Source organism: Rhea pennata, chromosome 7 (assembly GCF_028389875.1).
Source record: "Rhea pennata isolate bPtePen1 chromosome 7, bPtePen1.pri, whole genome shotgun sequence".
NCBI lineage: Eukaryota > Metazoa > Chordata > Aves > Rheiformes > Rheidae > Rhea > Rhea pennata.
This window is the reverse complement of record NC_084669.1, coordinates 6,999,380-7,071,468: the sequence shown is the minus strand read 5'-3', so window position 1 is coordinate 7,071,468 and position 72,089 is coordinate 6,999,380. Positions and strand designations below refer to the sequence as shown.

General features: G+C 39.4%; 1 protein-coding gene across 1 annotated transcript; it reads right to left on the bottom strand.

Moving 5' to 3' along the window:
- Positions 1-23,532: 23,532 nt before the first annotated feature.
- Positions 23,533-57,222, bottom strand: PRLHR (prolactin releasing hormone receptor). Its single transcript, XM_062580659.1, has 3 exons — positions 57,195-57,222; positions 24,845-24,935; positions 23,533-24,689 (listed from the first exon to the last, which is right to left on the bottom strand). The coding sequence occupies exon 3, from the start codon at positions 24,565-24,567 to the stop codon at positions 23,533-23,535; it is 1,035 nt and encodes a 344-aa protein (XP_062436643.1). The 5' UTR covers positions 24,568-24,689; positions 24,845-24,935; positions 57,195-57,222.
- Positions 57,223-72,089: the final 14,867 nt, after the last annotated feature.

Below are 72,089 nucleotides of genomic sequence, written 5' to 3'. Positions count from 1 at the left end.
AGAGACCTCCCCTCCCGCGGCTGCGCTCAGCTGCACAGACAGCAGATCTGCAGGGCAGGAACTGGGCATGAAGCTTCACAGTCTTTGGCAGGAGTCATTTTTTATTCTTAAGGGCCTGCTTACAAGCATTTATTTGTAGTGAAAAATCTAGTGAGAGAACTTCAATGAATGCTAATGTTGCCTAGGTGTCTTGCTAATACTTTACGTTCTTTGCTCACCCACACTTACTCAGGTAGTCCCACTGAAGCTAAGGAAGATGCTTGGATTCAGGACCTCTTGCCTAAGAAATACTCATCCTCATAAATTAATTTTGTACATCTGAGGCCATAATAGTGAATCGCATTGAAACCCTCTATTCTACCCTTCCTATTGCTAGAAGGTGAGAAAAGATGTCACTCCGCATGCGGTTTGCGGTGCTAAAGTACATGCATTACTGTCAATGAATCTGCATCACATAACAGGTACTTGTAAACTCCATCCATTCACACTATATAGACAATATTGAATTTGATTTAAACTTTTTCCCTCTTTCTCCATCTTTTTCAGGCTATTTGAGCCACAAAACTGGCCAACAGACACAGCTGGGAAACACACTACAGCACAAAGAAAAAATTAAAAGGCTTGGGAGGAGTTTTTCCTGTTCTGTAGAACTGTAATTGGACCCTTTTTTTTTAAGCTCAGCTGGAATATGAACTCCTTAATGTTAGTTTAACTTATGGGAAAGGGAGGGCATTAGCATATTTATAAAAATTTACCTTGTTCTGAAACTGTAGACATGCTTCGCCCTTTAATTTCATGATTAGTGTCATTTCATCATAGGGTAGAAGCCACTTTTTGTATCCAGCGGCACAAAATGAATACAAATCAAACACATGCTTTCTGGAATTATTCACACAATGTTTTCAAAAATCGACATAGTTCAATAGTTGAGCAATAAATTTTCTTACTAATGAGACACTAAAAAATGTTTTTGATGTTACGCCCAGGGAGAACTAGTTATTGCAGATTTATAGGCAATCTGTGCAAAGACTGTCCTTTCCTTCCAATGAGTTTCTAATTTTGATCTGATGATATCCAGCTGCAGATATTTGGCCATGATATTATAAAACTTGTGATATCACATCCATACAGTATTTGCTTCACCCTCAGTGACTGGCCCTTTCCTACATGAGCTGGACTGTAACATCCCTTGGTTTTCCTACGCAAACACCCAGAGCACATAGTGTTTAGGAAACCCTCTAAAAGGCATATGTAGTTATGGTATGTGCATTTCACAACTCTCTGACGTAGATTGGGCAAATTTAAGTTTTGCTGAAAACAGCTTTTCCTTTCAGTTCCTCCTGCACTCACTTCATTATGGGAATTGTTAATTGGAGTGCGTCAAAGTGTGGGCAGTAATACATTAAAAGCTTCTAAAACTACATTTTGTCTTTCCTGTTTTTCTAAGCATCTCTTCAAGCATTAGACTAAGAGCTGAACCTGTCACACTTATGATCGCCAAGGGCCAACTACCAAGTTAGGGACCAAAGTCACTGCAATCTGCTTCTCCACAGAGGAAGGTTCAAAGGTGGCCAAAAGTGGCCAAACGTGGCCAAGATGTACCTTGAACCTCCATCATGGCTCAGATAGAAAACTCAGCTTATGTCTATAGTTTTCATAGCAATGTATGTACATGAGCTGCAGAAAACCAGCAGGCTGCATGCAGGTAACTTCTGTCACTATTTTATCAACAAGCAGCCTGAGGCAAAGGGTTTCTCAATTCAGCCACAAAGTATTTTCTCCTCTCAGCAAAAACAAAGCAGTACGTTCAGTAAAGGTAATGGCCTGATGCCTAAGTTAGTTCCTGGGACTGCAGTGAGAACCCACTGAAGATGAACACAGATCTTCCCTGGGGACATTTTTAATCTGAAATAAACTAAGCAGTGCCAGTATTGATACTGCTGGCAGGCCTCCTTCCACAGGAAATGAGGGAATGTGGTATCTCTCAAAGGGTAATAACAAGGCTCCTTGCCTGGATACAAGAACGATGAGTGCTTCAGAAGTGCTGATGATTAAGGCCCGTGTTTAGGACGCTTGGAAAAAGCGGTCTCCAAACCGAAACAGTGATAAGCCAGTTTGCTCCACCGCTTGCCTGCCTTCCACCCACACGGCTGCCTTGCAGGCTGCCTGCAGACAGCCGCTGAGAGCGCGTCTGGAGCAGGCTCCTCCGCCACGTGTGCCTGAGCACGCAGGGGCCTGCATGTGCCGGAGCGTGTGCTCTGGCTCTGCCTAGCGCCGTGCCTGACGGGCTCGCAATACGCACGGGAAGGAGTCTGGGCCTTTGGACTGTCCTCAGCGAACAGCACAGGCATGTCTGCATCCACTTGGCTGCAGGGCTGCTGCATGAGAACAACACGCAATTATCTCAGCAGATGAGGAACACTTCTTTTCAAGTGTGTCTGCAGCTTCAGCACACTGAGCAACTAAAAAGCTTAGTTACAGTCCCGAAGGAGGACAAAGGGATGGTGGCGTATTAAACTACAGGACTGTAAATAAAATCTGCAGAGCTATTTGTTTAAATAAAAATTTCTAGTTTCTGAAAAATCTTGACAACTCTGTGGTTCCCCTAAGTAATATTAAATTAGCTGACCACTGATGATCTCACAACTCAGGTATTCTTCCCAAGGGCTGCAGGAAGCACATTCATAGCACAGACTGCAGATACCTTGGGCAGGGACTCCCCTGTGAATCAGAGAGAGCTAGCCTCTCTTCTTCCTCATGTGCCATATGCATGTGCATAGTTCCATATGGAACTGCTCTGAACAATATAGAATTACTAAAGAATATTAAAAGTCCACAAAAATCACATTCAGAATGGCATCTTATTCCAAAGTTTCAATAAGCATATGATCCATCAATGAGTTGCCGTTCACTTTTTCTTCATAACCCATGCTTTTGGTCCACTCTTCTTCACAGACACCTTAGAGTCACATTTCTATCTCCAAACTCACGGCTCATGCAAATGGTTTCAATGGTGCTTCACAAACATAAGCAGAAAACACAGCCAGATGTCTTATTTGGATTTCAGGAAAGCAAAAAAGTGTCAGAATTAAATTTGGATTGCTATGATGTTGCCAAAAATAGTTTCTGCACTCACTCTGTGTCTGTGAAGATGGATCTCAAGGCCAAACACAGAAATTAGCTTCCATATCAACATTTTACTGTCACTTTCATCGCTACGCCAATAGATTAGTTAAAATAACACTGTTTACTGACATGGAGTATTATTGCAAACAGATGTCATTGTTAGAATGAAGACCAATTCTACTATTTCATCCAGGAACATATTCATGGAAATTTTTACTTTCGTCATCAAAACAACAAACATTTTTCAATCTTTGAATCTCCCATCCTGCAAAAATTATTTTTGAGAGGTTTCTTTTGTTTGTCTCCCCAATCCTGAAGAAGAAATCAGCATTTTGCTTGACAAGACAGAATTCTGATGGAAATTTCCAGTTAAATATTTTCCTCCAAGGAAACATAAATGTTCTTTGGGAAAATATCTAGGAACAATTCTAGTTTCCTGTATAACTTTCATAATTGTATCTAACTGCATACAGTTTCCGTCAACTCTTCTTCTGGAGCTGCGTAATCCTGTAATATATGCATTTTTCTCCACAAGTCTAGTCATTGAGCCTTCTCTATTAGTCAAATAAAACAAGACATACTATTCAAATGATTGTTTTTTGCTGTCTTTATTATACACAACGCATGTATGGAAAATGGATACACATTTTACTTCACTTACTAGAAAGGAATATGAAACGGTATAATAGAATGAGATTGGCCTCCAGAATACGACAGTTCAGAAGAAGAAACCTGAAATCCTAGTCCCATTGGAATGAAACACAGCGCTCCTATTGACTTCACTGATGCTAGGATTTCACCGTAAGAATTTGATAACATAGCAATTTCAAGTAAATTTAAGTAGAAATGCATGCTCACTGGGATAGTTTAAGGCTTTAGTCTTACACAAACAAAAGCCCATCCACTTAAGTAAAAGAATTTTGAGTCTGTAAGTTTTATTTAATCTACTTGCAACACATTAAATATTAAAGCTACATTGTTGTAGATTTTATGTACTTCTGAGAAATAACTGTAAAAATGACCCAGTGCACACAAACTGCAGTAGTAGCAAATTTGTATGCTTTTTCATTCTGTTCCAGAGAGGATAGCAAGAAATAAGGCCACATTTTAGTGACTATTTTCATGTAATAGGTTGACTCATTTCTGTTCTCCAGGTCTATTCATTTCATGTACTGCACCTAATAGGTTTTACATGAACCTTGCAAAAATCCCAATCTCAGGAGCTGTAATGCAAAAATGAGAATTCCCAGAGTTTCACCGAAGTCGTGGACTGTGCTCCTACTTAGATGAATGGTCCTTTAGATCTCAATGTTGGAGGATCAGTCACTAAAATCAAAATCCTTAGGGAGAAAGTCCTACTATGATCTATTTCAAAAGTCCAGCAGCTCACTCTTTAACACAATCTCAAGTCCTTCAACAGTGTGGAAGAATTGATACTGGCAGCAAAAGACACCTTGGTAATACAAAAGAAATGTTTAGCTCAAGAGAAGAGCTTGTAGTAACACCCCCAGCATGCACACTAAGTCAGCCTGGCTCCTGCAAAAGTACTGAGTTGAGCTCTGCACACTCACAAACTGCCTGGAGTATGTACAAAGTGAGTAAAGCAGGGATGGAGTGCCAGCCTGGGTGCAGCGAGGTCTGCAGCCCTCAGAGCCACTGGAGCAGACAGACATGATGCTCATGAAAATGGACCTGATTTCTCAGTCAGTCAAAATGTGACTGGCCCATCAGTTTTGCATTATTGGCACTAACTCTCTCACCACCTTTTCTAATACAGTCGTGACACTACAACTGTAGTGTATTCTAGCTAGGATAGGCTGTTGTAGAACAAGTACTTGTCTTAGCATCCTTACTCATATCTGTGTGCTGAGTTGCCTTAGTGGGTATAAAATCTTTATCCTGTATCTACTATAAATGGCTGTAGGGATCACTGCTATTGTCTCATTACAAAAGGGCAGAGAAAAGAGCAAGAGTTAGTTATCAATGGCAGAGAGGCCTAGAGAAACTCTACCTGGAATTTCTGTCTTTTCCCGTATTTGCCTTTACTGTAATTATGTTACAGAATAAATTCTATGTCAGTACTCCATTTCCAAATATAAATGTTACTTTTCTTAGCTAGGTTCAAAATAAACTGTCAGTTTGAAATAGCTCCTACCATGCTAATAATGAAATACTATTCCCCACCCCCACCCCCCAGAATAAAATGCTAGCACTAATCATACCATTTTAAATGGTTTATAAATCAGTAAACTGAGAGGCCATGAATGAACAAAATGCTGATGGAAATCACAAGCGCATCAAGTATCTGCAGATAATCTGCGTCACATGTTTTTTTAAAAAAGACAGTTTTGTTAAACATATGGATACACACAATGCCTTGCTAGATTTTATTCTCACAGTGTGGTTTGATTACCTCACTGAGGTATTTGAAAGCACAATTTTTCTAGCATAAAGGTAGAAAATTAGAGCTGCAGATCACTTTGTGATGTGACATTCATAATCCAAGATGGTACAACTTCATAATAAACTGTCTCCAGTACCTAGGAATTTTACTGTATTTATTCTTTTCTATTCACCAGCTTGCAGCTTTTGATTATGAGCAGTTCTGGTGTGGGTTTCTGGACCACAGCTATGTCACATGGCAATAGAGTGGCCACCAGCTGATCTGACTGTCTGGCTGGGAGGACAAAGTAGGTTCTGCTGGGTCACAGATCTGACTAAATTGCCGGCTAATCCAGTGCCAGCCCACAAAGAAATGTGGGACACTTGGGAGCATACCTCATCTCCCGCCTCCGAACTGCCCTCCAGAGTTTCTCTTTGCCTTTTATCCCTGAAGCATGTGCTTTGTTGCTCTTGGCTAAATGCAAATTTTGGTAAGCATTTCCAGCCGGTGGCTACGTCTGGTATCTTCTATAACATAATTGTTTAATGTTGGCAGCTATCGTGCCCATGTTAGCTGTATGCACAACACACCTCCCTGAGTCATGTTCTTCCCCATCCCATAGAAGTTAGGAAAGATTTGTAAGTATAGTGTTGGGGAAAAGCTTTCCTCAAATGTGTAATACTGCCTTTAATGAAAAGTTTACACAACTGCTGTTACAGAATTGCTACCCTGTTTGAGGATGTCTGCAAAGCTCTAGTATATGAAATACTTCCAAGCATTTCAGCTTCTAAAGCTCCATAGTGTACTGGCACCTTGAAGGTGTCCACACGCCTTGGCTGGGACCTCAGCACCCTGGCAGCATGATGCACTGTTCACAGATGTAAAACACTTCTGAGGAAAGTAACAGTCCTTTGCAGATCTACTTACCAAAGTCACAGCTGCTCTCCCTGCATTTGTCACCCAAACGAAGTTCTCTATCAATTATTGATATGATCCTACTTGTAACCTACAAACCTTTGGCCACTTACTGTTACCAAGACCCCAAAGAATAACTGTGAGGCACTGGTACTCCTAATAGCTCATCTAAATGACAAAACCTGTCCCTAACATCACCAGAAAGAAGTCTGTAAAAAATCTTTGTCATTCTGGAAGGGGATCACTGGAATTTTTAATAAAAACTAGAATTCTTCACAGGAATGATATTAATTGCAAAAAAACCCCAACAGATAGCCTTTCAGTTTTAGGTAAACTGAAGCCTATAGATGTCAGTAATTTCCTGCGTGACAGTAAGAATGATTCTTACTATAGTTAGCCACCCAATTATTTCTGATACACTTTATTGAATCTTTGTTTAAAGATAAATTTTGTAAACTCATTGCATCTACATCTGTAACTTTTTACTGTGAATTCTGATACAACACAATGAATGAAATACAATAGAAATGAAGGAAGTTACTGGGAATTTTTAGACGTATGGGGCAATGACAGAGCTTTTAATTATAGATATAGGAATACAAGAAAATGAGATTTTCTTGCCAGAGAACTGTAAATTCAGATAATGGATATTAAGATTAAGTAATTTTTTTCTGCAATACATGGTGCTAATAGAAACTAATTTTATATATTAGCCCAAGTGTCTTTAAAGACTTTTAATGTTGTTACTCAATAATGAACCCATGTTTTAATAAATTTGCTTTTCTGAATAGGTAAATGGATTAATTGATAGAGGATCATGAAAAGCTTTGCAAATGTGTGTTGATGAACTTGTTAATAAAACATCACACAAAATGTTTTATTCACGTGAGATAGATGGGTTCACTCCTTGTTAGTATTCAACACAGTAGCAAAAATGTTCTTTTGAAGTGGTGTTGAGACATGATCTCCAAGTGATGTAGGGTAGGAACTTCCTTAATAAAACCTTTTAGAGGAGTATAATACATTAGTGGTGTAAAATTGCCGCACTTATTTGTGTTGAGCAGTACCTTTTTAATTGAATTGTCTAACATGCTCTAGGTGCTCTGCTTGAGCAGGGAGGTTGGACTCGATGATCTCCAGAGGTCCCTTCCAACCTTACTGATTCTATGATTCTAACTATCAGTATTACTGATTTCTTAAGCTGTCTCCCCAGGTAAGGGTAGCTCTATACAAGTGAGGTAGCTCTTACTGAATACTTTGAAAACAAAACTGAAAGGTCTCTGTATGAAAAATAAAAGAATATGAAGCTCTTTTTTTCTTCCTTTGCAAGATGAAAATGGTATTTCTTCATCTAGTACTTCCTCAAATCAGAATTTAATAGCCTAGTTTTCAAAACCATGATTGATCTACAACTCTAAGTCAACTAATGCTGTCTAGCAACTTTCACTTATTGGGCCCAGTGAGCCAGAGATTCAAAAGTGCTCAGCAATGTTATGGAATTGAGATGCCAATCTTCAAAAACTATTGATATATCTAATACCGACTAGAATCAAGTAGAAATTTTAAAGTGATGTCTCAGAGTTGGATATTTTAAGAATTCCAAGAAGTTAAGCCACAGCTTTTTTAGAAATTCTGCCTCCAGTTCTACCAAATTCACAAATTTCCAGCTCTATTCCTTGTTGTACGGGGCTATTTCTGCCACTGAAAATAAGTTAACAGTATTCTGCACTGTGAGTGTTTGGAGCGGGGGGTAAGTGCACAGAAAGCAGTTTCCAGCCTTACAGAAAAAGTTTCATCATTTTCTTGGAGAGCCACTGGGGAAAAAAAAAAAAAAAAAAAAAAAAGTGAAATAGTCTTTATGCATTTTTGATCAGATACATAAACCTCTCCTTTTTCCCAGTCTTCCACCAAGTTGTCTGGATGTAGCAGCATAATTACCTTGATAATTCTGATTTTGTTAGGTCCTATCCTCTAGAGAGAGGCAGAGCAGAAAAGATATCTCTGACCTTCATCCATCTACATTTGGCAAATTCTTAGTCCTGTTTTAAAGCATGTATTTATGTGGTGGTGGTGTGGCATAGATTTGTAGTAGCTTTACAGGCAGAGGCCACACATGTATCCCTGTGTTCATAATATTTATTGGCACCAGCACCGGGTTGTACAGCAAACTGCAGGTCTAGATTTTATGTACCTTGACCCCAGCTCCCTGCTTGTTCAGGAAATGTTGCCTCTGGGACCGTCCAACATTACATGCAACCACCAGAAAGTAAGAGGTCCACGGGGAAAAAGGTGTGACGTTGGTTGCAACAAGTAATGCTACTGCTCGTAGGTCAGTGAAGGCTGCTGAAACAGCAGCAAGCAGTTTATGGGGAACAAGCCAGCGTGGCAGGCTGAGACTGTCGGAGTGATAATCCCATACCTATGAGATTTAGGACAATATCTGGGTGGATATTATACTAGCATATCCCTAGAGCTTCTGTCAGTTACAAGTCAAGCACTCAAATTCTGGGAAATGTCAGGATTAAAGATTCTGAGAGAACTGTTTGGTTTATCCCGTACAGTGTAAGGCACTACTCAGGACAGTGTGAGTGAGAGACTCGTAACTTCCTGTGAAAATATGAGGGAATACTAATTCAAATGTGCCCATTATTGCCTCAATAAATGATTTAACACCTGTTGAATCACTGTCCACTTCTGACAGTCACAACATTCCCCTTTACAAAATCTGGAGTTCTTCTTCAAGCGAGGGGGGGGGGGCGGGGGGGAAGTGAAGTAATCTCGCTCAAAATAATTTCTTGCTAGAATGGAGCATTCACTCTCCCTCCTGGCCAGGGTTAGCATACTCTCTCCTTTACTCTTTTGCTGTGACAGAAAAAGGTTAACAAACCCCGGCTTTGGTTGAGCTACTCCATTCTGTAGCTTCCACTGACACCTCGTGGAGACAAGATTTATACTTCAGACAATTCTTGGCTGATCGTTTTAAACTAATTGTCCAGAATGTGAGGGAAAGGGATTTGGGCACAAAATATGCTAGCCCACCATTTAATTATAGAAGCACACAGTATACTGGTAATAGTAAAATATGGGCCAAATCAAGAAATCTTGTCTGTTTTAATTTCTGAGTTTAATGCAATAAACCTAACTCTATCTAAAACAGAGACCCTATTCACAGTCATATACACACAGGGTTTTCCCAACCAAAGAAAAAGGTAGCACTTTTTAAACTGGTAGGTAGACTTCAGAGCTCAATTCTAGTCCCACAGGAAGGAGATTTGGAGAAGAGATGGAATAAGCCAGGCCCTCTCTGCTCTGCCTGGAAGCTCTTCAAGAAGAATCACAAGTGGTACTGATTGCCATAATTTATACTGTTACAATATCCCCACAGAGATGTGAAGATGCCAGCTAAGTCAAAAGACCCAGGTCTTAGTCCTTTTTTCATGCTGATTGGCAATTGATGCTGGAGGCATAGCAAACTTGTTTTCACTGCTGAGTTCATTTACTCCAGCACTGCTGAAGGAATTTTGTCTGAAACAGGCTTACAGAGACAGACTAATTGCCCAGATGAACTCCCAACAGATACACACACAGCGCTCTGAAAAAGAACAAGAATACAATTAAATTTGTGTATAAATGAAGGGGGGGAGGTCATCTGAGTACAGCACAGTAGTATACAATGTTCATGCACAACCGTTGTTTACTTCCCCAGACAGAAGGCATGACCAAAACCCCATCCTTTTCCTGCCAAGGCATCAAGCCCTTGATGAGTAACTGAAACAGGCAAAGACTACTTCATCATTCTGATGAGACAAGTTCTTGCCAAGATGCTGTTATGTATGTCCTTGACTGTTTAGGAAACTCACCAAAACAGAAACACTAACTTGAAAGCATCTGGCTTGCCAGCACCCAAGAGCAAAGATTCGACCTGTTTTCTTGCCTGTTTAAACAATCAAAATGGCAAGAACTTCATCTAGACTAGCAAATACAATTGCCAGGACCTATTCTGCGATCTTGAAAGCTAGTGACATAGTACAGTTGTGTACCTGAGACAAAGCTCCCTCTCTTTGTTTTGCTCTAATATAGCAGATACAAGGGCTGCTTTCACAAGGCACACCAAGGTTGTGGGCCCATCTCATAGTTTCAAATGACATTAAAGATGAGGGGGAATGAACAAGAATTACCACCTTGGGGGATGCTGACTAGAAGCAGTCTAACTATGGTCCAAAAATAGTCCTACTGATTTCAGAGTTACTACAGGGATGAGTTTGAAATATTAGAGCAAAACATTTCTGCTCAGAAGCCCTCTCTCTGTGCTGACAGGTCCCAAGGCAGGTCTAAAGCCATAAGCTGGTTAGATATATATCTAACCACGTGTACAGGTTTTGCTTTTGGCAAAGTCAGTTGATGCATATGAACACATAGGGAAACTGTCTATTTTGTGATCAGATTAGCATTTTCGGGCATTTCAAGCATGCTATTACTCTCTTTGACTGAATCATTCTGTCATCACAACAAATGTCTAAGTATTTCAGGCATTTAATGAATTGACTGTTGTTACTGATGACAAACTCTGAAGCTATGGACATTTGGTTGCATTATTGCTGTGAAGTGACTCTTCCATGTGCAGAAGGTCTTGCTATATGGACCACCAGGAAAATGGAAAACTACAAACAATCCCTTTGCAATGTAATAAACAAAGAATACTCTAGAGACGGGTGAATATCAACAGTTTCTAAAGGTCAGGGCATGTCCTGCCCTAACCAGCAGATGTCCATCTAGATAGCTGTACATATCCTGCTGTCCACTGCCCCACTCAGACTGCAGACTGCAAAGTAGGCAACAGTTTTCTGAAGAGCATCCCAACTCATTTGTATCAGTGTAACATGCCCTAATCTACTTAGACATTAAACAAAGGCAGTTGCTGATGGATTTAAGCCTTCCTTTCAATTTCAAATCAGCATCATCGTTTGTAAGTTTGACTATAACAACTCAGACAGACATGAGCTCTGTGTAACTAAAAATGCATTTTCCATAATTAGGGCAGGGTGTCTATCTCAAAATTAGCTTTTGACTAAAGCCTCAGAGTGCTAAAAACACCATATCTCTATGCACTTTTCCCTCCCTGCAAGTATTTTCTAAAATGACTAAAAGTAAAATGCTAAAATGGCTAACCTTTATTATGGGGGAAAAAAGGTCAGGTTTTGTATACAAAATTGACAATTACACTTTGAGATCTGGACAGCAGGAGATATTAAGGTGTATTTATTGCTGGCAGAAATTAAAGCATAGTTGAGTCTTCTGTTTTATTAGATTTTGAGGTTCCTTTAATCTTTTCATTACCACCTTGCTAGTATCAGGCTAAACTGACTCAGTAATTGAGTTTACATGAAGGCCCACTAGGCATGACCAGAAGGTGGCAGTGGAGGAGCACCTATTGCTTGACAAACGCTGTGTGCCTGTCTGCAAGACGGCAAGGTGCCGTTTGGCCACCTCAGTGACAGAAGCAAGGTATGTTTTACATGGCAGGATAGGAGACAACTGTAGTTTTGGTGTTTTCAGAGATATCTTCTATCTATGATACCCGAACTGCAAAAAGGTACTATGATTAATAAACCCACTAGGTCATTTTAGAACTAGGAGAAAAGCTCCAAAGTGTTACTGCAAAATACTGGATTTCAAGTGAGCTTTAGTGATATAATTACTAGGCTCAAATATTTGAATATAAGGCCCAGTTCAACTACCTGAAAACGTAAAGGATCTTCACTACAAGCAAACATCTCAAAATTGGAGCAGCATTACATTTTTAAGTCCATACTTGTTAATGAGCCTTTGTCCCACCTTTTCATAGCCCTTATTCTTGAGCAAACCCATAAAAATTTGCCAGAGGGAATGAAGACTTTTTGATCAGTCATTTTAATATTAATTTAAACTATGTTATCATGAGTAATACTACAGACATGCAAGCTGCTGCATGTGGAAGGACCTGCCTGCATCTGCTTATAATCTCTTAAAATGGAACTGACGCATTGCTCATTCATCTGTTTTGTATTTTGGGATCTAGAGAAAGAAAAATATAACAGTGTCTTGCTTGAAAAAGTAAATTATCTCTCTAGGAACCATTTACTGCCATGCTGTATTAATGTCAACATGGAAGTCTGCGCTTCCTCCTCACAGACCTGTCCGGGCTGCCCCACCACTGATGCAGGAGTGGCCCATGTTTGGCTCAGGGCTGGTCAGGCTGTGCAGCTTCTGTACTTTCCTTTCTCTGTATGTGTGAAAGGGATTTGTTTGGAATCAGAAGGCAAAGCAAGCTTTGTAAAACCTAGCTGCAAAGGGAAAAATCCAGAAGAACTTTATACCACATTTCTTTTCTAAAATTAAACGTAACTCAATTCCCCGGACATCCCAGGGCTCTCCAAGCTTCTTGAGGTCAGTGAGTATTCTGACCCACAAGAGACCTGCACCATGAGGGCTCCCAGGATGGACAAGCCTTCTAGCAAGGGACCTAAAGCCTTGCTGCAACTAGAAGAGCCATAGGTCTGCCCCAGGAGAAGGCTAAGGGTTAACAGAGGTGTGGGTGATTTGGATCCAATCACAAATACAGGCAGTGGGGAATTTAAGACACAAAACAAAGGGAAAGAAAGGCTGAACTAGGCCCACAGGAAGGTTTGCCAGTATTTCTCAGGGAAATGGGAGGAAGTACTTTAAACCCATACGGCAGTAAACTATGAATGAGATAAAGAAATAGGAGTGAAGTTGATGGGTTAAATGTAATCTGAAGAAAAAAGATGGAATGTGCTGTCTAACTGGGGCAACACACTTCGAAGTGCCCCACTTCAGTGCCCTCAACAAAGAGAGCCGGGGAAGGTGTATGACCTCACTACTTGGCAGCCAGGGTCAAAGAAACTCTGCCCTCTCGTGGCATCTTGCACATGAGTAGCAAACGTGAGGAATGGAATTTCTTCCTCTTTCCCCCTGTGTCTTCCATTGCTACATCCTATTTCTTTTCACCTTCTCTTTTAGAAGAACCTGATTTCATCAGGACAGCTTCTTTCACAACACTGCTGTGAGACTAAGGCCAGAAAGGCAACTACATGCAGCACTTTAGACAGCTGGTGTTTGTACATATTTGCCAGATCATGGGGTGACTGATCAAACCACACACTGTGCTAGTATTTCTCACACATCAAGGTGATAAGTAAAAGCCAGCACCAGAGACAGAAATGCAACTATCCAGGCTGTTTTTTCATAACTCCTCTTGTGTTTGTCATATTTTCTACTATAGAAGGCAGGATCAGACCATGCAAAAAAAGAAACAATAAAACTCATCCTTATTTCATATTTTTGAAGGATTTTTGTTGTTATTGTTCCTTTTCTCTACAGTGTTCATCAAACGGAGGTTTCGTTCTAAAAATTCCCTCTAACAGAAAGAAAAAAAGGAATAATTATTGCGAAAAACTTCTAAATATCTGATTGAAATGTTTTTGCTTTTTAAGCTTTTTATGAAAGATGCAGTAAGAAAGTAAAAGACTTTTAATTGGCAAGTGAATAGGGGGTAGGAGAGCAGAACTTTGAATCAGGCTTAATCTCTTTTTGTGGAGCAAGTGATGTTAACACCTTCTCAGCAGGATTAAAAGAACAATTTGATGAGTCAGCCAGAGATGTGGAAGAAGATTTAGAAGTTTGAGAAAAGTCACAAGCTTTTCATTCAACTTAAATACAGAAAAGAAGCCTACAGAAAATAGAGACTAGATCAGATACTGAGACAAGTATCAAAGATTATTATAAGTTTGCAGAGAAAAAATAAAAAAGGCAAAGAATAGGAACTAACAAGAAATATCAAGAGTAGCAAGAAACAATTCTAAATATACATTAATAGAGAGAGAGAGAGAGAAGCTTAGTAAAGTATTGATCCAGTAGTAACTGAAAAAGGGACGTCATCAGCAGAAAATGTCAAGGAAGCCAAAGGTTCAGTGTCTTATTTTGCATTTGTTAGAGAAAAGATCAAGTGCAAGCAAAGGTTAATGCAAATAGTACCAGCAACAGTGTAGAATATATGCACAGAAATACAGGAGACATCAGCATATTTATAGAACTTAGATGTTTTCATACTGCCTGAGTGTGATGTATTTTATCCAAGGAAACTGAAGAAAATGGCAGAAGTCAGAATCATCTGTAGTTATCTAAGAGAAGTCATCAAGAGTAAATAAGAACCAGAAGACTGCAAAAGGGCAAATGTATTCTGTTTCTAAGAATAAGAGAAAAAGACTAATCAGGGATTTGTTTATCAATCAGCTTGCCTTCACATGTCAGAAAAACCCTAGAATGAGTAAAATCTTTGTGAGCACATGAAAAAAAAAAAAAAAAAAAAACAGGGAAATAAGTAAGAGTCAAAATGGATTTGTCAATTGCAAATCCTGTCAGAGAAACTGATTTCTTTATACGAATGTGTCGCAGGTCTAGGTGGAGACAAAGCAATAAATGTCATCTAAGAATTGCAGAATGGACTTTAATACCTTCTCTACTGACCCTCTCATTAATAGTATATATTATATACTAATACTAACCCTAAATAAATGAAACTCTGATATGGCACAGACCACACTGGTTGAATAAATGTTCTCAGCTAAGCAAAATGTATCTGTTATCATAGAATCATAAGGTTAGAAGGGATCTCTGGAGATCATCCAGTCTAACCCTCAGCATAGCTCCGTATGGGGATTGAACCCACAACCTTGGCATTAGCAGCACCACATTCTAACCAACTGAACTAAACCTGTTATCAGTGGTTCATGGTCAAAATAAAAGAATGTAAGTAATGGGCTCCCTAGCCAACTGTCATGGAGCTAGCTCTATTCAAAATACTTTTATTAATGCCCTGGAGGGTGCAATAGAGAGTTTTACTGTTAAAGTAGCATAACACTAGACAACACTAAGCTGGGAAGAGGTGCAAGTATATAAAGGACACGACTAGAAAACTCAAATGAACTAGACAATTTGGAGAAATTAAATGAAAAAAACCGGATGAAGTGTGGTAGGACCAAGTGGAAGGATGTTTATTTGCAGGAGTGAATAACTGTACAAATAGGACATGGAAAACACACAGAAACTCTGGGATTCAAGGTTGTAGGAAATTATGAACAGAAAGTAAACCAATGCTATAGGCTTATGAGTGATATTCGTTCAGCATAGTACTCAAACACGCATTTGAGTCAGTGTACACTGATCCATTTTATAACATCATGTACTTTTACAGAGCAATTAAGCAAAATTGTTCTATGAGAACAAACCTTGCTAGAAGGGACTGCAATACAGGAAGAACTTATCTCTCCTAACAATACTAATTCATTTCCCAAAAGCTGAAATTGCTAAGTGACTACCTGTGATTAAAAGGTGTGATACATACAAAAAACCCTTTTCCTACATCTGGCCAACTACTGAACCTTCCCTCTGAGCTTCACATGAAGTTAATGCAATATCAATTGATTTTGCACTTTTGTAAACTCTTCAGCATAGGCATAAGAAATTGAAACTTTCTACCATAGCTTACGAGACAACCTTCACTAGCCAGTCTTTCCCATTTTTTAGTATTTGCTTTCCCCTATTCTGAATCTTCTGTCATACTTTGATGTTCTCATGAACTCATGTTCTAGCAAGAAAATATGAAATGATTTATTCAAAAAATCCCCAAAATATGGATTCAGTGGGGTCAGAAGAGACCATCACAATAATTGAGGGCTTTAGTCTAGCCTCTGATGTAAGACAAACCACAAAATCTCCATGTCTATTCTCATCTGAAAAAGAATATCTAATTTAGGTAGATATGTATCTTCAGTTTGAGAATTACCAGTGATAAAGAATCCACAGCTGCTACTAGGAAATTATTGGAATAGCTAACAACCCTCCCTGCTGAAGACATCTTCTGTCTTGCAAGTATGGATATATCTACAGGCAATTACCAGCCACTTGCCCTAGCTCTGTCTGCTAAACTGAAAGACCAAATATGAAAACAGTATCCATCCTGCAGGAAAAGGGAGGTAGATCTGATTACTCTATAAAGCTAAATACTATGAGCTCTTGAATATTTTTATGTATGTTCCAGTCTTCAGGAACTGCTATATATTAGCAACCAGGTAGCTGAAAAGGTCCCTTTAACTGCATCATCAATAGAAGTAACACTTCCACCACAGCTCTTCTCCCAAGCCTGCAGCAACCCATATTTTGACCTTTATAAGCAACAGGTCTTGTGTTCGCTACATGTATAAACCCTGTGACTGTGTACACTCCTTTTCGCAGCAGCCCTGACTGACACTTGTCACTTTTCTCTCTTCTTAGAGATCTTCTCTAGTGCCATGTTAAAAGACCTTGAATGGCCAGAAACCTACAATCCCCAACTGCTCTGGCAGCTGGTGCTAGCCTACCACTTCTGGCATAACTAGTTTCACCTAGTGTCAGCTGTGTGATGTTGCTGGGAGGAGAGAGAGCACATATGGTCGTGAAAGGCCTCCATAGGGTAAGTCTCATTTCCAACAATGGAGGCTCAAGTCTAGCTGGCTGGAAATGAAAGCAGGTGAAGTAACTCACACAGTTCTTGTGCAAAAAGATAACAGCTGAGGAGCTGAGAATGCTGCTAGGTTAGGCCAACGGGCTTGAGTAGCTAGCAAAACATGATACTTGATGTATAACTGAGTCAGCTAGATATACACAGTTCCCTGAAAAATGGGGAGAATAGCTGTACAGAGAAGGGTATATGCCAAAGCCTCCTTAGGGCATGTAGTGCATAGAAACTCTACACGGATGATCTTCAAATGTTTCACAGTGTAGCAGAACATAGACTGTAGGTGAACAGAGCCCAGTAGTCTCTGGCTCTTTTCTGATGGCAACTCTGTCCTACCATTGCTCATCACCACCAGGTCATTATTCTGATACTTGCTGTACTGAATGAAAAGGAAGCACAAGAAACAGGTCATTAAACCAAGCTCTTACTAATAGCAAACACAAATCCTAGAGCAAAAGCCAGTTTCAGATAGGAATGAGTCTGGTTTTGTATTAATTGATCCTCCTCCCTTCCTCCAGCCAGCCCAAGACCAGCAGGCACCTGGAAGATCAGCAATTAGTATCTCCTGTAAAAAGAGACAGCAATTCTAGCTAGAAGATTTAAGTTTCTAGAAACAGATATAACAACTTAGGGATAGAATTCACTATTTCAGTAGAACTAGGAGATCTAAGATTAAGTGCAACATCAATTACTTCATGCCCCTCTACCTTTTTTTTGATAAATTTTCATTCGTTATTCTGTCCAATATTCTTAAAGAGATTAGAAAAGGCTTTTTTTTTTTTTTTTTCTATTTTAGTAGCCTTCTCCATTAGTATCAGATTGCTGTTCTAATCCTCCTCTTGAGCATGTGGATTCTATCTGACTTCATGCTACAGTATCTACAAATAATGCAATAATGTAAAACTTGTTATTTAGTAAACTACCTATAAAACAGCCCAATCCAACCCAGCCTCTAGCAATATTGCCAGCATTTTAAGAGGGCAAGGGGGAGGCAGAGTCTCTGCGCTTTACTTAAGGCTCTGCTTATCAGGCTGGGGCAGTTGCCTGAGGTTTGTGTGATGTTGGGGGAGAAGGGCATCATGCTCTACAAGAGTGTGAGTTCTCCCTAAAGAAAGAAGGTGTATGATTTGCTGAGCAGGGAGAAACAGATCATATTCCTCATTTAGAAAGAATTAATGAGGAAAACAACAGACTAACTGGTTCCAGAGAAAGGAAGAATGATTTATGAAGATACTTCAGTGAATAAAGAATCTAGCTATTTTATTAAAAATGAAATGCTGAATACGGACAAATTAAAAATAAGCTGATGCTAGTTTCTTGCAAAGAGCTTGAACAGGATAAACTACCTTCTTAAGAATTAGGAGTTTGGGTTCAGCTTTGGGTTAGGATGACAATTATACATACTACTGTGCTGCTGTCAAGAGGAACTCTTCCATGTATTGGAACCTGAACAATCTGTGTGCAGGGGAATCCTGTGTTGCTTTATCCTGAAGGCTTCTGTAGGAGATCAGTTCTAGAACAGGAAATCAGTAGAGTGGAAGCTCAGTTGTTTTGTGTTGTATTTCCCTTCTACTAGCACAGAGCAGGAGAAGTGAATAGCAGGGACTGCTTGTAAAACTCCTTCTCTGGCATCAAGACTACTGCTGACAGCAACAGAGTAAGGCTTAAGCTTTTCAGGCACCTCAGAGCAACCCTAAATGTGCCTGCAGCTAGTGGTGCTTTGTGTAATCATTGAGACATAACTTGTATTTGTTCTTCTTCTGCTCAGATGATTTGTTCAGAAGTACTTCTGGGAAAAAAAAAAAAAAAAAAAAAAAAAAAAAAAAAAAAAAAAAGATGTTCAAAACCTGCCATACCACAGTGCTTATGTGCTCTGAATTATAGAGAAGCTACAGTTTCCTATTAGCCTTCTCTGCTTTTCAAATACAATGTAGTTTTTCATGACAGCTTATCTCACATAGCTGCTTGTTCTGAACAGAATAAAACTGTTATTCTCTGGTGGATTCTCAAACGATTAATTAGTACTTACTGGGAAGTATACATATAGGGTTGAGAGTCAATGGATAATAGGTATCTGTTGGATTCTGCTCCATTAATAAAAGAAATTGGCATACTTTCGCATAGCCAGACACTAACATACTTTGTTGCAAGTAATGCCTTCCTCTTTGCAGTACCTCACTTGCAAAGATAGAATATTTTCCAAAAGAACTTTGCTCTCTCTGGAAACTTTGGTGCTCCAGGGTTGCAGAGACCAAATGCAGAAGACAAAAATTCCAGGTCACAAGAATTGTAGTTTTACAGGAAACACCTCCAGATATTCAAAGATTAAACAGACTACTTTAAGCTTGCAAAAGATCTCTGTCATATCTTTTGGTTTTGTAGATGTTTAGTCGCTGTAAATATGGCATTAGCAAGAGTTTCTACTTACATGACTTGCTGCTGTTTCCTATCCTCTGGTTATACTCTGAATGTTAAATTAAAAACTTGTGATGGATGCCGCCAATCTCATTTTGGGACTACTACCTACAGTTGAAAAGCATAGAGGCTCAGCTAAGTCTCTCAGCTCCACCTGAGAAGAAACAACACACACACAACAGTGTATGCTCACAAGTCCTTCTGTTGAAGAGCTTAGGTTTTATGCAATATGAGGTGAAATCAAGCTGTAGATCCATTTTCAAATACTTATATTTTGGGGTAATCTGTGGGGATTTATATATTTTTAAATAGGTAAATTGCAATGCTTAATATAGATCTAGATCACACTTATCCATGTGCTCCATTCTCACTCTTTGTATGTGAATAGCTTCAGATCTAGAAAACTGTACTGCCACTCTCCAGCTAATCTCTGTTCTCTACTGTTATGAATTTTAAGACTATTCTTGTCCCAGTTCACCTTTCCCCCAACCTACTTTCTCTCTCTGTTTTGAAACACCTCAGGTTAGAACTGGAAGTAAAAGTGTTCTCTTAATCATCTGTATTCCCAGCTAGCAACGTAAATGAGGCTGTGTTTGTTGAACATGATTTTGCAGATTCAGCTGGTCCAGCTAATCCACTTTCGCACTAAAAATCTTGTGCATTTAACCTTCTCTTAAAATCTTTGCCTCTCTGATCACTCAGCAATTCCATAATGATCTAGAAAGTCACCAAATATTTAACTTGCATATATACTTGCATGTATGGTCAGTGGTAGGCAAACATTAAAATATCTTCTATGCCTCTAAAAAGAAATTAAATTAGGAATTAAAACAAATTTAAAACTTATTTTCTATGTTGATCTGTTTATTTAAGTGGGTTTTTACCACATTACAAATTTTGCAAGTACAGAAAAGGTATTTAACCTAGGGCTGCAATTTACTTTACTACTTAAGTTTAAATCTTATTTGTGGGTTTAGCCCAGCTCTGCTTTCCAAAAATTTTAACCTCATAAGACTATATGAGTAAATATGTTGGAGTATCGCAGCATCCCAGGCAGGCTATCTGTACAATGCACTGGAGAAGAGGATGCAAAAAAGCGGGCATTCCAGCTTGCAAAATAAGTTGGTCTCTCACTTAAACTAGCTGACAGCTATTACTGAGGCTATGAAGTAAAAGTATAATTTAAACCCTGCATTTCTGGGATTGAGTGCCTCAAACTGGGCTGCAGAGAAATGTCTCCAAATGACAATTAATAGCCTAAAATTCAGACACCTTACCTTAAAATATATGAGAGGAGAAGGTAAGTCCTCTTCTTGGTGAGCCACTGAAAGACAACTTTTCGATAAGCATCTGTGTTCAGTAATTCAATGGCCTTAGGATGTGGAGGGTCTTTCAATCCCCATTTGAGGTTTGACCTCTGTCTTTCATATTCTTGTCTCATCTCTAATCACCAGTGTTTACAGGTGGTTAACGCCATTTTAAACTGTTTCATGGGAAAACGTATCATCTCTTCATTTAGCAATAAAGGAACAACTTTATGAACTATGAAAATATGATAATGTTATTGGACACTGCATGCTACCTTTCAAGGTGAAAAGGGTTTAAAACAATGCTTTCTTTGGTGGATTCAATAATAATAATAATAAAAAAATCATCCCTTGCTAATTACAGCAAAGCATTGATCTTCAAAAACTTCCTTGTCCTTTCCTGGTGATGTGGCTATAACTTAGTTTGAGTGCTGAGGGCTTATGTTTCATCCATCCCAAGTCTTTGGCAATTTCTGAGAGGATACACTATCAAAACCATCTAGAATTTGCTGTGACTGACAGCTGTGGGATGAGTGGTATAAAAATCTTTTACAAATAAACATTATTTCATAGAACAGATATAAATGTATGTTTTAATGGAAAAATGATTCACAATGATAATATTTTAATATTAACAAAGTCAGTAATATTAAAAATTAATTTGACATTCTAAGGCAGTAGACACAGTATATGGCAGACCTCTTTAAGTTATGCACATTAGCAGCATAGAATTTAAAACATCCATTAATTAAAGGAAAAATATTCCAAAGCTGAATGCTGAAGGTTTTTGTTTGTGTTTTGAAATACTTCATATGTAGCGACACAAAAATTTAATTATCAAATGGTAATAGGTAGCTCATGAATAACTCTTGTACATGGCATTTGGATTATTTTCATCTCAGTTCCTCCACAGAAGCATGCACTTCCCACAAATGCCATTGCTGAGAGGTAGGTTGGTTGAACAGTTGCCTCAGAACTTCAACCCTGGTTTTCAGCCCCATATTTTGGCTCCTACGTTTTTCAGTGTTTTTTACTAAAAGACCCTTTCCTAAGTGGGTGAAAAAACAAATGTTAGAGTTCCTAAAATTTAACAAAAGCAAAACATCTTTTGATAAGTCATCAAAGTATTTTCAGAGCTTTTTCACTTACGCTGGTCTACTATCTCATATATTTTCAGCTCAGACAGAAGGAGGAAGAAACTAGAAACCATTATGTTGATTATAACTTTTAACTCCTCAATAACCTCAATATTGAAAGGTGAATGTCCAAAGAAATTGTTTCTTCCCAACAGACTCCTACAAAAGAGAACACTTGCCACTCCCTTCTATTGGACAGGCATTTCTTTACCGGTCACACACTGGTCACACAACACTCGTACGGGTTGACGTCAACAGCCCCTTCCACCTGCTGTCTCTGAACAGACACATCCAGAAGTACTCCAGGAGGCTGAACAGTAACAAAATTTCTAGACGTTCTTGGAGATCAAAACTGAGGGATGTATTGCCACACATGAAAATTGGTTACTTGAAGAAAGAGCAGAAAGTACCTTGACACTAAGGCTACACAAACTCCTCTCCACCGGCTCGGAGCACAGCCGCCTTGCAGTGGAGCCAGCAAACTGGATTTACACGAGACAGTGACAAGAACAAGATTTAATGTTAATGGCCATCTGTAAAATGATGGCATGTCTTGATGTTCCCCTTTTTGGATGACAGGAAACACACTGTTTCCTGTCTGTGCTTCCTTGCCGGCAGCATCCGCAAATCCACCAGGTGAGTTTATAAACAGGCAGTCAATCACTCTGCCTCACAATTACACTTCACGTAAATAACTTCACTCTAGCTTTATCTCCTCTCTCCCAACATCGCAGCTCGTTTTGCTACACGCTATGTCGCAGGGTTGTGAGACACAGCAGGTTTGGGATCACATGACAATGCGGGGCTCTTCAAGTATTAAGTAAATATTCCTGCCTGACACTGCTGGCCACAGAGGGCAAATGAGCAGCACTGCTGCAAATGCTACTGTTCTAACCACTCGGCCAGTGCAAGGAGAAAATGGTTATGAGAAAGGAGATCATACACTGTGGGCACAGCACCCTCCACCAATTGCCTCAGAGCGCTCATCCTTTCACGATCCCTGGCAACCGTGCAGGTTATCTTGTAGAGAGGTGCTTGGAGGGACTGCAACCGACCTGACGCCATTGCCCTGCATGACATTCATGTCATCAGAAATTGAGACCTCAGCACACTGTTATTTCTGCTAGTACAGTTCAGCTAGCAGACCAAGCTTGAATCAGCTCCTGCCAAAGCAGGAAGTGCATTTAAGAGAGCCTTAGGCTATTTTTACAGCATAGTCCTAATAGAAGAGGGCCACTGGAACACTTTTAGTCCTCTATCTTGGATGTTGTCGTAAGGACTGGACTCTGGGTCGATGCAGAGATTTCATTTCTAACCAATTGAAAACATTTTTCTCAAGGAGGCATCTAGGTGTTACATTCATCCTTGCTCCTCCCTGTCCCCATGTCTATGCTGCCAGCAACATCCAAAACAGATGGAAAGGATCCCTGTAGTATATGTAAGGGGATCTTATTGTCCTAAGATCTCCTTGGCCTCTAACTTTTGTCAAAGAGACAAACACATTTCTGGGACATGACTTCTGCCATTTCTTCCCAAGTAGGGGTGGAGCTGCTGGGGAAGCTATGCACAGGACTCTATTTGATACGCCTGAAACCTGAGAACAGATGTCTGGAACAAGCCCTGATCATTATTAAATGTGGAAATGACTTACAGTGTTATCACATGAAGGAAGCACACTCCCACTAGTTCTCATGTTCATAGCATTACACTGGCAATAATGCAGTTTGTAGTGGGTCTGATTTTCTTCTTTTTCCAGGCAAACATTTTCTTCAGCTCCCCCCTGAAGCTGTCATGGAGCCAGGCATATAGGAAGGCATTTGTACAAGCAGACATCATTGCAAACCAGTGACATAGCAGCTGAATGAAGTTGAAGTATTGCTTGTCAATCAGGCTGATATCTATGTCCTTTATCATGTTGAAGATATGCAAAGGCAGCCAACAGACTCCAAAAGCTGCCACCACTAAGACTAGCAAACGAAAAGTCTTTCTCCTCCTTGCTCGGTCCCACTCAGCTTGGCCTTGTGTGATGTTGCCCGGGACCACTCGATTTTTCAGCTTGACTGAGATTCTCAGGTATGACAGAGAGATGACAGCCAAAGGCAGTACATATGTGATAATGAGAGTGCTGTAGGCATAAGCTAAGTGATCTCGTTTCATGTGGAACCAAAACTCCTCGCAGATGGAGAAGTCCAGTTCTGGGAATTCTGCATGGTAAGTGTGGACCAAGGCAGGAGCAGCCAAGGTACAACTCAACAGCCAAATAACAGCAAGGATATAAGCACAAACAGGGATTGTGAGCCTTCTTCGAAAAGGGTACACCATGGCATAATACCGATCCACAGCTATGACAGTCAAGGTAAAGACAGAGACAAATACAGTGACAGGTTGCATCAGGAAAACAAAGTAACACATGAAACGCCCATACACCCATCCTCTGGGCTCAAAGGCATACGCAAGGGTAAGGGGTACACAGGTTGCACACATGAGCATGTCTGAGAAAGCCAAATTGCCTACCAGAAAGTTGGTGACATTGTGCATTTTTTTTGTCTTGCAGATAACATAGATGAGAAGATAATTCCCAATGATGCCAATAAAAACCACCAGGGAGTAGCAGGGGATGATGAGTGGTTTGAAGGACTGAACAAACTGCAGCCCTGAGAATAAATTGCTAGCATTGCTATGAATAGCAGAGAAGAAGCTTTGGGAGGTTAAATTGTCCGAATTCATCATTTCCCTCCTTTTGTAGTCTGTCCTCAGCTGAGTATAGTAGCTATCACTGCACTATTCTTGCACTCGATCAATGTGGGTAACAAATGGATTACTGGATGTCCACATGGATAATAAAGAAGCATCTGTAAAAGCAAAAGGTGAAGTTGTAATCCTCAAGAGGCAGCTTTCAGCAATTCCTAAGAAAAATAAAATCTAACCAACTCCTTTCGTATTTACTGTTAAATCTAGGCTTTGACAGCATGCCATTTAATAAACATTTAATGCAGTGAGTACTTACTTACTGCTGTGGTTCTTTAATCGCATATGATTTTTCCCTTTGGATGACAAGAAGTGCCCTGGATGTCTGTCTTCTGCAAATCCAGGAGTCTCTGTGTGTATGTGGGAGAGAGAGGGAGACAGAGAGAATGTATGAGTGAGAGAGAGGCTGATGCACATTTACAAGCTAAGTGGAGATCAGTGTTTTTAAACAGTCTTTGCTACTAGGTCATGACAGCTTTGTGTATAAGCTTTTATCCCTATTGGTTGTCCTGGGTATTACGTTGCTCTTTGCGTATTTCTTACTGAAAGCAATTAGTTCTCAAATATCCTTTCAAGAATTACCTTCTCCTTGCAGTGCATCTGTAATTGCCCCACTCCACTACAAATTAAATTATGTTCATTAACATGACCCTGCACTGTATCTAATCCAAGATTCACTTTACCACAGTCCTTTTCAGTGTGTGAAAAGGCTAACTGAATTTGCAGTTATATTGTGACTATCAAATAGAATTTTAATAAAATGTTGAAGCAAAATAGATGTTTATGCCACTAGAGGGACTCAGCTACTTATCTGGTGAATTTTTATGGTTAGAAATACACATTGAGCATGTAGCAAAAAGAAGCTTTTACTTAAATTTATTTTCTAATGGTAGTACAATGTTTGCTCACTTGCTACCAGTCTTTTCAGTGGGATTTATATGCCTTTAACTATAAAAACATATAATAATTTAAGTATCAGAAAACAAAGACAAGCACCCAAATAGCTTAGCTGTAAGAGTTCATCTGCAGTAAACTACAGCAAACTATTTCTAATGCTACAGCTGTAAGTATTTGGGGTGTTTCTTCATTCCTACGGTAGGTTTGTAGTCAGTAACATTTTATATATCACATAACAAACACTATCCATTCTGTAAAGCAGTGTAAAGGGATCAGGATAGCTGCTTAGTGAGTACCTAGTGAAGAAAGCTTCACCCTCAAGCTCTTAAGTATTGCCCTAACTCTCCCTTAATCTTCATTTCAACCACTTCTGGAACCAAGACTTTTGCTCATGAAAAATCAGTCCAATTCTACTGCATCCATTTATAGCAGCTAAGATCACTTTAAAGACCCACCACTATCACCACCACCAGCAGCCTAACAACTTATAACTCCTTCAGGGCAGAGAAGACTGGTCTTTTTCTCAAGGCACACAGGGGATTTAGACACTTCAATGGACCATTTATGTCCTAATCTCCCAGACTACTCCAAAGAAATATTAACTCATTATTTTCTATGAGGCAGCAGAGAGACCCACTTCCTTCTTTTGCCTTGGTGGCAAGAGTGACTGACACAAACCAAAGATTTAAGTAGATTTCAGACAGTTCATAATCCTTTCACTAATCTGAAAGCAGAGGCTAATCTTGTGGAGCCCTTGTTCAGACCTGTGCCATTCTCCCACAACCATACATGATGCATGCATATTTCAAACCTAATCAGTGCTGACTCTGTGCCATACGTTTATAGTTAGGATATGCTATAGACTGGAGTGTGGCTGTAGTTCAAACCTGAGGGAAGAGCGAGCATGTATCTGCAGTGCTCAAAAGTACCATCCCTCAGTTCTTGGATGTAATATCCCATATCCCATATGAAAAATGGGATCTTATATCCCACTTCAGTGTCCAGCCTTACCTATTTGAGCCAAATGGAGTGTGGGAGAGTATAGTACCTATTTACCTCTACATACCCAAACCTAGAATATTAGAGGGATCTAAGGCTGGACGTTGTACAGAGATGATAAAACAGGGGTTGTACAGAGATGATAAAACAGGGGATTCCGACTCTTTTCACCTCCCAGTGTGCTCACACTTTTTGGTCATAAGCAGTGTTCTGCATAATTATTTCCTAACACTCATAAAAAAAATTGTTTCACTTAGTCTGGGAGAAAACTAAGCTCTGGTCTAAATCCTACTGAAGGATTTCTCAACTGATTTTAGTAGGATTTGGATTTGGAAACTAGCATGAGCCAAAAGGCACAACAAAATGAACTGAGAACATTTTAAAATGGCCTTCATATTGCCCACATCCTACTGGAATTTTATCACTTATTCTAAGAAAGAAGCCTCACAGCAGTATCAGTGCACACCTAATAACTGAAAATCACATTTTTAACACAGTGATTTTTCTCTATTTCTTTCCCAATAGCGGCAGAATAAAACTCAGTGTAATTTTATGAGGAAAAGTTTTATACTTTGTTGCCTGAGAATAAAAAATAAACAAAATATCATCTAAGTAGCATTTAAGGTCACCTTAATGCTCAGATCACAAAACCCACAGTAACCTTAGAGGTTCTTTCATTTCAAGCTGGACCACACAATCTTTTCTGCATTTTCTCTTATCTCTAAATGTGCCTTCTTCACCTCTGAAACCAATAACTGGTACTCTTCTGTTTAAAGGCTCCCATCCTCGTTCTGTTAGTGATGTTCTGTTTGTTTTGGCTTCAGGCAGAAAGTTTTTTCAGCTCAGCTCTGTTCTAGAGCCAAGACCTGGAAAGATAATATTTACTGAGGTATTGAACAGAAAAAGGTATTTCAGCATTTTACTCCAAAGAAATCCTCTTTTCTCCTTTTAAAACTGCAAATATTAGTCTTGCCTAGAATTTCCTGGATTAGACGACAAAGTCTTTCAGGGACCAAGTATACATCTATTTCACACACAGCATTTTCTCATTAAGAAAAGGTCACAAAAACTGCATTACTGTTGTAATAGAATTGTTTTGACATTCCAAGTATATAAGGATGTCATGCACAGGAATGCTGATTGGTGGCTAATGTGAAACCCAGGTCTTCCTTAAATCAAAGGAAAATGTGATACCTATATGTGGACCAACATGTCACAGTGACATTTCACAGCTGAGCTTTGATGGTCACTTAGGCTAACCTGTCCAGCTCTGTACTCTTGAAGTGGAAATATTCAGTTAGCTGTTTTGCGACTTTCAGAAAGTGGTAAACTACTTAAAACACTAGTACTGTTTTTTACATGTATGTCTGATCATGCCTGTAGTTCTTAACTTAAACAGCACGATCCACGAAGCAGACTGGATCCCAGTGGCTATTCTTGCAAAGTTCAACAGTACTTCTTAAGTTAGTGAACCTTTTCTTCTATTGCTTAGGCTTTACAGACTTCAAAATGTTTCTCCTCTTATCAAAGTTTTGAAGTTTCAGGTGTTAGTTTTCTATGTTCTTGTTCAGTTGATGTATATCTTTTCCTATAAAAGATAATGGTTTTGGATCACAGAATAATTCTTAGGAGGTTTTGTATTCAGCCAAAGAACTCAACAACTTGAATGAAGAGCTTTGAATTTAAGTCAAAATGTGAAATGTGCCTGAAGTTGCATGTTACATAAAGACAAAGGGTTCTACTCTTCACTAGACAACTAACAATTGCTGAGCAAAGCAAGCCTGTTCTTAGATGGCAAAAATCTTGCACTAAAATAAAGATGAATGTGTAAGAATGGAGGAAAAAGCAAGGGGGAATGAAGGCATTGGATCACAATTACCACATCAAGGCAAAAGCCAAGTGTAAAAGTGGAAAAACTTAAATTGTCAGCAGACAGCTAATCCCCATTGCGGAGTTCTGAAAGAACTGGAGATGAAACTGCTGGGTGAGAAGTAAAGGCTTCTCCTATCTTTATGGCATGAAAATACAACCCTGTGATTGGAGAAAAACAAATGGAACATCTGTCATTAAGAATGGGAGAGAGAAGAGAAAGGTGATGGGAAATGCAGGTCCTTTAGTCTGATTGCATATTACAGAAGGCTTAAGACTGGATTCAAGGAAAAGGGAGAGGAGGAGGAGAGGGAGAGAGACAGAGAGAGAGAGGAGAGAGACTACAGCACAACTTCATTTATCGAAAGAAACTTTTGTCAAACTAGCCTTCCATGTTTTTGTATTATTAAACTAATTTTCAAGACCTAGGAAATGTAGTAGCTCTGTCAGTTTGGGCCTCAGTAACACATATGATGTAGCAGCATTTGATAAACTGTTAGTTATGCAGGAATAAATTAGAACTGTCCTAAGAACTGTAAGGTAGGCAAAGAAAGAAACATACAGTATGAAGGAATTGGGCCAGAAGGAAGTAACCATTCATGCTCTTCAAAAATCCTGCTTGGGATTAACCAGTCCTGGTAGCTCTTCTCATTTTTTACTATGCACAAAAAGCAGGACTAGACCAATTGAGTTTGCTAGCACCACTGTTTGGAAACAGAGACAATATGGAGGATGACTGCACTATTACACAGAAAAATTTGGATAACCCCAGGCAGAGGGGAAGAGGAGAAGAAGTTCAATAGCATTACATAGTAAAGACTGTATAATGGTGTATAATGGAACAGGCAGTGCATTTGAAAGTGCAAGGAAAAAAACATACAGTTTTGACTGTGACTGAAAACTTTGTCTGAGATTGATCTAAGGCTGAATTTGCCACTAGTTTTTTACTGTAAGGACAAAGTTAAATATCTGGAAATTTTTCCTGCTTTGAGTTTCTATTTACCAGAGCTGAATTACACTGTAGGGGAGGACAGCAAACTCCAGGGTGGGTAAAGAGGTATTTAAGCTAAGGGACAATACTAATGAAAGCACAAACTCACCATGGGAAAACTTAAGATGGAAAGTAGAACACTTCTAAGCAGGAGGGCAACAAACTGAATTGCTCTGGATTGCTGACTTTTGGAGCAATCAATGCAGTATGGAGGATAAAACACCTCCTTTTAAGCAAAAGCTTGATCCATTTATCATGTGTGTGATGTATGATTACTTACATCATGCTTGGACCTCAGGATGTACCCTTCCACCTTACACAGATACAGTTTTAGACTTTGGACTTCATGCTCTTCTGCTTGAAAGTAATACCACTATTTTCTTTTTCAGCAATATTCTCATTGATAATATTCAAAAGATATCATTAAAAATTTTATATTTGCACACCTCTGCACACATGGGTACCACTGAGAAAGGTGTAAGTAGATCTTCTGATGGGAAGATTTGCAATTAGTTTCTGTTCAGATCAAATGAGCAGAGCCTGAATGTTTGCCAGATGACTTTTCACAGTTGCTGTTCTTTGTACCTGCTCAGAGGAGCTGATTTACAAAGTAGGGAGAAAGACAAGGTTGAAAAAACAGTCTGGGTGGGGCAAAATGTATGTGGGGGGAAGTGGGGCAAAACTTTGAGAAATATCAGATCTAGACTATTTCTTTTCCTTCATTTGTAACTATTATCTGAGGCAATAGTGCTGATGTGTTATGGAAAAGTATGCTTATATTTTATTTATGACTAAGTGAGGGCTAATCTGGGAAAAGGCATGTGAACATCTTTGATCTTAAAGCTGAAAGGTCTCCCTTACAAGGAAGGATTATACTGAAACCATATGGAGAAAAATCAGATCCAAAAATTCCTACACCCCCAGAAAATCTGACAGTTCTCCTGTGCTCATGAGCCCTGGAGGGATGTAGATTGCAATAACAATACATGCCCCAAGCTAGAACAGACTGTGGGAATAGTTCCCAGAAACACCTGCAGATTGAATTCTGAGTACTGGAGAAACTCAGCATTGGAAGTGTTCGTGCAGATGTAAACAGCCAGGAGTCAGGATCGCACACACCCCTAGGGGCACATATGCTGTTCAGCCCTGACAGAGAAAAGAGTTGCCTGGAAAAGCTGAGCCTGTTCAGCCCTGACAGAGAAAAGAGTTGCCTGGAAAAGCTGAGCCTTTGCAGCAGCAGGGTAAAATACTGCCTCATCAGTGACACTATTTGGCACCACAGAGAAATAGAGTTCGTCTCCTCTCCTCTGCTGCTGGCGTCCGAAAACCCTCCAGGCAAGCAGCGCTCCGTGTAGGCCAGCATCACCTGAGGGACTGAAAAGTGTACCTCCCTCCGGGCTCTGCCCGGCTGCGGAGAGGTGCTGGCCGGGCGCCTTGCTCGGGACCCGCACGCCCAGCCGGCGGGGGAAGCCCGGAGCTCGGGACCGCCGCCGAGCCGGGCGCCACGCCTTCAGCACCACGGACAGCGCCGCCCCGCTCCGCGCAGCACCGCACCGCCCCGCGCCGGACAGCACCCCACCGCCCCACACCGCACAGCACCCCGCTGCCCCACACCGCACAGCACCCCGCTGCACTGTACAGCACTGCACTGAACAGCACCCCACTGACCCACACCGCACAGAACCCCACTGACCCACACCGCACAGCAACCCACTGCCCCACACCGCACAGTACCCCGCTGCACTGTACAGCACTGCACTGAACAGCACCCCACTGACCCACACCGCACAGAACCCCACTGACTCACACCGCACAGCAACCCACTGCCCCACACCGCACAGTACCCCGCTGCACTGTACAGCACTGCACTGAACAGCACCCCACTGACCCACACTGCACAGCACCCCACTGCACTGTACAGCACTGCACCAAGCAGCACCCCACTGCCCCATACCATACAGCACCCCACTGCACTGTACAGCACCACACCGAGCAGCACCCCACTGCCCCACACTGTACAGCACCCCATTGCACTCTATAGCACCACACTGAACAGCACCTCACCACACCCTTAACATTACTGCCCCCCCACAGCACTGCACTGTACAGCAGCCCACTGCACTCTACAGCACTGCACCATGCCACATATCACTGCACCGTATGGCATTCCGCCATCTCATATAGCATCTCACTATGTAGCTTCCCACCACCTCATAAAGCATTACACCGTATAGCTTCCCACCACCCCGCATACCATTGTTCCACCTGATATAGCACCCCACTCCTAAGCCCATATAGCACTGTCCTATATAGCACCCTACCATCCTACACCACACTACCCAGGGACCCCACACTGCACCACATTGCACAGTACCACCTCAGATAGCACTGCACCACCCCAGAGTCCTGAACCACAAAGCCCCAGGGTCCTGCACAACACAACCCCATAGAGGTACCACACCGCTTTGGGGCCCTGCACTGCATGGCCCCTCACAGCATCACCATGCTCCATGAGCCAAAGGAGCCCAGAGCTCAGGGACCACCAGCCCCCTGGACAACACCCACACCCCTCACTGTGCTGCCTAGTTGAAAGGGTATGGCTTCATGCTAGAAGAACTTCCACCTCTTAGGTATAACAAGGCAGACCAGGCTAGAGTGTGCCTGAGAGGCAATGGAAGGGCTCTCACAACCCCGCTTATACGTAGGAGTTCTCATGTCACATGCAAAATTTACTTTGCCAACAAAAAATGCTTAGTGTGCAATCCATGAAAATCAAGCAAATCAGTGTTTATACTGAACCCTACACCCAAAGAGGATTGCTCCCTAAGAGCAAGAAAAAGGAAAAACATTTGATCCTTCCAGAGTTATCACAATGTGTGCAGCTACCCTGATGATGAGCAAAGGGCAGAATCTGAAAAGAACAGCTGCTACCCAATTTTCTGTAGTGTCTATATTGCCATAAATAAACTTGCTGTTTTCACAGGGTAATGAGTTCAATTAATATTTGTCAAATACAAAGAGAAAAGCCCCAGAACACCAACACCTTTCCAGCCCTTCTTAGTTGTTTATGTAAAGTAATAACAAATAGCTTCCACTTAATTAACTGTCCCACTAGCAACAGTCTGTCCTGGAGATTTGAAAGCTCTTAAAACTAAAGGTTTGTCTGCAAGATTGTCATCTAGTTTGACTATACTTTGCAAAATAACACTGTATAGAGATAACACTATTTGGAAATGTGTTGGTCTGCTGTGTCATGCAAACTCAAATTCCTTTAGGATACTTGTCGATAGTTCTGTTATCTTTTCCTCATCTTTCTAATACAAGAAGTCTGAAATAAGAGACCATCAGACTTCCTTTACTGTATCATCTTCTTCCAGCCCACCTCTTCCAGTCTTTTCTTTGAATACTCTTCCACTATTTAATGAAGCTTACCAAGGAGAAATTAAGCTCCATCTGTAAAATTCCTCAGCCTATGCTAAGCTTGTGGGTACTATCAATTCCACTGGCTGATTGCCATTAGATTAACAGTTCAGTCTCCAAGTACCTTTTCTCTAATGTTCCACCATAAGAACTGTTTCGTTCATTTTCTATGACATTCGTGATTGTGTGATTGTTTTTATGGGCTTTTCCTGATACAAGAAAAACAACAAAAGTCACTGTTTAGATGTAATTTTATGAATGCTCTCGGTTTCAGCTGAATCCAAACTCCCATCAGTTAGAAGATATGAATGTGCTATGTTAGCAATAATTAATTTAGAATTTATCCCTTCCTTTACAGATATTTTTGTTCTACAGAACAACTCAGCTTTACTTTGCATCTATTTCTAAATATCTGTTATCCATAGTCACTAGTTTCGGGTCTGGATGCAACCACCATTTGATGGTGAATTATAGCAAATGGGGTTCCCTTGACTGCCCCTTTGTTTTGAGTGTTCTGCTTTAAAATATGCTACCTGAGGCAGAGAAATTGGCCAAACTTTTTTTTTGTCAGAGTAGATTCTTTTCTGCTTTCTAGGAATAAAGTCTACTACCAGTCTAGGAGGCCAAATCTACCCCAAACCAGTCCCTATTGCTTTATTAATTAAGTGAACTCCACTATCTGAGTATTGATTTCATGTTCAATAACCAAAGCATGTGGGAGCCTTAACCTGGAATTTTAATTTGTGCTGTCTTTGGCAAAACTTTGGTGTAGAACACCACAATTTGAGAACAACTGATGGCTGAAGTGCAGTCCTTTCTGATATAATATATTATATTATATTAGCAGACGTTGACTGAAATCTGTTAGGTTCAGTCTGCCCCAGATGTTTACATTTCTTACCTCGATTTGCATATATTTTACTTCATCATTTCAATAAAAAATTCTCTCCTATCAAGGAAGAGAAGTATTATGTTTTCAAATTTTTCATTCCCAGTAATAGTGGCTCATGAGGGCCATATCCTTATTAGAGTAAAATGACAAAGCTCCATAAAAGTCAGCTGATATATGCTACTTTGGACTTGTGTTTCATCTTATCTGATTACTCTAGTGGTACTCTGGGTGTTCAGAGAGACTTGCAGTCAGCATACCTTCCTGAGCAGGTAAGACCTGGCCAAATCAAAGACAGCTTCATGCATGCAAACTAAACAAGCCATGAATATCACAGAATTTTGAACACAACCGTGAACATGTCTTTCTGACTCCAGCTGAAGATCAGTGTCATCTCATTAGAGAGAATGAAGCTGAGGATAATTTTTATATTAGAGCAGAACAAGGATAATTTTTACACTGGAGCAACACAGATGGTGGTGGTGGAATGGTGGAATGGACAAGGTCTGCTGATCTCTCTCTATGCAAATCAACTTTCCATTTTACTGAGGCAAGAATTTTTAATTAATGATTTTCCCCACCTTTCCCATTGCTTTCCCACCATTGCAAAAGCCTAGATTCAAGCAGACAAAAATCAAAATACATAGCCCTAGGCAACAATCCCTTCCACAGCTTTTTTATGAAGATGTCCACACAATTATATTTTCAAAAAAGCCAAGACTCTGTCCTATATCACTAACATAGTTCCCGTTTATGGTTTTCATAGGCAAAAAAAACCCTTTAAGCCTAGAAAGACTTTTACTTAGAAAAAAAAAGAAAAACAAAACAAAAAACCCCACCGACATTCTGTTTAATAAAATCTGAAAAGGAAAAATGCACTGGATTCTGACCTCACAATTAGTCTCTGAAATAGTCTTTTCACAGTCATGAACCCAAACCCTCTTCTCTTCAATAGCTGGGAGAGAACTGAAGTGCTCTGTAAATGGAACAGAAAACATTGTTGATTTGGAATGATTGAATGAGATGTGTACTCCGGAGTTCAGAGGAAATGGAATAGCTATATTTATTTAAGCTATTTTTTTAAATGCAAGATCCTACTGAACGTTTTAATCAAAAAATATCTATGAGATCCTCCAGCTATTCAGAAAAATGAATTATTAAATGGTATTTTAACAAATAGTATTAAAAATGATGGTAGCAGCTTGATACCATGTTAAACGAAGTGAAGTAGTTCAGTCAGTCAGTTCTTTTATGCTCCCCCAGTCTTGTTCTGGTTTATACCAAATAGCATTAGCCTGCAAGATATACGGCTCTGAAAGAAGGCAGCAGACATAAAACTGGACTGTGCTGACTGAAGGCAAGTAGAGGCCATAAACAGTGTGACGTGGGTCCTCATGACTCTAGCCTCCCTTTCAGCCATTCCGGTCCACTCAACAGCACTCCTGAGCAGAATGGAGATCTTCTCTCCTCAGGCAACACTGTGTGAACAGTGACAGCAGGAGGTTTTTCCCTCATGTATTTAAGCAGCTAGGGTGAGCTACCTGGAGCCTACAGGTCTCTGGCTGGAGACCATCCCTGTCAATGAAAGCATATTGCTATGCAACTGCATCACTGTAGTTGCCACTCGTGATCAGACCACTTGTTTCTAAACTGCATAGCTGTCATTTTCCAGGACGCATAGTGATAAGTTAAAAAGTTTGAAATTATTCTCAGACCATTTTCCCTAAAATCTGTCTGAGTCATGTGTTACCTCACAAGGTAGCAGTGAAGTCAACAGCTCCAGAAACATTTCCGATTGAAGAGGAATAATCCCTCACAAACTGTTCTCCTGTCAGTCTGACTCAGTGTTGGCCCTTAATCATTATCTGTGGGCCTCAGTGAGAGCCCAGTGAATCAACAGTGGTGTATTCAATCGTCCTGCACCCCAGCTTCAGTACCATGCACTGAAGTCACCTCTGCCAGCGCATTTCTTCCATTATGTGAGTGGCCCTGGTTTCTCTAAGGTTCAGCTAGCTATCTGACATTAAAAAGATGTTCACACTGAATATTAAAGAGGAGTGATGTCTGGGAAAAGCAGTCAAGCAATAGGTTGTGAAACAATTCAAATATCTTCATTTGTATACTTGGGGAAATGGACCTACTGCAAATCTGGAACCTAAATCCCTGGGGTCTATTCCTTCATTGATGACTTTCTACAACTAAAATTTAAGCTATCACATCTTATGCCTAAAGACTCACCTTTGCTATCTGTGGAGCAATACAGGATAACAGAGATATCCTCCCACACTGGTTTTAATTACTCAAGATTATAATACCCCTTGATATGACCTCTAAACCAAACTTACATAGCCCTGGGTTCACACTCAATTCATGATGGGAAGTTTAACAAATTGCAGTGGAATCTCAATAGCTGAGAGCCAGACAAAGCCATCTTTTAATCAACAAATTAGCTGGAGGGAAGAGCAAGAACTGCTTTCAGTCTGGAAAGAAGGGGAAATCATTAAAGGAAAGCATCCCTTCTTTGCCCAAGTAATTAGAAGAACCATCTGTATATTCATTCCACTAAACCATCTGTATATTCATTCCACTACACTTAAGGGTGCAGATTAGCATTTCAGAGAGATTTTAGTTCAACTAGCAATACTTTGATGTGTTAACATGAATGATGCTAAAATTTCTGAGGCAGTCAATGTTATACAAGTTAAAAAGGGTACACATGTCACTATCCAGTCACTGTGTTTAAATGACTAGTCAGTGGAGCCAAATTTACATTCAGAGAAATTTCTTTTATCTCCAAAAGCATATTCAAAACATCTTCGCTTAATATAAATATTATATTTACACAATGCCCAGCTAGGACCTTATGGATTTATACTGCCAGACTATGCAGCATGCTCTGCCATAATGATGTCAAAATCGTACAAAGGGCTTGCGAAGAAAGTCCAGATACAAACAAGTTAAGAAAGCCTTCCAGATATGAATGTTTTACCCAGCAGCAAAAGTAGTTCCTCAAACATTTATTCTGGGAGTTACAAGGGTGTAGCAAAGTTTCAGGCACAAAATCATAAATAACTAAAGCCAACTGAGAAGGGAAAATGAAAACAAAATAGTTTTACTGACTTGGTTTTACATAAATAAAATATGTCAGTGTTCAGTATGAGACTATCTCTGATCAACCTAGAAACAAATCTTTACCACTGTTGGTTCTCTGAGCATTACAGAAATCTGCATTTGACCTGAGGCAAAATGGAAATTATAAGATAATATAATGGATCCTATAATAGACTCTGCAGACCTTTTAAATAAAAGATCACAGGATGTCTAAATTCTTCAACATAAAGCTCTCTCCATGACTGAAATTAACTCATATGGATAAGTAAAGCTGAATTCAGTTCCCCCAAGACCTTTTGTGGATTCAGTTCTTTCAATGTACTTGTCCAATTCACTAGACAAAGTTCTGCCCATTTATTTACTAATAAATGGTAAACTCCAGCTCTAGCCAGGCTAGAGTTACCCTCTCTGAACCCAAGTCTTTCCTCACCATCCGTCATTATTACTAGTTGATTACCTTTCATATGAACACGTATGTCTCAGGAATGAGCACTTTGAGCAATGGTCCTATTACTAACCACTATAATATCCTTCCTCCATAAATGAAAATAGAACCTGAGGGATGCTTGTCCAAATGCCAGTAGTTCAAAATTTTAGAGCTGAAGAATGACAAGGGAGGAAAAAAAGCAATTTATTTTGCTGCATTAATTTTGCAGAACTAGTGTCATGGTGTCATCTTAACACCATGTCCAAGAGTTCTGTCCTTGAAGTGTGCAGTGAATGGATATTATCAACACAATGTTAAAATAATGTGGCTAATACACTCTATTGATTAACTCAAATTAAATGGCATCAATGCAGCATACTGATCTGATTGAATTTGAATACACACACTTTCAAGATCAAATGATAATCCGTAATACTCTCTCAACATTTATGTTTCCTAATGAGAGAATTTCCTGCTAAAGTAGATTCTCAATTCGCATGGTACAACAGTCTGTGGCAGAGATGAGTATTCACAGGGACTATATTTAGCTTATTGAGATTCGTTTCCTTGGGTTTCCTGTGTGGTTGATGGAACGAGAGACTGAGAGAGGGTAATTAAAGCAGCTAAATCTGTCTCCCGAATCACTGTCCATAGAAATCTCTGTTTTGTTTTCCTTGTCTCTTTCTCCTCCTCACTTCTACTCTTTGCTGATGAGCCAACGGGTGTTAGCCTTATGGATATCACCTGAGTCCTTGTTCCTCCAGTTCAAACTGCAGTACCATAAGCACACCCTTCTCTATTAAAAAAATATAAGGACCTAGTTTTCAAAACTCTATGTCCACTCTGTGCCTATGGGCCTTTCTGTTATCCAACAGGTTAAAAAGTAGGATTGAGAGGTTCAGAAGTTGTTATCTCAGAGACTGGTTTCCCAAAGCACTTATCAAGACATTGTTCCCCTGAGCCTCACTGTGAAATGTTGTCCTTCGTATTTTTCAACATTAGGAAACACATTTAGTACCCAGATAAGTACATTAGGGCCAAGAATTTCTAATGAGTGGCTACAGCAATTTTGAAGTGTCTTAACCTGGCAATCCAAACTGTTCAAGTTTGCAGTGGTTAGATCTCGGCATTTTCTGAGAAAGCTCTTTAATTTGCATCATGGTTGGGTACCCAAATTTACCAGGGCCTTATAAAAATGGCTGCCATTGAGTGTCTTTTGTCTCACAGTTTTGAAAGCCCTAATCCCCATTTGTGAAAACATGAGATTTTTCTGCTACTTCTGGTGCACCATCAGGTAAGTCAGGATTATATTCTTGTTACATCTTGCCCTGATTACTCAGACACTCTTTAACTTTACCTATATACTTTACAACTTCAACATCAAAGGGGTCTAGAAGGATGGATCTGAATGAGAAGAGTAAAATAATTTGGTATAGCTACAGTGCTTGCCTGCACAAAATATCCTGTTACCAAGGGAGCCATTTCCCTTTTGTCCCATTTCTCTCTGAAGTTAATGCTGCTTGACTACAATGAATCACAGTAGATGGTGTTTCTCATTATCAGGGCAGGAAAAGTAGCCTACAATTCATAATGAAGCAAATTTTAACCCACTTGAAATTCTCATCCTACTTAGAGGTACTCTATTAGAGCTATGCCATGTATATCAGGAATTGCCTACATCCAGTCTAGCTGATTGGTTGCTATAAAAAGACTTATTTCACATGAGTGAAATTAAATATTGCTTGAAGGCTACAAAATGCTACAGAAACAGTGAGGAAGGAAAAAGATAGCAAACATCACAGAGGTTGTGACTGGATGGAAAATGTGCTTTGTGTTGATGGGAATTAGCGGAAACAATTACAAGCATTTGCTCATTTATCAAAGGTGAATCAGAGTCAAAGCTCTGAGAGCATGAAGCTGCCAAGACTTGAGTATCTTCTGATCTTTATGACAGGAAAAGACACATTTAAGCCGTTGGAGTAATTTGTATGCATCAATTTATCCAGGATCAGACATCATGTTCATAAACCAATGAAGCAGACCTAGAAGGCTCAGCTAGAAGTGCATATTTAGTGCAAATGTGAGAGCAAAAGAAGCCACATAGCTTTCCCTCCAGTTTGCTGTACCAACCTGACAGTGACTTCAAAGTGATGTAACATAGCTATAGCCTTGCTGCCGTATTGCCAGCTTCCCCCTGGACAATGTGGCTGGAAATGGCTCAAGTCAGCTACCGTAAATGGGTGTAGCTCTGTGGTTCCTGGGGTTTAAATGCATGTTAAGACACACGTGTATTAGACTCTCCGACTGGAGAGCCTAAAGTTAGTAAGCAGGAAGCATAGGATGTTAACTCCAGCAGGAGAAGGAAAAGAGATCAGTTTGAAGAGACGCACAGAACAAGAAAGGAAGACACGCTATTGCTGTAGATGATAAATTTAGTCTCATCCTTCTCTAAGACTCATATGGAGATACTCAGACTACATGCAGCATATTACTGAAACTGAGTGGGGAAAAGGGTTTGTCTGCGTAGTCCCCCACACATGAGGAGGCATTTAGAGTCCTCCCCTTAAGTCACCAGACATTTTGCCACTGACCACCATGTATACAGCATAGAGTTCTCACTATCCCAGATATCCAACAAGTTATTCCATGAAAAGTAGAACTATAAAAGCTTGGATTCATTTAGTTATATACCTTACATTTCCTATATGACACATACATGACACAAGCGCTGTCACATGCTTATGCCCACCATGATGTGTTCACTGCAGTATTTTCAACTACTCACTATAGCCTCAAGTTGATGAGGACTGATTGGCACCAGGAACAGTTAATAGTAAAGTTAATGTTAATGCTAGAGATAAAAAGAAGCAGAAGAACTAACTCTATTGTGGGCCTCATTTTTTAAGCAGATGCTTCTCAGGCTTTTTAATCTAAAAAAACAATATAATCTTTCACGAACCCCCTCACACACACACTCACACACGTGTACTGTGCTATCGCAGCCATTAAATTTTGCAACTAAATAAGTTTGGTGTTGAAAGCTTGGTCTTTCTGCCTAACATTATAACGTCTAATTATTTTAAAGAGAAGTTATATCCATATATTTTAAAACAGAAAAAAAGGTATTCTTCACACATCACTGTGCCTAGCTGCCATCCAAAATCATCCCTGTACCTTATTTCCACTTGGTTGGCCAAAGATGCATCTAATCCACCAGCCTATCTCTGATAATGCCTCTTGTGAGAAGGAAAAGGGGAAGGGAAACAGAATATAGTGGTTCATTCCCTGTGATAGTCTTCCAGTAATTAAAATTTTAGGTTCTTTTAAGCCAGAAGTTAAATCCAGATAGGAATGTTCCATGGATTTTTCTTACACAAACTTGTCTAATTGCTTTCTGAACTCCATTCAATACACTTCCAAAACACCTTCTGCCAAAAAGCTGCACAATTTAAATATTCAGCTCTGCCTTTTAATCCTATAGCCTAATGAATTCCTTTCTGCTTCCCCAAATTCCACTGCATAGTTTGTTTGCTGCACTAAATACATAGCAGTATGATATCTGACTGCCTGACTTTATTTATCCTATTGAACAAGCAATATAAAAAAAATCTTTAGTGCTGCTGAAGGCACAGACTAAAAGGCAACACAGGAGACCACAGCTTACAGTCACCATCTTTAGAAAGAAAATACTGTTTGAATGTTGTCACGACATGTGATCAATATAGCAGAAATTATGTGAAACAGAGAGATCTTATTGTTAAATTTTGATGTTGTTTTTATAAGCCTGTAACACTTAAGAAACAACCAGAAAATCAGTAATCCAAGAGACCCTCAGAAGCTTTGACCATTTGTTCACTTGTTTTAACTTACAAATATTTCTATATTTTCCTTTGAAAACTCTTGCTTTAAATTGCCTCAGGAGATTCTCAGATGTTTTTTTGTTGAGGTTCTTTCAGGTAAACTTCTTGTAAACACTTTGAATCTCATGTGGCTATACTGAGTTTTCCACATCACAGACTGAAAACTCTAACCAGCGAATCAGAGCTTCCCCAACAATTAAGCAACATTATGAGATACTCAAGATGAGAGTAAGCACAGTAATTTTGGGTTCTAATTTCACCGCCTCAATAAAATTCAGAAGACAGCCATTAAACCATGATGACCTGGAAAAAGTTACTTACCAATGCAAGCACTGTCAAAGGTTACCACAAGCCTCATTCAAAATCAACAACACTATTTACTTCTTCATACAATGATTACTTCTCATTTGCCATGCAGTAACTTAATTAATTCATAATTTGAGAGTGAAGAATAACTTACATCTATTGCTTACGTTAATAAGATCAGCAGTTTAATCTCAGATGAAAAGAAACTGAATATTTTTGAAGACTCCCTGTGCATTTCATCTGGAATCAATACTGAGCTGGTTTTGCATACTTAGCACTAATAGTTATAAATACTACTAAAAGAAAAAACAACGCTATATTTTTTTTAAAAAATCATTCCTTCTTCAAGTAGGAAATCACATCATTGACCTTTCTGTTCGAGCGCTATCTACATGAGATTCACACATTTCCCAGCAGTCACTGATTTCAAGTTAGGCAGTTTATTGGAATTTAAGCTCATTTATAATTTAAAACTATTCATAACAGCTCTTGTATTATCTTATTTACTAGATGACTGAAGAGTTAATATTACAGCAATGATTTTCCCGACTTAAACTGTTTCCAAAAGGGTAATGACACTGTAAAAGGCTGATTATAATTGTTAAACAATACATATTAGCACTGAAATTCACAAACCAAGAGGGTGGGGAGATATTTCCCAAAATTTACATTTCGAAGATTTTGTTCATGATAGTACTAAAGCCTATTAAATCATCAGACTGAGGCCAAATAAAAATAGCAGCCTTAGGAGTCAGGAATTTATGAGTTCTCCTCCTAATTCTACCTTTGCTTCAGCCTCAAGAGTTTAAGTGGTATTTTAAATGTCCAGAGTGCCATCCCCCAACAATCATTAATCACAGGATATTCTATTTTGAAGTATTACAAGGACAAGAATTTATCTGTATTTTATTATGAAGCTATAAGGGAGTGTAGATTTTGTTCGTAAAGTTGGAATTACAGATCTTCACATAAACCTACCAAAATGCTAGATGTCCTTCAAAAAACATGCACCTTGACAGAGATGACATTTCCCATCCTCCTAGCCGTATCCAAGGTAAGGAATTAAACTGGTTAAGCTCTTGAGTTTTGGATCTTTTAAAAAGCAATTCCTTCTCAGTTTTGGTTCCCTTGGCAGTTTACTGAAAGAACAGTCATGGAGCACTAGTAACTGCGTGACAAGGATACGGCTCCTTTCCTTCAGTGTCTCCCAGCTCTAGACAGGTAGTGATCTCCACAGAACCTGAAGAAGCTTTTCCTCTTTTGCCTTTACAGGCATGCCCAGGTCCAAATTTCCACATTCCATACTGAGCTAACTAGCCAAGAAATTGCAATGTCAAGGCTGCTATTATAGTTCAAGTTTTTTTTTTTTTTTTTTTTTTTTTTTTTTGCCTTGCTTTGAAATGCAGAACTCCTTTAAATAGCAGTGCCAGCTGATGTAGTTCCCACTTCCTGCCTCCTACTGCCGACTTGCTTCTGTCCCTCTGGCCTGCCACTGATAGTGTTTGGGCAGCTGCCTTGTGAGCTGAGTTGGGGAACTGAGTTGGCTTTAAAATAAAATGGCAAAAAGCAAAATGATAAACAATCAGAGATGGTTCACAGGCTGTTCCCAAAAGACTGTATCTCTGACTCACTAGCTCTGATGTAGTTCCACAAGCTGTATGTGACATAGTGTTCTTTATATCTTTCTGAAAATGGCATAAAACATGCAGAAATGGTGCCCATAATACTGATGAAGATCCCTGTCAAACTCAAATCCAGAAGATTGCACTGACAGTTGACTGATTCCTGGGAAAAGCTTATTTGACCAGGTCATTTACCCCTGTGGCCCTCGCATGTTACTAGAGAAAGCCATTCACATATTTTTAACTTTTTCCCCTATAGATATTCTAGTGCTGCCCAACAGATCAAGCTACATCAAGCTACTTTTACTAATCCTCCCCATATTTTCAGCAAGTGTCAGGCAGATCTGTGTGAATCATCTTCAGAAATTATCATTTCCTACAAAGCTCAAACTGATACAAAATTTCACGAGTTAACTTGCCATCTTATAACAACTGATACCACTGATTGAATCCATCTTGTCCATGGCTAAGTAAATACCCATGAGTAACTACCCAGCCAGAAATTATTTTCTCCCACTGGTATTGTGCTGTGCTCAAAACCAACAGGACTCTGCACCCACATATTCATGTGACAAATGCCATCGCAAAGTTTGATGGGACAGATCAACAGCTTGCAGAGACTCAGCATAGAGCAGACATCAAGGGCCATGTAGTATCATCTCATAGAAAAAGCATTATCTGGTAATTTAAGAATCAGATTAAATTATGCCCTGGACAATCAACAGGAATTCTTTGAAGGGCTTGAATATGAGGATTTAATGATTGTACTGGAAGATTTTCTTTGACACTTTTGCAGATGACGGGATAGGCTAGCTCTGAAGGAGTAGCGGCAGAGAGGCAGTCAGGGAATGAAATAACTGTCACATATCACTTAGGGACAGGGAAACAGATATCCCAGGGCACATGCTGGACAGCCTTGTTACAGCCCTGGCTTAGGAGCATAGGGACACAAATAGTCATAGATCCCAAATTACTATATATTGAATGTGGAAATGTCTTGTACACCAGCTTAACCCTGTGGTAAAAGTAGTGGTTGGAGGAAGCTGGCCCTTCAGTGTAGAGAGAGTCATCTCATGTTCATCTTTAAGTAAGGCTGTATGCATGCATAATTACTATGCAGCAGTTATACAAGATAAGAGCTGCTGGAGAGCAGACATCATCCTTGGATACAAAAGCAGACAAACAGCATCCAGAGAGAAAGAAACATTTGATAGAAAATGGTCCATCCCCACTGGCAGAAGAGTCCAAGCCTAGGTTAGGGTCTGCTGTCATGGGCCTTGCTGATAGTTATTTAAAACCTTTCTGAAGTTTTTAAGATTTAAGGATTGATTGCTTTCTAAAAGACATTCTTTTGCTCAGAAAGGTTTTACACGCTCGGTGAAATGACTGACATTGCTTATGCTGTACAGAACATCCTATTAGACTGACAGAGTACTCTCCTCTTTCCTGAGGAGAATATATACTCCTCTATGAATCTGCATTTCAGTTCAGTCCACAGTGGATTTAACTATCTGAATCTCACCTAGCTGCAGCTTTCAGTATTCCCTGGAAGCACTTAAAATACTTAGAAGTTACTATTGTTCAAAGCTGAAATAGCATCAACAAGAAGGACTACAATCTCTTCACCACTGAGTCCATCTTATAGTCTGGTTACTTTTCTGATGGTGTTTGAATAGCTCTGCAACAGCATTTGATTAGATGGTCTCAGGGAACAACAGGGAAAGGTGGAGCACCCTTTTCTTTTCCTGATTGCTTCCTCCCTACAGTGTCTTCAGTGTTATGAAAGAAAGGACATCACTAACATCAGGAAAGGCTTTCTGGAAGTAAGTAACTGCTATAGCCCAGAACTTGGACGTGTTCTGGGTGTCTTTGCTTGCAGCAGTTTTGAGGATAAAAAGCAAGTTGCCCTCACAGCTACACCTGTCGAAACTGAGCCTGGGAACCCCCACTTTTAAACTGACAGCTCTCATTTGCAAGGCATACTCGATGCCTATCCATATAGATATGGACATGTAGATCTGGACATATGGACCAAATCATACTTATATAGGAGTTAGGACACCAAGTTCAATGCTTGGAGTTCATGTTCATCAATTAACTTCAAATTTTCCTGATGGTGTCATGCATACAAAGCCAAAGCATCATTCCAAAAATGTCTCTATTCCTCTAAGGAGTATCACAACCAACAAGGTTATAACTAAACCTCTAGGCTAGTCACAGGGTAAAGCAACCCAACAAAGCTCCATTGACATTAGCAGAGCTCTGCTGATTTACTCGATATAAGGAGTTCCTCTCCCAGTTCCATCTTCAATCTGTGCCTGCAATTTATGCTGGCTGAGCCCTCGGACAGCTGCCACATGTCTTGCCAGGAAGCAGTTCCTGCTGTGAACTCTCAGTTCAAACAGGTCACTACAAGCCTTTGAAGGGAACAAGCAAATGACACGAGCAACGCCGGGAAAGAACAAGAAATGCCATATAGCAACATGCATAAACATTGGTCTTTTCATTCAGCAAGCACAATAAGCCCTGGAATTAAATTAAACCTGCCAAGGCTGCTGCTGTTATTCTCAGAAGCACAGTGACAGTACTGCCCAGACCTCTACTACGCTGCGTGACAACAACAGTTGCTAGGGCTACCTGGAGACTTACTGTGTTCAATGCAAAGTGGCACGCTCAAGTAGCAAAGCACAGCTGTCCACTATTCTTTATCTGATAGATCTGTTTCATAAAAAAGAGACTAAATCAAAGTCCAATCCAAGTACATCTGAGTTTGACACAGCAAGGAGTTGAGTGTTCTTTGACAAGGATTTGGACTACTAGATAAATGCAAAGAGCTTGTCAAAATTTTCCATCAAGGTAGTTTTACCAGAAATCTAAGCTTTCACCTAAACCTGTAGTCCATGAAGGTTTCTATTCTGGCCAAAAGATGAAAGCCACTCAAATCTGAAATATTCCACCAGGATATCCTGCCACACTGCTCCCTGGTAATTTAAATTTAGAAAGCTGGACACTGGAGATATCCTAAGGCATTGCCTCCAGCAGGCAGGGCTACCCTAAATTATACAATCCTTCTAATAAAGAAATTGAGCTAAGTAATAAGAGCAACTAGGTCTTCTGCCCATGTATCTCCTCCTGAGGGCTCATCCAAATCCAACTGTTGCAGCACAAGCCTCTTCAACTTGCAATTAAATATGTCCCAGTGACAGTTTGATAACATAGTCCTGCCCTTCAGCAGACAGCAGGGAAAACTCAGCAATGGGACCTGAAATAATGGGTACACTTTGACTGGCAGATTCTGTGTACCTTGTCCTTACCTTAGTCAAGCAAAGGGAAGGCAGTGGTATTACATAAACATCAGGGCAGACAACAGTAGATTGGCTTACTGGTCATGCTCCTGTTCCTCTTCCATTTCTCAAACTTGCTAATCTTCTGTTCTGGTAACTGACCCCAGAGTTACACAGAAAGCCAATCAAAATCAAGTCTGTCTTGTACTGAATACCATTCATAATGGCAAATAATCCATGATCTAAAGGATGAGCCTAAACATTTTAAAACAAAGTAGACAAAGAATATACTGAATTTAGGAAGAGTGTTGGTTTTTTTAATATTTGGCTAGTACTCCAAGTTTTGAAAGAAAAAGCAAAGAAAAGCACATATCCTAGACATGAAAAGTGAATAATCATTCTTTGCTTCAATCACAGTTCAATTCCATAAACCATTTGCAAAGAAGCTCCTGGCTGGAGGGTTCCTCTCCATCACCTGGATTTCTTGCATTACAGTTAAAAAATATATCCCAAATGCAATTTAAAAGCTGTTTAGAATAACCTGGAGTTTTCCAAGATTATGACAAAAAGAAGTGTGATGGAAAAGACGTTTATCGGAAAATACTAACAGGTGGATCTATTTCACTTTTGAATGCATATCAACCTTATTGGTCTTTGTCAGATAGACCGGAAAGAAGAAGCTGAAGCACTTTTCAAATACATTTGTGTCCACTGGCAGATAGTGGAACAACAGGGACAATCAGATTTAATCAACTGATTTCTCTGTGCCATTTTCAAACAGGTTTTCTTTAAATGAATCAAGAGATGAAAAAAAGGGGAAAGAGAAATCAAGTAATAAAACATAATAATTCCTATAAATTACTAGAAATTGACCATTTCATAGTTTAATTTTGGCAACACCGATGAGCTTTTCGCACTTTGATCAGACGAAGTCTTGTTTTCAAACAAAGCCACAAAATTTAAATTCAGACTTCATTTCTTTGACTGGATGTTGACTTCAGATTGGATTTGTTTTAACTTATTTTGCCCATTAGTTACAAATAATCAGAATAACTTTTTCAGTCTAAAATGCTTTTCTCTTTAATAAATCTTAGTGCATGAATCATCTGTATTTTTATGCTATTGCCAAAAGGACACAAAAGCATTGTGTCCAAATTGAAAATACTGTGAAGCTAGATGACATTTGCAGAGAATGCCTTGTCAGAATAGTTTTCCACCTAACCTTTAATGAGTTTATTTTCTGTATATTTATTATTGTCAATGGAAGAACATTGTGTCCTGAAATAAAATATTTATGGACTTTCTATTTCTTTGTTGCTTAGGTCTGCCAGTTCAAAGAACCATTCAGAGGCTTTTAAACCATTCACCATATCATTGCTGTCAAGTGGTACTGTAGCTGGCCTCTCTGTCCTTTTTCTAGGGTATTGATGCATGGGCAGGAAAGTTTTTCCCTGAAGCCTAGTTTTCTCAAATGCATTTAACAAAGTATTTATTAACAAACATATTTGTAATATTATTGCATATTGCTAATAATAGTGTGATTGTAAGGCAATTAAAAGTGGCACCACAGACCATATCCAGCTCACAGACTTTAGGTTCCTCATGTTTGATTTAATTTTTTAATAAATCTAAATATTTGTGTACCTTGTACAGATCCTTAACATACAAATCAGCAGGTATGGGGCAGCTCCTCATCCATACAGCCAGCACTTAAATAAGCCTTTTTTTTCTTCCCCTCCCCCCCCCCACACATTTCTTTCTTCTTTACAGTTCCCCATTCAGTATTAACCTTCATGTTCTTTGCAGATTTTGGCTATTTGTTCCCAAATAGTCACACATGTATTGTTTGTGCTTCTCTCTGCAATAGATGTACTGTATTTTGATACCCTAACATCACAATGCAGCTTTAGCCAGCCTGCCATTCCAAACTCCTCCATCTTTTTTTGCAGATGGTATTTTTCTTGTGGCTATTTCATCTCATTCCCAGTCATGTCTGGTAAAAATGTTCCCTGAAATTTAAGCAGAAAGTGAGATTTTGTGCTTAACTCCTCCTTTTGTTTTACTTGCTTCCTTCTAATTTCTTCAATTCTTTTTTCATAGGCTTTCTTATTTCTCTTCCTTTCATTCGTTCCTTTTAAGCTGATTCACAGATGCATATTTCATATATAGTCTTGCAGTGCATACTTTTATATCTCTCAAGGGAAAGAACAAAAAGCCACAAATGCAGAAAACATCTCCTTTCTGACTAGAGAAAAGCTTGCACGATATTTTCCAAGCCACTACCTTGTGATGAGATTTCACTGCCTGGGAATTTGACACAACAGCCTAAAGTGAGAATAGGATGTTCGCTCACAACCCACACTAGTTTCAGAGCCTGTAAACTGGCTCCAATTTCGCTTTGAAGCAGATCCGTTGTTTCAAGCATATGTCAATCCTCATAGCCTTTTCTGAGGAGTTGCACAATTCTTCAAGTTTAATGAGGAAGCTGAAAAGTTGGTAAACAAGCTGAGGAAGGCAGAAGATAACAGGGAAAAGGTCAGACAGAATAAAGATTGCACTGCATTAAGAACAAAAGTAAAGGCATCCCTCATGATGTATGCAGTACACAATGAGTGTACTGAATTCTCAGTGCAAACAGCAATTCTCTACTTGACTGAAGGTGAGAGGTGATGCCAGTACACATGAAAGTTGAGTCAAAAAACATGTATTGTGTTGCAAAGTACTAGTAAAAACATCTTTCAAAAATTCACTACTGGTAAGTGAGAGAAAGCAGAAGATAAACATTCAAACAGGATTTTAATTGAATGCCTTATTTACTATGCTGTGTACACAGGCATAGGCTAACAGGAGATTTTATTCATCACACTAGAGAGTGGCTGCAGCTATGCTTGAGGACTGAAAAAGGAGCTAAAGAGTTATACCCATCAGCATAACTTCAAACTATAGGTAAAGATCTAGAGTTAAACCTCTAGATAAGTAAAGCCAAAGGATTTACTAAGAATCAATTAGAGCAAATCGATTTAATGTCTTTGACTGCATAAAAAGCCTTAAAGAGGAGGAGCAATAAATAAGACTCATGATGATTTTCAGTAGGACTTTTGGCTCTTATATGAGTAAGTTAACAAACACAACTTCCCTAGATGAAATAGTATGAGATGGGTGCAAACTCCCATTCAAACACAACCAGCAGTGCTCCCCCTCAAATACACTTCTCCTATATAGTACAATTTGGAGGAGAAGGATCTTGCCTCATTCAGTACTTTCAGCATGCACCTGGACGATGGACTAGAAAGGATGCCTATTAAAATGCATACAACAGCCAGCTAGAACTGGCTTGGTTATGTTCGAGGAGAAGGTTAGTATACCAAGGGATCTTGTCAAAGTAGAGAAATGGTCTGAGAAAAACAGCATTAGATTTAAAACGGACAAGTATGAAACACTACTTTTGGGCAGAAAAATTCAACTGTAGGGATATGATGTCTAGAACTGCAGAGATCATAGAGACAGTCCTCTTCCACAGTCTACTAGAGGAAAAAATATCCAGAAAGTAGGCAGCCTCTAGACAATTCATTCTTTGCTTTGCATGGATCTCAGTGCCCACAGGAATTCTTCCTCTCTCCATATCAAGCCTCAGTATTTTGACTGAAAACATCCTTAGAGGAATTATGCAAAGGACACAGTGGGGCACTGAAAATTATTTCAACTGGATATTCCCTCTTCTGCTTCAGGTGCTCTGCACACTCACACTTACTCCCAGGAAATGTCAACCCACACCAATTAAATTTTCTGCTATCTTCAGTGGCAGAAACATCAAACCAGCCAGAGTGAAAGAAATAGAGATCCTTTGACTGATATTTAGCTTCACATTGTAAAATGTAAAAGTCAGCACATTATGTATCAAACATATAAATGTCACTAACGATAAACGTACCTTTTCCAAGCCACATAAAGCCATAACTAAAACAATAAATGTGCTTTGCTTTGCAATTCCCCTGAAAGGAAAGGTTTTTTAAAAATCTATTAACATCATAATTATGGCTTGGTCTGCATGAATGTGTTATAGCATATGTCAGGCAGAGACATCAAACATTCTTGCTTTGGTAGACATTGTGTGTTTGAGGATGCTGTAAGAAAATGATGCACTTTGTCTTTCCACCTCTGAAGAGGTGAACCCCAAATGGCTGAGATATGGCGTCTTCTCTCTCCTCTTCTCCTAAATTCTGACTAAACCTGTGTGGGGATGCAGTGGTGATGGCAACAGTCAGCTACTGGGAAGGACAATACGCGCAGAGTGAAAAAAGTGAAATTGCCTGTCTGGTAACAGAAAACTTTCTGGTTTTACATCAGAGATCTTGGACACTAAAAGAAAAAAATGTGTTTCTAAAGACTGAAGATAACTGCCTAACAGAAGGTCAGCATGGCGTGGTTTATGCTCATCTCTACCACTCTGCAGCTGAGCTACTGGCATGCACGTAATCAGTTCACACATCTCAGGCTGACAGATGGTTGCATCTCAAAACTGGCTAATGTAGTCACTATGGTCACATGATCATACCTACATATTGTATCATATATGGATTTAAAAGCTATTACAAGGGATCGATTCAACTGACTCAGCATAGGCACCTAACTCTGTTTTAGATGCTCTAGAGTATTTAAGACATCTACATGGGGCTGGTAGATAGGAAAAAGAACCAAGGAAAGACCAGTGCCCTCTTGGAGGGTCGTTTAGGGTCAGCACTTTTAGGAGTAACCTAGAAGCATAAAACAGACACACAAAACAATCAGAATCACTTGGCAAACACAGCTAATTCAAACTTTTAAAAAGTCTGACAAATTCTTTCATAGATACGAAATATATGCTGAAAGTTTTCTTTCAAACAGTGAAGGGACTTATGACTAGAAACAAATGCCAGGAAGAAAGGAAAAGAAAAAGAGCTCATTCATACAAAATGTTCACCTGTCCATTCCTTCCAAAATGCTCAAGAGTTTCTGTTCTTTCTCATTATAATATTGATCCTTAATGCACCTTTCTGAAACATACATTTTCGCCAAAATGCAAGCTGTACTTTAGTTGAGCCCAAGCTACTAAGTCCAGCATAACAGTTGCTCCAGAAGTCATAGAATCATAGAATCAGTAAGGTTGGAAGGGACCTCTGGAGATCATCTAGTCCAACCTCCCCGCTCAGCAGGGAGCCCATGTCGTAATAGCCATGTCATACGGGAATATCAAATGGTCTCAGGGCTTTAAAGACTGTATCATTGGACACCAAATGGGAGTAGTATATTATTACTTTTCCTCAATAGGGTTACACAGAAATTCTAAGATGGCTGAGTCAAGTATGTCTTAAGAGACAGAGAATGGGATTCGTCCGTTTTAATTCCAGCTATCTAATCCTAGTAAACTATCAAGTTTCCTATAATCTATGGAAGAAAGCTGGTGGTCCAACCCTGGCTAACTCCTGGCACACCCTTTATGGGAGTGTTTTCTCTCTTCTTCTCACTCTTCATGTTGGGCCACTAGCTGAGAATAGACATCTACCTTCCAGGTTGCTAAACTGTCTGTGATTATTCAATTAATGCTGATCCAAATGATTCTCAGCTGTTTTGTATTCAGTAACTTCAGCTTATACATGTTGTTCACTTTCTTGTCATTCCAATAATGTTCACTTGCTAGAAACATTTTGTCCAGAGAGTCAGCAATTGTCAGATTTACCCCCAAAAAAGTTGTGTTTTCACAGAAGTAAAGGTATATTTTCATATCACTAGTTTGAGAGGAACAGGAAAACTAACCTTTTCAGTTTAAAAAAAAAAAAAAAGAATCATAAGAAGAGTCACAAATGCAACTCCCATTAAACAGTTGAGAGAATAAATAGGAAATATACATGAATTAAGTTGAAAAGTCAAAAATACATTACAAAAAAAGAAGTATTATCCTTTTCTAATACTATTCAACACTGAAAATAAAGCAACTCCTGCAAATTTTTACCATTTTGTATAGTACTGATTTACCTCATAACCTGCACTTCTTAAACCTGCAGCTACCATGGCTCAGTTTTGTAACATCTAGTAACCATATAAGAAATGAAAAATGATCTGGCGTGAATGACAGATGGGAAGACACAAGTCTTAAAAGATATAGTGTCAAATATATAACAGATTCTGAAGTCTAGAGACAAAACATGCCCACCCACACATAAGATTTTATTCCTATGTTCTACAAAATTCCCAGCATCAAAAAGTCTTTCATTTCCTTTGCCTTCATCCATTCATGCTATATTTCTGCCAGCAGCCACTCGTCAAGTATCTAGACACCTAAAAGATAAGGAAAGTGATTACCACAAAGAGAGAAAAAACAGACAAAAATGATCTCTGGATCATGACCTCAAGCAGTCAGACGATTTTGTGTTATCTTTGCTTTCCTTGTACATATTTCAAAGCTAACTGGAATCATAGAACTGGAGAATGTCTTGAAAACTTAAATACTCATCAAAATATTCTTCAGGCAATAGGCTTATTTTGAGCAACTATTCCAAGAGAGAACTGAAATAGTTTAGTTCAGAAATGTTGCTTTCATGCTATATGGGAGCTGGAGCTTGGTTCCCTTATGGTTTCAGTCTCCCATCAAAAAAAGCAGTAGCTAGATCAGGAGCAACCCACAACTAAACGAAGATGATCCCCCTGCTGTAACCGAAACAAGAAACCAGAAAAGCTTATGACGGTAATGGAAACCCAGCAAAATTAGTTTGCCTATATTGTCACTAACCATTTAAAAATCTGAAGTTAAAAAGCACTGAAGAAATTACTTTTGAGTTGATGTAATCCAAAATAACAGTCCTAATGACTGAAATGTGTCACTAGAGATCAGGCTGCTGTGAACTATAGCTGAACACACATCAGGAGCTGCCTCTTCTGCTGTATTTCCCCTGCCACAAGTTATTTGTCACACAAGTGAGGCAACAGCCTTGGGGTTTTCTCCCTTAAATCGCTTCAGAGATAATGAAAGATATCCTGGTTTGCAAAGCAGCTGCTGTCTCCTTAAAATAAAGGCCAAATCCAGATATTTGAATAAGCAGCCTTGTGTGAAACACATGCTAATTCACTTTGAATTGAAGTATTCACTTCAAATATGGAACATGCATTAAATATACAGATATCTAGTTATTTGAGCAATCTAGCCTGACCCTCCAGGGGACCAGATGAGGAAAGAAGAATTTGAGCATAGAAGGAAGAGGATTCCTGAAGTTTGAGATGTCTTGTATAAGGTGGATAATCTTTGGCTTCTTGGAGTACTGTGATTTGTGGCCAAAAAAGAATATTAACAAAACTTGAGTAAGAAAAAACAACTTTAATTTTAATGCTTTGCCTAGACAAGGAACAGCTGAATTGGGAACACTCACAAAAACTTCTGCTGCTGCTTCTGTCACAGAACACCATTATGAACACCTCCAGAGCATCTGAGATCCTGAGAAACAAGTACGTCTGCATGGAGAGTACTTGTTTGTAAGGTGAAGTATAGCTGGGCCAGAAGAACCTAGTTCCTTGAAAAGGTGAGAGAAGCTACATTTGTGAGGAGTTTGGGATGCCAAATAGTTTGGGGTGCCAAACAGGTAGTGCTGAAATTGTTAAGACTTCAAAACTATAACAGAATGGCTGCTGTCAAGCAGGGAGAATTCCACAGTTAAACAGGATATTGAACAGAAGTTCAATGAGAGCTTTCCTCACTACTAGTTTTACTTCTGCATGTATCACAAATATGCAAAAGCCTAACTCAGTGGTCTGTCTGAGTTGTACATGACCACAACCATGACTTTGAGAGCAGGCAGGACATCCTGCAATGTGCTGGACAGATTTAATTGGATTAATTAAACATCAAGGCACCTCAGCAAGTAATGCACCAAAAAGGTAAAAAATCTCATGCTACATACAATACCTGTTTCTTTGAATTCGCTCAGCAGCACACCTTGAACAGATACAGTGTACTGATGCTGTTAACTTCCATGTCTGCTGCCAGTAGTGTTAAATCTATGTTTGTGAATTAGGCAGCTCAGTCAATCTGAACAGTCAAGACTGCCAAGGGAATATTATAAATCTGTAAAATAATCCTCCTTTAGGTTGTAAAATAATCCTCCTTGAGGTTAGAGTTTATCAACTTCTGGTTTGCCTAGCTTCTCGCATCATCTGACAGCTCAGTACAGACTCTGTAGCCTCAGAACATCAAGACCATAAATAATTCTTTCCAAAATCAATCGTAATCTGCATATTTGAGAAAATCATTTACTCGCCTAACTGGGAAGGGAAGGGATTAGCTTTTGCTTACGCCAGGAGTTTGCCATGCATTGAGGAAGATAGCAGAAGACCATTAAATTATGTGTTTGGCCCAGTGCCTGCCATGTTCAGTGTCAACTCTATTGATATCCCCTCAAGGGAGTAACTCAAGTCAAAGCCCTGCAACCTGCAATGCAGATAGAACAAGAAAGAAAGTTTGTCCTTCAGTTTATGTACACATTCACAACTCATGCAGTCAGACAACTCCTCCTATGTGCTGGGAATGTGTTTCAAAGTTGACATCTGCAGCAGTTTCAACTTACTATGCTATTTTATAGCTAGTTTATTATAGCCTTTGGAATGGGAATATGGTAAGTCATTAACAAAAACAGCACAAGCATAACTGTTGTTACAAAGAAGTGTTAGAAACCATCCAGAGTTAGCTAAGTTCCTTTATATAGAGAGCAACTCCTAATATATCAATCAAAATTTGGGGGGAAAAAGAAAGTAAGTGGAACTTACACAACAAAAAACTTTTCTAATATCTGCTGCAAGATTTTGAATTTGCTGCGCTTGTCCAATGGATTCCCAAATTTTTTACTTAACATGCTTTGATGGCAAGTGTCTCTTATTGCATTATTCATACTTAGGGGTTCCATGTTGGGTCAAAAACTTATGTGTACATCTAGCTCCCTCATCCAAACTTAAGTTACAAAAAGTCATATCCCTAATGACACCAGCTTTTAGCAGTTTTTGTTTTGTTATTAATTGGTCTATTCACAGAGTATAAAGTTAAGTCAGTACATAAAGGACTGACTAGTCATGGACTTTTATATGTAATTTTAATCTTTTACATTGCAAAAGCATTAAAATCATTGAAACATATCTATCTTTAGTAATATTGTTTGCTGTAATAATCACACATAAACAGGTGCAATGACTTAAAATGAAATTTGCAGGTACATGGGCCTACTTAGAATAGAATATATATGTATATAGAATATAGAATATTACCAGATTATTTAATTCATATCTGCATTGCGATTTCTGCAGTTTAGATGTCCCTTGGAACAGAAACTTTAGGTTTATGAGACTACATATATGTTTCGGACACTCTAAGGCATGATGCGCAGTATGCTGAATATCCACGTACTTCACTACAGTCCATGGAAGTATGGAATTGCTTGCAAGATTTACCCTTTACTCTGTTAGCATTTCCCCACTCAGTTTCCATTTGGTAATGAAGACATCACCATATTAGAAGGGTAGGATATGAAAAAGAATAAGAAGCTGAAAAAGCAGTCTCTGCCATCTTATATGCCTCCTTTCACCAGTTTGCTCATTCTCTATCTTCCTAAGAGCACTGCCCAAAGGAAAGGGATTACTTATGCAAATTACCAGGAAATATCTCCATGTAACTTTCTACTCCAAATAGCAAATCAGAGACCATGGTCAATAGGGTATGCATCTCACCAGGTACAAAATAACGGTTTCCAATGATTTTATGGCCAGAGAGTACCAGTGCTTTTGATGATGATGCCTCTTAGCAAAGAGCTGAAGCACTGGCTCCTGGCCCTCATTCAGCTGTGCTTTGCAGCTTGCTGACTACGTGTTGCTTGCTGTTTTAGCTGAACATTTTTGGTCCTCAGATTCCCTCCTACTATGGAATTTGCCAGCCTTCCCCTCCGTGGGATTATCCCTTCTCCAGGGATATTATCCCTTGGAAATAAAATCCCTGTATCCCTGTTTACCATTTCTAAGTAAATAATTCCAGCATGCCTATTAGGAAGAGAGCCTTTGAACTGGGCCTCATACAGAACTTGTTCTGCTTTGCAATAAATGTTCATGTCAGTGTAAAATAAACACAGAATCCTCTGAACACCACAACAGACAGATGACCAAATGAAATGTTTTGATTTCTTCTTGATTTGCAATACATTGTTTTGACACAACTATTTAATCCTTTAAGTCACTTGTTACACCTCTTTAAGTGCTGTAAGTCCCAATTATACCTTAGCTAATGTCATAAGCATATGTTTCCTACCAACAGATTTTAATATAGTGGTGTGAATACACCCAGACAAATGCAAATATGCAAGCAGTGCAAAATAAATCAGAAGAAAGGCAGCAATCACAGATTTTGTACTGTATCCATATCTGTATCACAGATACTGATCATATTTTCAGACTAAATTAGTAAAGAATTCATTTAACATCTTCAGGAAACTACCAAAGAGGCTCATAGAAACTGCAGAATCTGGTGATTCAGGGCACTGGAAAAATGTCTGGAGTATTCAATAAATAAGGAAGCAGTCAACCAGCGAAACCACAAAAGTGCTACTTTTCTGGAGGCAGAGTTAAATCACCACAGGCAAAGCAATTGCTAGAGAAGGAGAAAAAAAACTTGAAAGATAAAATAACCTACATAAGGAAACACATACATCTAGGAAGAAAATCCTAATCCAATCTTAGGTGGCAGGTCCGTATTAACAAGACTTACTTTAAAGAGATCAAAGGACATTGATCTGTCAGAAAGATCAACCCTACAGAGAGGAGGAGGATTTTCATAAGTTAGGTAAATAATAGAGAAGAGAAAGCAATAGAAGTAATTTCTATTCATTTTTCTGTCTAAAATCATCACTGCTTTCAAAAATTTTGAGACTTACATTATAGTTCAAGGTCTCCCAGTCTCCATGTGGCTTTTCTCCAGGCCATTCTTTAGGAGCAGGCTTCTCTTAGCTTTAGCTGAAACCAGAAAAGATCCTTTTGCTATAAAAGCATGATTCTCTGAGGATTTTTCTTGCTCAAGTATTTTTGTCTCCAAGGTTGCCATTTGCAATTATTCAACCTGTGAATACACAAATTGCAATGATGTAAACTACGTATACGTACTCTCTCCAAGACACAGGCTGTGTGCTAATAATGGTGCAGATCAGAAATACATTAAACTTCTTAATAAAATAATGAAAGAGAATTTTACTAAGGTGATATTTATGCAGGATTTGTGGTTTATATCTTTATCCTTTATATTCTGTATTTTTGGATTTGTTATGAAACAGTGTTCTGTTCCAAGAAGTATAATTTTTGAGTCATTTCAGTCAACCCTCAGAACAGTAACACACTTGGAAGACAGACATACCTGGAGCCCTTGAAGTTTTCATGACAAAAGAGATATTATTGTGAGTCCTTCATATTTTTAAAATGAAGACAAATGGGGACCCATTTGCCCAGGTGCATCTTCTAGGGTGGAACTCCAAGTTCTGCAATATCTGTAGGGATAAGATTCGAGATAAATTCAGATGGGACAGCAACGTAGCTAATTTAGTATCCATAACAACCACATTGCTCACTATAGAAATCCAAAATGACGTGTCTTGTTGCTCTTTCTCCTTAAAGATGCTTCAACGCCAATAAAATGGAAGCATTAAAATTAAAATTATCCCAAAACTTTGCTACAAGTGAAGTTAAAATGTTAGTTGCTTCATTATACCCTCCTTGATTACCTCTGTGAGCAAAGTTGTCAAAGGAGAATTAAAATAGGTCTCTCTAAATGGACATTAGGGTCTGGTTATGCAGATTATATTGGTCAAAATCTTGTTCAAAACCATGATAAAATTGTATAAGTACATTATATTTGAAAGTTCAGCTGAACACTGTTCTTCAGTGATCGTCACAATGAAAAAAAAAACACCCAAAACATGCTAAAACGCTAATTTAGCTGTTCTGCAGCAATTTTTATTACCTCCTCTAGACTAATTGGTGCTGAAGTCAACTCCCAAGAAAATATCTATCTTTTTAGGTTAATTGTACCTCTCATGTAATAAATGTGAACATATTCTGCTTTTAGTTATACTACGAACTAAAAGAATCACTTCGGACTTGCAAAAGGATTACCCTAGATTTACATAAACAGAAGCAAGGAATAGTCCAATCTCAAGGACTGTCTTTTATGTAGGTTTTATACTTTTTATTCAAGGTATGGTTTTAGTCACTTGAAAACATTCAAACAAAGGGATAAAAAGGCTTACTAAGGGATCAGTGCAGCAGAAGTCAAGTTCCCAAGCAATTGAAACTCTGAAGTGACAAGCCCAGGGCCAGTTCTACTCCTGGTTCTATGGAATATTTGTCTTTAGCCACAGACTGCAGCCAGATTGTGCCTTACTTAAACCCTGTTGTCTCAAAGACGTAACAAAGCAAGCTGTTAGATGCAGAGCATCTTCCCTTTCATCTCCAAAATCCTCATTTATTCTATTGCCAGCCCTAATCCAGTTCAAGTCCTAGGCCTCTTATCCGCCCCTATTCTGCAGAGCTTTCTCTCACATCCATGCTTCTCCTAGCAAGTGGTAGTCCTTTGGAGTAAGGAGTGCATAGCAAGAATGTTCATGCCTAGGATTGATTCAGGAAAAAATTGTTTCCTGTGCAGCAACATCAATCACCCTCTGTGCTTTGCAGTGTGATCCAGACTATACTCATTCATCCCAAAGAGCTCTGAGTGAGTTGCGGTCAGAGAATCCCCTCCTTTACCAGCTTGCCTGCTGGCAGCCACTGGGCATGCTGCAGGTTTTGTCCTTGTGGGAATGTGCTGCCAGGGGACTCTCTCTACTCCCGGATTCATTTACCTCTTTGGCCCAGGTCAGGGTTTGCTGATGCTGGGGAACCACTGAAGAGGCTAACTCCTAAGCTATTTAATTACTAGCTCGCCTCATCTTGCTGGTCCTCCTCTCACTATAAAGATTAAATTCACAAATTTGCTTTTCTGCAGTTTCCTTAGTCACTAGAAATGCAATCATACTAATGTCAGTTGATCTCTTCTTACTCTTTCCATTCTGCAGACTTCCATATCACTCTGGCTCTGGTTCTGTAACCCTGAAAACTAAAAGCACTAAAGCTGTCTCCTCTTCTCTGCTCATTCAAACAACCACTGCTTCCCTCTCACCAAAAGCAGCAGCTGGATCGAGCCCCATGGGGCAGCTGAGAAGAGAGGGGGCTAAGCAGAGCCTCTTCCAGCTCCAGGGTCCGGACAGCTCCTGCTGAAAAACCTGCTGATATTTCTGCCATTCCTGGTTGAAGGTTTCTGCCTGAGGAAAATTTGTCCCCTTCTCCCCCCAAGCACCCTCCAGCACTCTCTCAGCAGCAAGGATGGGATGCTCAGGTGGCAAACACTTGTGCAACCATTAATCCTCCTCGCTTGGCCTGCTCAGCCTGTCCGGGAGGACAACTGCCACTCTGCCTGTCCCTTTCCATCACTTTGCAGTGTGAACAGCATCTGGTACATAGAGAAGGACTGCTAAAAGAATTTAAGTGATTATGTAAAAAGTCCATGGAAACAATGAACTTTTAGACACTTTAAATCTTCTAATAAAATATCACTGATTCATTGAATTGTCTCTGTTGAGAGTCTGTATTCTGACTTTCTGGGAATATGTTTCAAGGTGAGGATGGTTAGGGAGGCTGGAATTAAAAGAGGATAACAAACAACTAATTATTTCAAAAGCATTAAAATTGATCATACTCAGGATACAAAGGGCTATACCAATGGCAGAACAAAGCACTTTGTTTGGTTCAGCAGTAAATAGGATGCGCTAGAGTTATTGGCCATTAAATACTCCCCAAAACCCACTGAAACACCTAAAGAAACCATTTAGTAACTTAGGTACTTTTCTGTTAAATCACACCAGTAATACAAACCCTATCATGTTTAAAGCTCTTACAAGTACTCCTTAAATATGAGAATAGAAATCTGCCTAGTCTAACACTGTCATTTCATTTAAGAGCTCTATACTTCCTGACAGGAAGAAGTCAAAGAAAACATAGTAGGACTCTCACTCAATTCTCATGAAAAATGTGAACACTTTCCTCAGTAAAATGGTAAGCCTACTGCCTAGCTTAAAGATTGTTCTTGCACATGTTCCGTGTGCAAAGATCTAGAGCTTGTCCTCAGAAACAGAACTTTCTTACAGACTCTATTTGCTAACAGCCAATGTTCAGAGAACGTTTTAATTCTTTTTTTCTGAAACATTTTCATACAGAATTTTCCAAGAATTTTTTCAGCATCAAAAAATAACGGAACCTTTCAATTATATCAAAATGTTTCCAGTATGTGAAATTTGCTTTCAGAATTTAATTCTGTTGAAAACTGTTACATTTTATTCAATTTGTGAGTTGTCCATTAAATAGAAAATCCAGTTTCCAAGAAGTTCTATTTAGCAAACATGTTGTGAAGAGTATAATGTTTTGACATTATACTCTGGTCCAACATTTTTCCTGAACAAGTCAATAGATCCAAATCTGTAGATCATCAGGTGCAATAAATCACAACAGCTACTACACAATTTTTTACCATCTGGATCACAGTCTTCTGTAGCATACTTCACTGTTTGTAAGACTCAGAGCATTCTCATATCCCTCACAAAATTCATTTTGCACCTATTTAAAAAAAGTCATGTTGGCACACATACCAGGGCAAGGACCATAAACCTCATCAGCTGTTAAATATATCACCTTCCTAAATGACTGGCAACAGCTTGCAGTGCCATTTCTGCCTTTCAAAGTGCTGAGATATTAATTTGAATAAATGTTAAACAGTCAAATCACTCACTATATATGAATAGCAATTCTTGGCTTTTCTAATGTACACAAAGAGAAATGGAGTCTTTCCAGAACGTCTTTTTATCAGACTGAGCATTTTTCTTTTGGGCGTTCGTGCATACATATGAGGTTGTAGGCATAACCCACTTCCATTTCCATGCCCCAGCAGGCAGAGAACACACCTGAGGGAAGTAGTCAACACTCAGAGAATTTCTCGGAAGGTAACAGAAGAGATCAACAACTATTGCTAAGAATAATAGTTTTGTAACAAACTTCTCTAGCTGTAGATAAGGAAGGACAACAAGTACCCTAAGGTATCTTTGTTACTTTGAAAATAAACACATGTACACACTACTGGTGTAGCAGCTAAGAGACTAGCTCCCTTAGAAAACCTTGCAGAGGGGAAACAAAGAGGAAACTCAGTCCTAACCTGTACAGCAAAACTGCTCATGCTCTTTAAAACTGTTCTGTTTAAAAATAAAATCCGGGCTCTTCTCCACTACTGAAGGGCAAGGAGCAGTGGCGTAGTGTAACAGTTCGGGGCAGGGGGAGGGGTGTCACTGCCCTCTTTTCTGTGGTTCTGTCCCCAGCCAGCTCATTGAACTTCTGACCAGCTGAGCCACAACATGCTGTTCACCCTCTCCTGGCTCCAGCCCCCAGCTACAGTTTCTGCCCTGTCTGGTATGCCCTTACGCTGATCATACAAACACCTCCTCGGCCACTAATGAGCTGAAGGGCTTACCTGGCTTAGATGGTCTTCCCTTAAGAGCTTGTTTGGCTGATGTAGCAGTGCGGATGTGATGGGGTGGTTGCCCTGGTGGAGCTACGTGCCAAGCAGCTGAGGATACTAACGTCTTCAGCTGGCACAGCTGCATCCAGAGGACCCTGCGGCTAAGCACAACCCTCACACCCCTCAGGCTGTATCTCAGCAGATCTTTGTTTATGCATGCACGTTTTTCTGCTACTAGCACCAGACTTCAGTGAAATTTACTGATTTCTCAGGGTCCCCACATGTAAATTAGGTTGAAGAACTCATGCTGGAGAAAAAAATTGAAGACCTGGGGCTCTTTTTGAAGGACTTCATAGGAGAAATTCGCTACTTAGGGTTTCTGACACAAGTGAAGAAATAGTAATTTCACCACTCTCATAGCACTTGAGCATCTAGGAGTCCAGTAACTCTGCAGTAGTTCAAAAATGTAACAAAGAATGTCTTTTGCTTATCAGCATGAAGTTCATATTGAGTACATATAGGCCACAGCATATTATATGAAAACGCATACTGACTATTTTGAGAACATACAGAAGCTAATGGAGGCACTTATTTTCCCTACATATGGCAGTAAAATATTTGTCTATTTGCATTATTTTATTATTTTTATTAAAAAACATCTGTAATTTTACTAATCAGTTGTGATATAACCAATGGGAGTCATTGTATTATGTTGCATTACTGTGGTTTTCCTCACAGAATGAGTTACAGCCTTTTACAGTCACCAGGATACAATTTTGCCTAGTAACACACAGTAACCACTATGTTCTGAATGTTAAAGAGCAAAGAGATGGCTGTAGAAGTATGTGGCTGTATGTGGCTGTCTAACAGAACACATAGTATTTAGGTATCGATATATAAGGATGTTCATACATGTGAAACAGTCTGATTACAGGTTCTTCCAGTTCTACACGCACTGAACCCCATTTCTTCAAGTTACTTGCAGACCATGGCAAACAGGACCCAATAACCATGAGTCTGCTCTGCAGGCACCCAACGTTGCACACCAAAGGGTCTGTGCTGCCCGCCAGCACCATGGCAGAGCCATGGCAGAGCACGTAAGGGTGCTTCAGTCTACAGCCTGCCAGAGGAGCACAACTCAAAGAATCAGTCATATGCCTTACAGCTTTCAAGTGGTGGTATTTCTCCTGCTGGCCCCAGAGGACAAGCTTTGAGCTAATTAAATCTGTCTGTGGCAACACAATCGGATGCACACCTCAAAGCCAGTCAAGGCAAAGGTCAGGGATGTAAGCTGAGACTACTCAGTACTTGCATATGAGCTTGACTTCTCTGGAAAATACCAACCTCACTGCACACAAAAAGGGAAAGGAACACAGCCTTTTGAAAGCTGGTACATGGCTTGCTGCATCAGAGCTGAATATTCATCAAGTCATGTTGCAGAATTGCTACATGTTCCCCATTCAGATCAGGCTCAGCAGGCACAGTAAGCTAAAAGAGGCAGAACAGAAGAACAGGCAGGTTTTTCCATGACTCAAATTGCCTTGCCAAGGCAGAAGAGTTGAAACAGAACACAAATTCTCTATATCACTGCAGTGCTGTAAGCACAAAACCATCTTTCTTTAGAGACCACAGCCTTTGACATTGGCTGTGTAGATGCAGATTTGCATTTTTCTTTCCTAGCACAAGCTACAGAAAAATACATCAGTATCATTCCCTTTTCCTGTGAGCTTTTGGGGACACTAAACCTTAATAAACATTCATACTCTTTATTAATTCATTTCCTTTGCTGTTATTTATTGAAACTGTCCTATTCCTATGCTGATTTCAGACGTTACGCTGAAGCAAATCTCTTCCCACAACTTCTTTAGCTTCCTTGGTTCATGGTAAAATTCAATAAAATATTTAAGAAAGAAATAATGCATATTAATAATGGAAAATTAATTAAGATAGCATCAATAACCATATACCACTATGCATGCATAGTGATAAATGAGTTTAACATGCAGTCAGGGATTTCTGAAGAAGACTGCCACTCATAGACATGCAACTCTCCTGCCTACCTTTAACTAACTTCCCTAGAGGCTTTAAAATGGGTTAATCAATTTCTCAGTCGCATGTTTTTTAGTTAACATGCATATTTTAACAGAAATTAAGCCTAAATGAAAAGCAAATCTAAGCATGTTTATGACATAAATTAAAGGAGCATTTTTCTCTTTCAACAACATCCACCACTCTATCACTGATCAGAAATGCAAAGCTACCTTCCTTCATCAAGCAAGTCGCAAGGGGGAGACTGCCAGACTGCTTCATGACACATTCATGAGGACATATGATGCATTCATGACCATGCATCAGTCCCAGTGTCCAAGAGCCAACAAAGCAAGCATCAAGTCTTGTCCAGAGCAAAAGAGCATACACACAGAGGTTATTGCTAGAATGATGCATTTCATCCTCTGCATTTTTCCTGGACTGGAATCTTTAAGGAAGTGTATGATGAGACCCATAAAACTATGCTGGATCTTGCTTAGGAACATAGTTCTTGTTCTACAGGGGTTGTTCACTTTTTGCAAAAATATCAGCAAAACCTAATGTGTGACTACAAGTAATGTATTCACCTTCAGCTCCTTGAATAACTGTTCTTTATCTACCCACAGACAACAGCAGAGGAGGTAGAAGTGCATTGTGCTTTCAGTGTATTAACGTTTCTTGGTACAGTAGTTATAGGGACATACAGGAATGGAGTCTGTGACAGCAAACACTGTGCATGAGAGTATCCTCTTTTTATCTTCATTCCATTAATACCTAAGGACTTTTTGTGGAAGGAGGGAGTAGAAATTCTTAGAGAAACGTGGAAGCTAGCTTTTGGGCTCAAGAAGTCCAGACTCGGAGAAGTAGCTAGGAAAGATTCCAGCAGAATTTGTATTAAACCTGTGTGTTCAGAGTTCTATTGATAGGAACAGGCTATTGGATCCATCAGCCTGCAGTAAAAAGTCTTTCCTTTTATGCCATGATGGCACAGACAGTGCTCACTGACAGAGTAATAAAACAGTCAGCCAGGAAAAGCAATAACTAAGAATTTCCATGTGCAGTAGAATAGCTACTGAAAATTGAAACTGGTAGAGCTCACTAGAGCCCCAAGAGAGCACTGAATTATGAGCTTTTGTTTTCATGAGTCCTGTTAATTAAAATTAAGCTTATATAACTTGGAAATTGCTCTATGATAATCAGATCAGGATTTATTACATGTTACAGATATTTATAAAAGCCAAAATGGTAGAAGTTTAGTACTGACCAGAGGGAATGTTTTCACTTCAGAGTTATAACCTGCATAGCATGGCATTCTATATTTATGGACCACTCATCTCCTGTACCTCCAGTACCTTCACCTCCATCCAGAAGATAAATTTAAGCCTTGAAATAGCAGGTCTTTTGCACACTTCTGCGCACAGTATAGACATAACTTGGGAATTCAACTTTACCACTTTGCTCAATAAACTTCCCATATCACAGCGTGGTGACACCGTATGGACCCTGATCAAGCTGTTTTTACAGAATGCAGATTATGTGAAAACTCAGTAGAAAATTAGCCACATTCACAGAAACGGGATTGAGTGACCAGCCCAAGATAGCTGCCACACACTGCCACAGTGAAAATAGCTTTGAAGCACTAGAAAATTTCTGACTTTGGGGAGTGGCTAAAATGAAAACTGTGACATCTCTGTAGCAAAACTGTGCAGTCTCTGCAGGCTGTTGTATCTTCTTTGGGACAGAGAAAGGTCAATAATGAAGAAGCACTACCCTGCTTCTACCAGGAATCATCAACCAGTAGAGCTGAGCACATAGGAAAGTAGTCAGTTCCCAGAATAGGCCAGTAAGAAGTTATTTTCCTCCTGCAGAAAAGGGGGAAACAGAGCAAGTTGAGACTTAGCTGCAAGTTCAAATATCACTTTATTGTAGAGCTAGCATTGCATTATGCTTCCCTTTAAAAATAAAGCTCAAATCTAGCTTCTCAGAAAGTATTCCACTGAAACAATTCACTGCTCTAAACTTATATGGGATTTTCCATTGGTGGCCTTTGGGCTGCTTCAGCCTCCTTGTTATCAACTTCCTCTCCTGGATTATGCTTCTCCTTGGTGTTTACACAAACCAGATCAAACAGGCTCACTGGATTATGAAGCATGGAGTGCTGCATGTTTGGTTTTAACAAATGCTTTCATCATTATGGCCCTCCAACCTTATTATTGCATCTCCATCCTCTTCTTATAGAATTTGCTAAATCACTAATAGACAAAAATAACCTTATGTCCAGGCGTAGCAGTGCACACTTCTATTTCTCTCACTTCTCTCACTTTCTAAAGTTAGGCTTTCCTCACATTTCAATATATTTAACAATAATGTAGCAGGGGTTGTAAAAGTAGTTGTGAATAGCATAGGCCTTCACGCAGCCACACATCGCAACAGCCAAATATTGATCATATCCACTCTATAGAAAGGCTTCCTCTAACACAGTTATTAGGAAGCACAGCAACAGAAAATCTGAATATGTAGCCCTATCAAAAACTTCTTTGGTGCCTATCAAGGCAGGTACCGCTATATGAAACTCTGTATCACACAACACTATTCTTTCCAGTCATTCTTTCATTTTTCTGCAATTAGTTTGCAATGCTACAGTGAGAGCAGGATAGGGTGTTTTAGTGTATTCTTGGAATATGTAACTGGTTAGGGGCTAAATTTTGTAATCCATATTCCTGTTAATTGAAGAATTTACCCTTAGATATTTCAGTTGAAGCCAATAAAGGCTACCCATTCAAGCCCAACACAAATAAGAGCTGAACTGAACACTGCTGGGAGATTTCATATTTTCAGACTTCATTACAGAGTCAAAATATTAAAAGCAGCAACTTAATGGACCTTTCACAAAGTATGGGTGGACATTTAAATAATCCCAACAAATATGCCAAGAAATGAACGTGTCACATGTAGCACTCCACTGCCTTTTTTCCCCTTCATTTCAAATAAAGCTGAAGGTTCATTTAATTACCTAAGTGAATAACTTAATGATAAATTCCATTCCATCTCTGGCAGCTGAGTAATTCACGAGAATTTTAATAGGAAATAATAAACCAGACTTTTTTAGAATTCACTTTGATTCAATCTCATCTTTAATTAAGTTCTGGAAAGTTTCAAGTCATAAAGGTCATTGAAAGATGTTGGCAAAATCATCAATTAGCATTAAAGTATAAAAAATATAAAGATCCAGTTTTAATGTATGCAATAAGGTAACCTTAGACAAAAGTACATGTCATTACCAAAACATCATTATAGTAGTCTGAAATGTAAAAGCTAGCTAAGGTTAGCGGTAAAATAAATGCTTGGTTTTTTAACCGCACTTCTAGTAAATTTGCATTTGCCAAGAGTAAAATAATGTTGTTTTCCAAATAATGACTAAAATTAGATAAATAATGGATTTTGGGGGTTTTGAGATGAACATTGGAAAACTATTTGCTTCCAAATAAATCAGACTAGAGGCTCTTTTTTCAAGTTTTTACTGAGACAAGCAAACAAGAACTTTCTGTTTGGGGTCAGCTTACAAAATTGTTTGTCTCAAAAGGTCATTTCAATTCTGTTATTAACATTTGTTATTGGATCAAATTTTAAATAAGGGAAACTGTTTGAAAAAAAGTCAAGCTTTGTAACAAAAAAAAAAAGAAAGAAATCAGTGCTTCCAAATAAGAAAGCGATGACTTTTTTCCCTTAACTGAAACTATTCACTAAATTCACAGCTCGCATCCATTTTTTGAATGATTTAATCTGTTGAAAAACCCTTCAATCAGACAGTTAAAACCACCTTCAAAGAGTTTCCTACACTAGTTAGCAAAAGGCACTGCTTGAATATCATTCATACCAAATGGAACAGATGAGTATGGCTATAGACATCTACCAAAATGCAACATCTGTTTCTCTTTCAATAACATTATCTCAGCTTAGGCTGAACATCACCTCTTGCAGCTGAGGTGAGGACACTAAAGGCAGCAGAAAGAGACAAGTGCCCCAGGGCTCTGCCCCCAGGTCTGCCACAATCTGTTCTCCAGAACAGAAAGGTTTTTCTCTATTCTTGCTCTTTGTAGCCAAAAGAAGTCAGTGGAATCTTCTACAGCCATTAATCAGACTATAAAATGTTGCTTAGTGCCTTGTAGGGTTGCTACAGAGATAGTCTAGCAGTGGTACACTGTTGGCTGTCTATACTTTACGTAACAAGTGCACATAAAAAAAATGAATGCAATTAGAATGATTTTTCAAATACATATGGGAAATGTACAGTCCTATTCCATGAGAGCAGTGCAGTGTACTTTACAAACTCAGCCTACTTGGATTAATACTGAAATTTATTGCCTTTTTAGTCCAGAGTGGAGAGACAGAGCTGAGGCCTCTTAGGGAAATAAACTTGTCCTCCCCAACCATTTCATTAGCCTAGAATAAGACAAAATGCAGGTCTAAAACTAAATGCAGCTGAACAGCAAGCTAAGGACTAGTTTGCACCTCACTTCACGCTTGACGACCACTTTCCCCATGAAGTGAGAGTCCAGCGGCTAGACAAGCCCTAGCTGGTTTCCTGCTGTTGTGAAAATTGATTCCATACCCAAATGCCTGGTGAAAATGTATTTTGTCCTTGTGACAACCCAAGGTCAGAGAAGGCCATTTACAAATAGCGATGACTTAATATAAACATTAAAGCAAACGCTGCACTGAATTTCCATTGGTTTGGGATTTGGAGATTTTCAGCTTGTTTCATGAGGCAAGATTTCTCATAAATACAGTTCAAACAAGATCCCTAGTTGTCAGTGCCAACCAAAAGCCATGTAGAATTAGAAACAAAACAAAATCTGGAAAGCCATGCTATTCATCAGCATTTTCTACTGACATTCAGATGCCTGGTTATTTCCAAATCATAACCCTTATCTACCTCCCAAGCAAAAGCCGATCATAGCCAGAATGTAAAAGGTCTGGGCCATTTATCATCCTCAGGTTATTCATCTGGCTTCCTCCTTCAGAGAAAGGAAAGCTGAAACTGCTCAATGCTAAAGCAAATAATGTATGTGGAAGATTTACTCTGAGCACTAGGGAGCTGTTGTTACCACAAAGTTGTGCTTCTTTCTCATTTCACAAGGATAAGCTCATAGGCACAAATGAATTCAAAAAACCTTCCTCTTCTATGGTTCATCCCCTTTCAGGAAACTACAGCTTCAAGCTTCAGCAAGGGCCAGACTGAGCTTGCTTCTGTACTGACTGCCAAGAGGAAAAGGCCTTGCACTCTTTCCTGCAAAAGCCAACTGAAAGTCAGGGAACAAAAATACGAATTAAACAAAAACGAAAAAGAGGCCTGATGGTTTTAGCTGGACAGGGTAATGCAATGCCATGCTGCAAATTCTGCAAGTCAAGGAGAGGAGGAGATGGCTGTTTCAAACAGATAAAAAGACACAAGAGGAAGAGGCAGCAGAACCTTGTTCCTTCAGCTACAGGCAACAGGAGGAGCTCACTCCAAGCTGTTGGCTCATTTCTCCTGCAGAAGGAGAGGATGCCCAGGTCACTTGGTTCCTCTGCTCACACCAGTTGAGAGGGATCAGATGTTGTTTTTTCACCTGAGTGTGCATTTTACAAAAAACACAGAAGGAATGAGAGACTAAAATGAGACACAGAACAAAAGAATAAACCTTTGCAATTTCTGCACAAATACCAGGATTGTCTTGCTACTCTCCTTGAAACTCAGACACTGAAAAAATCCTTACTGCCAAAGGCTTTGGCTTGTTTTTATTTGTTTGTTTTAAAATAAGGCTAGATTTTTTTAATGCTTACATATCCAGGCATACATTTGTGTAGAGTGTTTGACTCTAAGTGAGGTATTCTCTCAGATTTTGTGAACTTGGCCAATCATCTCAGAATCAGGGAACAGCTCAGTACCTAACACCCTCCCTACTTAAAAAGCTGTCCTCTCACACATGAAGAGCAGCAGGGCCGCTACTTGGATTTGACACTTGGGGGGACCTCTACTTTCTCTTGGCATGCCTTGTCAGGCAAGCACAGAAATATTTCATATTGATATTGGGCTGCTCTTTGATTTCTGAAGTATGACATTCCTTTGACTCAGACTGATGTTTTCATCTTGAGAACAACAGAATAGGTTATCTTCTAAAATACATGAAAAGTTTGGGCCTCTGCTTTGTGCTTGGTTGCATCCCTAAGCTTGGCAGACAGTTAGTTCATCTTGTGTGTGCTCTCTGCAGTTACTCAAGAGTTCACAGGAATGGTTTGGGCACTCTGCCAGACTTAGGTGATAGGAGAGAGAGAAACTGGCAGATGCAGAGTCATTGCCCATCTGTTCTGCCCTTGTAGTTGATACTAGGATGCCTCAGAGGAAAACGCAATGCAAACTGCTATTAAACTTGAAGCCTTTCCTTCCTCCCCTCTCCCATAGTCCACCATTTTCTCTTTCGTCACCTTGAGATCCCTCTGCTGAGGGATCCCTTTTAAAACTAGGAGAATAAATCCTCTCCTCTCAAGCAGAGCCAAGGTGTGCACTATTACCACCCACAACACTTGTTGAAACCATTGCATCTGCATGTGCCCTCACTATAACTTCTGCCACAACCCCCACCTGCCCAGCACCACCTGGAGCAGGTGATCACACCGTTATCTCTGCACCCAGAGGGGTGGGCAATAACTCTGTTTCTGTTTCAACTCAGAAAAGCTGTGCAGAGTTTAACAGTGCAGGGGGGACTGTTTAAAGAGGGGAGATTAGATATTATAATTTGTCTCCAAGTCCTAGAATAAAAGGATTCTGTCTGCTTATTGGGGAAACTCTTCATGGCACGAGATAGATTCTTGCCTAGGTCACAGGTCTCTCTCCCCATCTACCATAGCTGTCCCAGCACAATGACTTCTACATCAGGTCCTGTGCCCCATCACAGGGATGAAGCTCTAATTGACTTCATTCCTTAAGCTATTTATTTCAAAGTCAATTGTACCAGCGCTAGACTTCATCAGTATTGCTGTTGTGGTTTTGTATGCATCCAAACTGACCACTGCCAATTTAATTTTGCTGCTACTCATCCTCCCTCTCTGCACAAATCTTCATAGAGGCATCCAGCTGCATTGGGACAAAGCTTTTCCTCACCCTTCTCTATCTTAAAAACTATCAATGTCAACATCAATAAGACAAAATTCATTTCAAAGGATCAACAATCTGATTCAATACTAGCCTTAGATACCCAAACTCTGCAACACAGTTCATTAATCAAAGTTCGTGATTGCTATAGAGATTTCAGTATATATGTTGATTTTTGTAACTATGCAGAATCCTGTAATTTGTGACAAGCTTTAAAACACAGCTAGACCCTACCTACAAAACTCTCAGACCATTACACACAGTTCCACTCTACTTGTATAAGAACAGGGAAATCTGCTTTTGACATAGTACAAATTTTGCAAAAGATTAACCTAAAAATGAGCCAGACGAGAGATGGGGATTTCTGAACACAGAGAACATGCCACTCTTCCAGCAGTTTGTTCCAATAAGTGATATCCTGAGATATCTTAATTTGTCTGGCTTCAGCTTCTAACCATTCCTTATTATTATTATTATTTCTACTGATCCATAAAATAGTCCTTTTAACACCGGGAATAACCTCTCCATGTAGGAATTAACATGCTGTGATCAAGTATCATCATAGTTTTTTCATTAGCTAAATGGACATGGCTGCCTGAGTTTCTGCAAGGCAATTTTCTTGACTGTAGCTCTTCTCTATCTGCTCTCTACTTTTTCTACTTTTATTTTAAGCACACTATTGCCAGTGGTGGTCTTACCAGCAGCATGCATAGGCATCAAACTACCTCCTGCTTCCCAGAAAATGCTCCTCGGCCCAGTCATCCAGTTTCGCCAAGTCTACTTTGCCAATAGCTTTCTTCATGATCAGCAAGAAAAAAATGACACACCTGCAAAAACTAAGCACTGTATAAAGGATTCCTGTTTATTTCACCACATTTCTCTGCTTTTTAGCAATTCATCTCTCTATCCTAATTATAAAATTAATACTCTATAGAAAATAAGTGTCATGAATTTTAAAATACTACACAGTCAAACAATCTGCCTTTCATAGTGAAGGAAAGTATTTTCAGTTTCACCTTGCACTGTGACCCAGTAAAATAAATATGAATTCTCAGAACTGTATTCTTTCAAATCTTTTTA

Coding starts and splice junctions, on each gene's coding strand:
- PRLHR (XM_062580659.1), bottom strand. CDS start 24,567: ATGATGAATTCGGACAATTTAACCTCCCAAAGCTTCTTCTCTGCTATT.